The sequence below is a fragment of the Protomyctophum parallelum genome, assembly GCF_964188405.1.
Source record: "Protomyctophum parallelum genome assembly, chromosome: 17".
NCBI lineage: Eukaryota > Metazoa > Chordata > Actinopteri > Myctophiformes > Myctophidae > Protomyctophum > Protomyctophum parallelum.
In genome coordinates, this window is record NC_139719.1 from 1472047 (window position 1) to 1537467 (window position 65421).

The window sequence follows — 65421 nt, forward strand, 5'->3', positions numbered from 1 at the left end:
TATTTAGGTGCTGAGTATACAAATGACTAATGTTTCGACCTTGCGGTCTTCATCAGAGTCATGACTCTGATGAAGGCCGCAACGTTAGTCGTTTGTATACTCAGCACCTAAATAAAAGTCTCTAAATGTCCGTGCTGCTCCAGTCTCTTCTCCTTATGCAATACACTATAACATATTTTATACTGACGGTGAGATGGCGGGCAGCTGTGTTCTGCACTAGCTGTAAACGCCTGAGTGATGCCTGGTCGATGCCAATATACAAAGAGTTGCAATAATCTATTCTTGATTAAATCAAAGCATGGATAACCATCTCCAGCTGTTTTTAGGGGGAGGTAGGATTTGACCGTGGCGATGATTGGAATTTGGAAGAAGAGAGTTTTAACGACGGAGCTGATTTGTTTATTAAGTTTAAAATCTTTATCAAAAATAAAACCAAGAGGGGGGACAGTGGCACAGTCGGTAGTGTTGTCGCCTTACAGCTAGAAGATTCTGGGTTCGATTCCCGCTGTGGGCGCTGGGGGCGTGTTCTCTCCTCTGCGTCATCAATGCCCATATCCGAGTCGGGGTTGGCGAAGGGGCCTTTCTGTGTGGAGTTTGTATGTTCTCCCCGTTTCCCCTAGGGTATAGTACCCTCACATGTTCTCCCCGTGTCCCCTAGGGTTGGTACTCTCACATGTTCTCCCCGTGTCCCCTAGGGTAGGTACCCTCACATGTTCTCCCCGTGTCCCCTAGGGTAGGTACCCTCACATCTTCTCCCCGTGTCCCCTAGGGTAGGTACCCTCATAATGTTCTCCCTGTGTCCCCTAGGGTAGGTACCCTCACATGTTCTCCCCATGTCCCCTAGGGTAGGTACCCTCACATGTTCTCCCCATGTCCCCTAGGGTAGGTACCCTCACATGTTCTCCCCGTGTCCCCTAGGGTAGGTACCCTCACATGTTCTCCCCGTGTCCCCTAGGGTAGGTACCCTCACATGTTCTCCCCATGTCCCCTAGGGTAGGTACCCTCACATGTTCTCCCCGTGTCCCCTAGGGCAGGTACCCTCACGTGTTCTCCCCGTGTCCCCTAGGGTAGGTACCCTCACAAAAACATGCAGTAATCCTGGTCGGAATGTGTTAAGGAGATAACTGTTACAATTGTTTAATTCAACAGACCCATTCAGGATTCTAAAAACGCCTTCTCAATCCTGACCTAAATTTTAAGTGTTTAGAGAGGCACTTGTCTTTATCTCCTTGGGCAAATCATTCCATTGCAAGTTTGTACTACATGGAATACAAGCTACTGTTATGCTAATTACTGTCTGTTATTTACTTAGTATTATTTCTAGTAGCATTATTCACAGTCTCTGTTGTTTATGTATTGTTATTTCTGTTTGTATGATTCCAGAAGTGTCCACCACAGAGCAGAGTCTCCAACTCCCAGCCTTCTGTCTGTGAAGAGTGACAGGTCTAGAGGAAATCCTCCTGACTTCAGTAACGAACCTGGACCTCCTGATTCACAGTATGTCAACCCTCCTATAAATATATACAACACTATAACACTGTAACATATACGATATACACTATAACACTATACAATATACACTATAACATAAATGGAGTCTACCAACGCGCCTCAAGCCTGAAACGGCTGATCCGGTGCTTCACAGGTGCAAGGACATCATGAGTTGCATAAGGAGAAGAGACTGGAGCAGCACGGATATTTAGAGCCTTTTATTTAGGTGCTGAGTATACAAATGACTAATGTTTCGACCTTGCGGTCTTCATCAGAGTCACGACTCTGATGAAGACCGCAACGTTAGTCGTTGTATACTCAGCACCTAAATAAAAGGCTCTAAATGTCCGTGCTCCTCCAGTCTCTTCTCCTTATGCAATACACTATAACATATTTTATACTGACGGTGAGATGGCGGGCAGCTGTGTTCTGCACTAGCTGTAAACGCCTGAGTGATGCCTGGTCGATGCCAATATACAAAGAGTTGCAATAATCTATTCTTGATTAAATCAAAGCATGGATAACCATCTCCAGCTGTTTTTAGGGGGAGGTAGGATTTGACCGTGGCGATGATTGGAATTTGGAAGAAGAGAGTTTTAACGACGGAGCTGATTTGTTTATTAAGTTTAAAATCTTTATAAAAAATATAACCAAGAGGGGGGACAGTGGCACAGTCGGTAGTGTTGTCGGCTTGTCGCCTCACAGCTAGAAGATCCTGGGTTCGATTCCCGCTGTGGGCGCTGGGGGCGTGTTCTCTCCTCTGCGTCATCAATGCCCATACCCGAGTCGGGGTTGGCGAAGGGGCCTTTCTGTGTGGAGTTTGTATGTTCTCCCTGTTTCCCCTAGGGTATAGTACCCTCAAATGTTCTCCCCGTGTCCCCTAGGGTTGGTACCCTCACATGTTCTCCCCGTGTCCCCTAGGGTATAGTACCCTCACATGTTCTCCCCGTGTCCCCTAGGGTTGGTACTCTCACATGTTCTCCCCGTGTCACCTAGGGTTGGTACCCTCACATGTTCTCCCAGTGTCCCCTAAGGTATAGTACCCTTACATGTTCTCCCGGTGTCCCCTAGGGTAGGTACCCTCACATGTTCTCCCACTGTCCCTAGGGTAGGTACCCTCACATGTTCTCCCTGTGTCCCCAAGGGTAGGTACCCTCACATGTTCTCCCCGTGTCCCCTAGGGTAGGTACCCTCACATATTCTCCCCGTGTCCCCTAGGGTAGGTACCCTCACGTGTTCTCCCCGTGTCCCCTAGGGTAGGTACCCTCACGTGTTCTACCCGTGTCCCCTAGGGCAGGTACCCTCACAAACACATGCAGTAATCCTGGTCGGAATGTGTTAAGGAGATAACTGTTACAATTGTTTAATTTAACAGACCCATTCAGGATTCTAAAAACGCCTTCTCAATCCTGACCTAAATTTTAAGTGTTTAGAGAGGCACTTGTCTTTATCTCCTTGGGCAAATCATTCCATTGCACCGTTTGTACTACATGGAATACAAGCTACTGTTATGCTAATTACTGTCTGTTATTTACTTAGTATGTTTTCTAGTAGTATTATTCACTGTCTCTGTTGTTTATGTATTGTTATTTCTGTTTGTATGATTCCAGAAGTGTCCACCACAGAGCAGAGTCTCCAACTCCCAGCCTTCTGTCTGTGAAGAGTGACAGGTCTAGAGGAAATCCGCCTGACTTCAGTAACGAACCTGCACCTCCTGATTCACAGTATGTCAACCCTCCTATAAATATATACAACACTATAACACTGTAACATATACGATATACACTATAACACTATACAATATACACTATAACATAAAGGGAGTCTACCAACGCGCCTCAAGCCTGAAACGGCTGATCCGGTGCTTCACAGGTGCAAGGACATCATGAGTTGCATAAGGAGAAGAGACTGGAGCAGCACGGACATTTAGAGCCTTTTATTTAGGTGCTGAGTATACAAATGACTAATGTTTCGACCTTGCGGTCTTCATCAGAGTCATGACTCTGATGAAGGCCGCAACGTTAGTCGTTTGTATACTCAGCACCTAAATAAAAGTCTCTAAATGTCCGTGCTGCTCCAGTCTCTTCTCCTTATGCAATACACTATAACATATTTTATACTGACGGTGAGATGGCGGGCAGCTGTGTTCTGCACTAGCTGTAAACGCCTGAGTGATGCCTGGTCGATGCCAATATACAAAGAGTTGCAATAATCTATTCTTGATTAAATCAAAGCATGGATAACCATCTCCAGCTGTTTTTAGGGGGAGGTAGGATTTGACCGTGGCGATGATTGGAATTTGGAAGAAGAGAGTTTTAACGACGGAGCTGATTTGTTTATTAAGTTTAAAATCTTTATCAAAAATAAAACCAAGAGGGGGGACAGTGGCACAGTCGGTAGTGTTGTCGCCTTACAGCTAGAAGATTCTGGGTTCGATTCCCGCTGTGGGCGCTGGGGGCGTGTTCTCTCCTCTGCGTCATCAATGCCCATATCCGAGTCGGGGTTGGCGAAGGGGCCTTTCTGTGTGGAGTTTGTATGTTCTCCCCGTTTCCCCTAGGGTATAGTACCCTCACATGTTCTCCCCGTGTCCCCTAGGGTTGGTACTCTCACATGTTCTCCCCGTGTCCCCTAGGGTAGGTACCCTCACATGTTCTCCCCGTGTCCCCTAGGGTAGGTACCCTCACATCTTCTCCCCGTGTCCCCTAGGGTAGGTACCCTCATAATGTTCTCCCTGTGTCCCCTAGGGTAGGTACCCTCACATGTTCTCCCCATGTCCCCTAGGGTAGGTACCCTCACATGTTCTCCCCATGTCCCCTAGGGTAGGTACCCTCACATGTTCTCCCCGTGTCCCCTAGGGTAGGTACCCTCACATGTTCTCCCCGTGTCCCCTAGGGTAGGTACCCTCACATGTTCTCCCCATGTCCCCTAGGGTAGGTACCCTCACATGTTCTCCCCGTGTCCCCTAGGGCAGGTACCCTCACGTGTTCTCCCCGTGTCCCCTAGGGTAGGTACCCTCACAAAAACATGCAGTAATCCTGGTCGGAATGTGTTAAGGAGATAACTGTTACAATTGTTTAATTCAACAGACCCATTCAGGATTCTAAAAACGCCTTCTCAATCCTGACCTAAATTTTTAGTGTTTAGAGAGGCACTTGTCTTTATCTCCTTGGGCAAATCATTCCATTGCAAGTTTGTACTACATGGAATACAAGCTACTGTTATGATAATTACTGTCTGTTATTTACTTAGTATTATTTCTAGTAGCATTATTCACAGTCTCTGTTGTTTATGTATTGTTATTTCTGTTTGTATGATTCCAGAAGTGTCCACCACAGAGCAGAGTCTCCAACTCCCAGCCTTCTGTCTGTGAAGAGTGACAGGTCTAGAGGAAATCCTCCTGACTTCAGTAACGAACCTGGACCTCCTGATTCACAGTATGTCAACCCTCCTATAAATATATACAACACTATAACACTGTAACATATACGATATACACTATAACACTATACAATATACACTATAACATAAATGGAGTCTACCAACGCGCCTCAAGCCTGAAACGGCTGATCCGGTGCTTCACAGGTGCAAGGACATCATGAGTTGCATAAGGAGAAGAGACTGGAGCAGCACGGACATTTAGAGCCTTTTATTTAGGTGCTGAGTATACAAATGACTAATGTTTCGACCTTGCGGTCTTCATCAGAGTCACGACTCTGATGAAGACCGCAACGTTAGTCGTTGTATACTCAGCACCTAAATAAAAGGCTCTAAATGTCCGTGCTCCTCCAGTCTCTTCTCCTTATGCAATACACTATAACATATTTTATACTGACGGTGAGATGGCGGGCAGCTGTGTTCTGCACTAGCTGTAAACGCCTGAGTGATGCCTGGTCGATGCCAATATACAAAGAGTTGCAATAATCTATTCTTGATTAAATCAAAGCATGGATAACCATCTCCAGCTGTTTTTAGGGGGAGGTAGGATTTGACCGTGGCGATGATTGGAATTTGGAAGAAGAGAGTTTTAACGACGGAGCTGATTTGTTTATTAAGTTTAAAATCTTTATAAAAAATATAACCAAGAGGGGGGACAGTGGCACAGTCGGTAGTGTTGTCGGCTTGTCGCCTCACAGCTAGAAGATCCTGGGTTCGATTCCCGCTGTGGGCGCTGGGGGCGTGTTCTCTCCTCTGCGTCATCAATGCCCATACCCGAGTCGGGGTTGGCGAAGGGGCCTTTCTGTGTGGAGTTTGTATGTTCTCCCCGTTTCCCCTAGGGTATAGTACCCTCAAATGTTCTCCCCGTGTCCCCTAGGGTTGGTACCCTCACATGTTCTCCCCGTGTCCCCTAGGGTATAGTACCCTCACATGTTCTCCCCGTGTCCCCTAGGGTTGGTACTCTCACATGTTCTCCCCGTGTCACCTAGGGTTGGTACCCTCACATGTTCTCCCAGTGTCCCCTAAGGTATAGTACCCTTACATGTTCTCCCGGTGTCCCCTAGGGTAGGTACCCTCACATGTTCTCCCACTGTCCCTAGGGTAGGTACCCTCACATGTTCTCCCTGTGTCCCCTAGGGTAGGTACCCTCACATGTTCTCCCCGTGTCCCCTAGGGTAGGTACCCTCACATATTCTCCCCGTGTCCCCTAGGGTAGGTACCCTCACGTGTTCTCCCCGTGTCCCCTAGGGTAGGTACCCTCACGTGTTCTACCCGTGTCCCCTAGGGCAGGTACCCTCACAAACACATGCAGTAATCCTGGTCGGAATGTGTTAAGGAGATAACTGTTACAATTGTTTAATTTAACAGACCCATTCAGGATTCTAAAAACGCCTTCTCAATCCTGACCTAAATTTTAAGTGTTTAGAGAGGCACTTGTCTTTATCTCCTTGGGCAAATCATTCCATTGCACCGTTTGTACTACATGGAATACAAGCTACTGTTATGCTAATTACTGTCTGTTATTTACTTAGTATGTTTTCTAGTAGTATTATTCACTGTCTCTGTTGTTTATGTATTGTTATTTCTGTTTGTATGATTCCAGAAGTGTCCACCACAGAGCAGAGTCTCCAACTCCCAGCCTTCTGTCTGTGAAGAGTGACAGGTCTAGAGGAAATCCGCCTGACTTCAGTAACGAACCTGCACCTCCTGATTCACAGTATGTCAACCCTCCTATAAATATATACAACACTATAACACTGTAACATATACGATATACACTATAACACTATACAATATACACTATAACATAAAGGGAGTCTACCAACGCGCCTCAAGCCTGAAACGGCTGATCCGGTGCTTCACAGGTGCAAGGACATCATGAGTTGCATAAGGAGAAGAGACTGGAGCAGCACGGACATTTAGAGCCTTTTATTTAGGTGCTGAGTATACAAATGACTAATGTTTCGACCTTGCGGTCTTCATCAGAGTCATGACTCTGATGAAGGCCGCAACGTTAGTCGTTTGTATACTCAGCACCTAAATAAAAGTCTCTAAATGTCCGTGCTGCTCCAGTCTCTTCTCCTTATGCAATACACTATAACATATTTTATACTGACGGTGAGATGGCGGGCAGCTGTGTTCTGCACTAGCTGTAAACGCCTGAGTGATGCCTGGTCGATGCCAATATACAAAGAGTTGCAATAATCTATTCTTGATTAAATCAAAGCATGGATAACCATCTCCAGCTGTTTTTAGGGGGAGGTAGGATTTGACCGTGGCGATGATTGGAATTTGGAAGAAGAGAGTTTTAACGACGGAGCTGATTTGTTTATTAAGTTTAAAATCTTTATCAAAAATAAAACCAAGAGGGGGGACAGTGGCACAGTCGGTAGTGTTGTCGCCTCACAGCTAGAAGATTCTGGGTTCGATTCCCGCTGTGGGCGCTGGGGGCGTGTTCTCTCCTCTGCGTCATCAATGCCCATATCCGAGTCGGGGTTGGCGAAGGGGCCTTTCTGTGTGGAGTTTGTATGTTCTCCCCGTTTCCCCTAGGGTATAGTACCCTCACATGTTCTCCCCGTGTCCCCTAGGGTTGGTACTCTCACATGTTCTCCCCGTGTCCCCTAGGGTAGGTACCCTCACATGTTCTCCCCGTGTCCCCTAGGGTAGGTACCCTCACATCTTCTCCCCGTGTCCCCTAGGGTAGGTACCCTCATAATGTTCTCCCTGTGTCCCCTAGGGTAGGTACCCTCACATGTTCTCCCCATGTCCCCTAGGGTAGGTACCCTCACATGTTCTCCCCATGTCCCCTAGGGTAGGTACCCTCACATGTTCTCCCCGTGTCCCCTAGGGTAGGTACCCTCACATGTTCTCCCCGTGTCCCCTAGGGTAGGTACCCTCACATGTTCTCCCCATGTCCCCTAGGGTAGGTACCCTCACATGTTCTCCCCGTGTCCCCTAGGGCAGGTACCCTCACGTGTTCTCCCCGTGTCCCCTAGGGTAGGTACCCTCACAAAAACATGCAGTAATCCTGGTCGGAATGTGTTAAGGAGATAACTGTTACAATTGTTTAATTCAACAGACCCATTCAGGATTCTAAAAACGCCTTCTCAATCCTGACCTAAATTTTAAGTGTTTAGAGAGGCACTTGTCTTTATCTCCTTGGGCAAATCATTCCATTGCAAGTTTGTACTACATGGAATACAAGCTACTGTTATGATAATTACTGTCTGTTATTTACTTAGTATTATTTCTAGTAGCATTATTCACAGTCTCTGTTGTTTATGTATTGTTATTTCTGTTTGTATGATTCCAGAAGTGTCCACCACAGAGCAGAGTCTCCAACTCCCAGCCTTCTGTCTGTGAAGAGTGACAGGTCTAGAGGAAATCCTCCTGACTTCAGTAACGAACCTGGACCTCCTGATTCACAGTATGTCAACCCTCCTATAAATATATACAACACTATAACACTGTAACATATACGATATACACTATAACACTATACAATATACACTATAACATAAATGGAGTCTACCAACGCGCCTCAAGCCTGAAACGGCTGATCCGGTGCTTCACAGGTGCAAGGACATCATGAGTTGCATAAGGAGAAGAGACTGGAGCAGCACGGACATTTAGAGCCTTTTATTTAGGTGCTGAGTATACAAATGACTAATGTTTCGACCTTGCGGTCTTCATCAGAGTCACGACTCTGATGAAGACCGCAACGTTAGTCGTTGTATACTCAGCACCTAAATAAAAGGCTCTAAATGTCCGTGCTCCTCCAGTCTCTTCTCCTTATGCAATACACTATAACATATTTTATACTGACGGTGAGATGGCGGGCAGCTGTGTTCTGCACTAGCTGTAAACGCCTGAGTGATGCCTGGTCGATGCCAATATACAAAGAGTTGCAATAATCTATTCTTGATTAAATCAAAGCATGGATAACCATCTCCAGCTGTTTTTAGGGGGAGGTAGGATTTGACCGTGGCGATGATTGGAATTTGGAAGAAGAGAGTTTTAACGACGGAGCTGATTTGTTTATTAAGTTTAAAATCTTTATAAAAAATATAACCAAGAGGGGGGACAGTGGCACAGTCGGTAGTGTTGTCGGCTTGTCGCCTCACAGCTAGAAGATCCTGGGTTCGATTCCCGCTGTGGGCGCTGGGGGCGTGTTCTCTCCTCTGCGTCATCAATGCCCATACCCGAGTCGGGTTGGCGAAGGGGCCTTTCGGTGTGGAGTTTGTATGTTCTCCCCGTTTCCCCTAGTGTATAGTACCCTCAAATGTTCTCCCTGTGTCCCCTAGGGTATAGTACCCTCACATGTTCTCCCCGTGTCCCCTAGGGTTGGTACTCTCACATGTTCTCCCCGTGTCACCTAGGGTTGGTACCCTCACATGTTCTCCCAGTGTCCCCTAAGGTATAGTACCCTTACATGTTCTCCCGGTGTCCCCTAGGGTAGGTACCCTCACATGTTCTCCCACTGTCCCTAGGGTAGGTACCCTCACATGTTCTCCCCGTGTCCCCTAGGGTAGGTACCCTCACATGTTCTCCCCGTGTCCCCTAGGGCAGGTACCCTCACAAACACATGCAGTAATCCTGGTCGGAATGTGTTAAGGAGATAACTGTTACAATTGTTTAATTTAACAGACCCATTCAGGATTCTAAAAACGCCTTCTCAATCCTGACCTAAATTTTAAGTGTTTAGAGAGGCACTTGTCTTTATCTCCTTGGGCAAATCATTCCATTGCACCGTTTGTACTACATGGAATACAAGCTACTGTTATGCTAATTACTGTCTGTTATTTACTTAGTATGTTTTCTAGTAGTATTATTCACTGTCTCTGTTGTTTATGTATTGTTATTTCTGTTTGTATGATTCCAGAAGTGTCCACCACAGAGCAGAGTCTCCAACTCCCAGCCTTCTTTCTGTGAAGAGTGACAGGTCTAGAGGAAATCCGCCTGACTTCAGTAACGAACCTGCACCTCCTGATTCACAGTATGTCAACCCTCCTATAAATATATACAACACTATAACACTGTAACATATACGATATACACTATAACACTATACAATATACACTATAACATAAAGGGAGTCTACCAACGCGCCTCAAGCCTGAAACGGCTGATCCGGTGCTTCACAGGTGCAAGGACATCATGAGTTGCATAAGGAGAAGAGACTGGAGCAGCACGGACATTTAGAGCCTTTTATTTAGGTGCTGAGTATACAAATGACTAATGTTTCGACCTTGCGGTCTTCATCAGAGTCATGACTCTGATGAAGGCCGCAACGTTAGTCGTTTGTATACTCAGCACCTAAATAAAAGTCTCTAAATGTCCGTGCTGCTCCAGTCTCTTCTCCTTATGCAATACACTATAACATATTTTATACTGACGGTGAGATGGCGGGCAGCTGTGTTCTGCACTAGCTGTAAACGCCTGAGTGATGCCTGGTCGATGCCAATATACAAAGAGTTGCAATAATCTATTCTTGATTAAATCAAAGCATGGATAACCATCTCCAGCTGTTTTTAGGGGGAGGTAGGATTTGACTGTGGCGATGATTGGAATTTGGAAGAAGAGAGTTTTAACGACGGAGCTGATTTGTTTATTAAGTTTAAAATCTTTATCAAAAATAAAACCAAGAGGGGGGACAGTGGCACAGTCGGTAGTGTTGTCGCCTCACAGCTAGAAGATTCTGGGTTCGATTCCCGCTGTGGGCGCTGGGGGCGTGTTCTCTCCTCTGCGTCATCAATGCCCATATCCGAGTCGGGGTTGGCGAAGGGGCCTTTCTGTGTGGAGTTTGTATGTTCTCCCCGTTTCCCCTAGGGTATAGTACCCTCACATGTTCTCCCCGTGTCCCCTAGGGTTGGTACTCTCACATGTTCTCCCCGTGTCCCCTAGGGTAGGTACCCTCACATGTTCTCCCCGTGTCCCCTAGGGTAGGTACCCTCACATCTTCTCCCCGTGTCCCCTAGGGTAGGTACCCTCATAATGTTCTCCCTGTGTCCCCTAGGGTAGTTACCCTCACATGTTCTCCCCATGTCCCCTAGGGTAGGTACCCTCACATGTTCTCCCCATGTCCCCTAGGGTAGGTACCCTCACATGTTCTCCCCGTGTCCCCTAGGGTAGGTACCCTCACGTGTTCTCCCCGTGTCCCCTAGGGTAGGTACCCTCACATGTTCTCCCCATGTCCCCTAGGGTAGGTACCCTCACATGTTCTCCCCGTGTCCCCTAGGGCAGGTACCCTCACGTGTTCTCACCGTGTCCCCTAGGGTAGGTACCCTCACAAAAACATGCAGTAATCCTGGTCGGAATGTGTTAAGGAGATAACTGTTACAATTGTTTAATTCAACAGACCCATTCAGGATTCTAAAAACGCCTTCTCAATCCTGACCTAAATTTTAAGTGTTTAGAGAGGCACTTGTCTTTATCTCCTTGGGCAAATCATTCCATTGCAAGTTTGTACTACATGGAATACAAGCTACTGTTATATGCTAATTACTGTCTGTTATTTACTTAGTATTATTTCTAGTAGCATTATTCACAGTCTCTGTTGTTTATGTATTGTTATTTCTGTTTGTATGATTCCAGAAGTGTCCACCACAGAGCAGAGTCTCCAACTCCCAGCCTTCTGTCTGTGAAGAGTGACAGGTCTAGAGGGAATCCTCCTGACTTCAGTAACGAACCTGGACCTCCTGATTCACAGTATGTCAACCCTCCTATAAATATATACAACACTATAACACTGTAACATATACGATATACACTATAACACTATACAATATACACTATAACATAAATGGAGTCTACCAACGCGCCTCAAGCCTGAAACGGCTGATCCGGTGCTTCACAGGTGCAAGGACATCATGAGTTGCATAAGGAGAAGAGACTGGAGCAGCACGGACATTTAGAGCCTTTTATTTAGGTGCTGAGTATACAAATGACTAATGTTTCGACCTTGCGGTCTTCATCAGAGTCACGACTCTGATGAAGACCGCAACGTTAGTCGTTGTATACTCAGCACCTAAATAAAAGGCTCTAAATGTCCGTGCTCCTCCAGTCTCTTCTCCTTATGCAATACACTATAACATATTTTATACTGACGGTGAGATGGCGGGCAGCTGTGTTCTGCACTAGCTGTAAACGCCTGAGTGATGCCTGGTCGATGCCAATATACAAAGAGTTGCAATAATCTATTCTTGATTAAATCAAAGCATGGATAACCATCTCCAGCTGTTTTTAGGGGGAGGTAGGATTTGACCATGGCGATGATTGGAATTTGGAAGAAGAGAGTTTTAACGACGGAGCTGATTAGTTTATTAAGTTTAAAATCTTTATCAAAAATAAAACCAAGAGGGGGGACAGTGGCACAGTCGGTAGTGTTGTCGCCTCACAGCTAGAAGATTCTGGGTTCGATTCCTGCTGTGGGCGCTGGGGACGTGTTCTCTCCTCTGCGTCATCAATGCCCATATCCGAGTCGGGGTTGGCGAAGGGGCCTTTCTGTGTGGAGTTTGTATGTTCTCCCCGTTTCCCCTAGGGTATAGTACCCTCACATATTCTCCCCGTGTCCCCTAGGGTAGGTACCCTCACATGTTCTCCCCGTGTCCCCTAGGGTAGGTACCCTCACATGTTCTCCCCGTGTCCCCTAGGGTAGGTACCCTCATAATGTTCTCCCTGTGTCCCCTAGGGTAGGTACCCTCACATGTTCTCCCCATGTCCCCTAGGGTAGGTACCCTCACATGTTCTCCCCGTGTCCCCTAGGGTAGGTACCCTCACGTGTTCTCCCCGTGTCCCCTAGGGTAGGTACCCTCACATGTTCTCCCCATGTCCCCTAGGGTAGGTACCCTCACATGTTCTCCCCGTGTCCCCTAGGGTAGGTACCCTCACATGTTCTCCCTAGTTACCCTCACATGTTCTCCCCGTGTCCCCTAGGGTAGGTACCCTCACATGTTCTCCCCGTGTCCCCTAGGGCAGGTACCCTCACGTGTTCACCCCGTGTCCCCTAGGGTAGGTACCCTCACAAAAACATGCAGTAATCCTGGTCGGAATGTGTTAAGGAGATAACTGTTACAATTGTTTAATTCAACAGACCCATTCAGGATTCTAAAAATGCCTTCTCAATCCTGACCTAAATTTTAAGTGTTTAGAGAGGCACTTGTCTTTATCTCCTTGGGCAAATCATTCCATTGCAACGTTTGTACTACATGGAATACAAGCTACTGTTATGCTAATTACTGTCTGTTATTTACTTAGTATTATTTCTAGTAGCATTATTCACTGTCTCTGTTGTTTATGTATTGTTATTTCTGTTTGTATGATTCCAGAAGTGTCCACCACAGAGCAGAGTCTCCAACTCCCAGCCTTCTGTCTGTGAAGAGTGACAGGTCTAGAGGAAATCCTCCTGACTTCAGTAACGAACCTGGACCTCCTGATTCACAGTATGTCAACCCTCCTATAAATATATACAACACTATAACACTGTAACACTATATGATATACACTATAACACTATACAATATACACTATAACATAAAGGGAGTCTACCAACGCGCCTCAAGCCTGAAACGGCTGATCCGGTGCTTCACAGGTGCAAGGACATCATGAGTTGCATAAGGAGAAGAGACTGGAGCAGCACGGACATTTAGAGCCTTTTATTTAGGTGCTGAGTATACAAACGACTAACGTTTCGACCTTGCGGTCTTCATCAGAGTCATGACTCTGATGAAGACCGCAACATTAGTCGTTTGTATACTCAGCACCTAAATAAAAGGCTCTAAATGTCCGTGCTGCTCCAGTCTCTTCTCCTTATGCAATACACTATAACATATTTTATACTGACGGTGAGATGGCGGGCAGCTCTGTTCTGCACTAGCTGTAAACGCCTGAGTGATGCCTGGTCGATGCCAATATACAAAGAGTTGCAATAATCTATTATTGATGAAATCAAAGCATGGATAACCATCTCCAGCTGTTTTTAGGGGGAGGTAGGATTTGACCGTGGCGATGATTGGAATTTGGAAGAAGAGAGTTTTAACGACGGAGCTGATTTGTTTATTAAGTTTAAAATCTTTATCAAAAATAAAACCAAGAGGGGGGACAGTGGCACAGTCGGTAGTGTTGTCGCCTCACAGCTAGAAGATTCTGGGTTCGATTCCTGCTGTGGGCGCTGGGGACGTGTTCTCTCCTCTGCGTCATCAATGCCCATATCCGAGTCGGGGTTGGCGAAGGGGCCTTTCTGTGTGGAGTTTGTATGTTCTCCCCGTTTCCCCTAGGGTATAGTACCCTCACATATTCTCCCCGTGTCCCCTAGGGTAGGTACCCTCACATGTTCTCCCCGTGTCCCCTAGGGTAGGTACCCTCACATGTTCTCCCCGTGTCCCCTAGGGTAGGTACCCTCATAATGTTCTCCCTGTGTCCCCTAGGGTAGGTACCCTCACATGTTCTCCCCATGTCCCCTAGGGTAGGTACCCTCACATGTTCTCCCCGTGTCCCCTAGGGTAGGTACCCTCACGTGTTCTCCCCGTGTCCCCTAGGGTAGGTACCCTCACATGTTCTCCCCATGTCCCCTAGGGTAGGTACCCTCACATGTTCTCCCCGTGTCCCCTAGGGTAGGTACCCTCACATGTTCTCCCTAGTTACCCTCACATGTTCTCCCCGTGTCCCCTAGGGTAGGTACCCTCACATGTTCTCCCCGTGTCCCCTAGGGCAGGTACCCTCACGTGTTCACCCCGTGTCCCCTAGGGTAGGTACCCTCACAAAAACATGCAGTAATCCTGGTCGGAATGTGTTAAGGAGATAACTGTTACAATTGTTTAATTCAACAGACCCATTCAGGATTCTAAAAATGCCTTCTCAATCCTGACCTAAATTTTAAGTGTTTAGAGAGGCACTTGTCTTTATCTCCTTGGGCAAATCATTCCATTGCAACGTTTGTACTACATGGAATACAAGCTACTGTTATGCTAATTACTGTCTGTTATTTACTTAGTATTATTTCTAGTAGCATTATTCACTGTCTCTGTTGTTTATGTATTGTTATTTCTGTTTGTATGATTCCAGAAGTGTCCACCACAGAGCAGAGTCTCCAACTCCCAGCCTTCTGTCTGTGAAGAGTGACAGGTCTAGAGGAAATCCTCCTGACTTCAGTAACGAACCTGGACCTCCTGATTCACAGTATGTCAACCCTCCTATAAATATATACAACACTATAACACTGTAACACTATATGATATACACTATAACACTATACAATATACACTATAACATAAAGGGAGTCTACCAACGCGCCTCAAGCCTGAAACGGCTGATCCGGTGCTTCACAGGTGCAAGGACATCATGAGTTGCATAAGGAGAAGAGACTGGAGCAGCACGGACATTTAGAGCCTTTTATTTAGGTGCTGAGTATACAAACGACTAACGTTTCGACCTTGCGGTCTTCATCAGAGTCATGACTCTGATGAAGACCGCAACATTAGTCGTTTGTATACTCAGCACCTAAATAAAAGGCTCTAAATGTCCGTGCTGCTCCAGTCTCTTCTCCTTATGCAATACACTATAACATATTTTATACTGACGGTGAGATGGCGGGCAGCTCTGTTCTGCACTAGCTGTAAACGCCTGAGTGATGCCTGGTCGATGCCAATATACAAAGAGTTGCAATAATCTATTATTGATGAAATCAAAGCATGGATAACCATCTCCAGCTGTTTTTAGGGGGAGGTAGGATTTGACCGTGGCGATGATTGGAATTTGGAAGAAGAGAGTTTTAACGACGGAGCTGATTTGTTTATTAAGTTTAAAATCTTTATCAAAAATAAAACCAAGAGGGGGCCGGACAGTGGCACAGTCGGTAGTGTTGTCGCCTCACAGCTAGAAGATCCTGGGTTCGATTCCCGCTGTGGGCGCTGGGGGCATGTTCTCTCCTCTGCGTCATCAATGCCCATACCCGAGTCGGGTTTGCGAAGGGGCCTTTCTGTGTTTTGTATTTTCTCCCCGTTGTTTGTATGTTCTCCCCGTTTCCCGTAGGGTATAGTACCCTCACATGTTCTCCCCGTGTCCCCTAGGGTTGGTACTCTCACATGTTCTCCCCGTGTCCCCTAGGGTATAGTACCCTCACATGTTCTCCCCGTTTCCCTATAGTACCCTCACATGTTCTCCCCGTGTCCCTATAGGGTTGGTACCCTCAAATGTTCTCCCAGTGTCCCCTAAGGTATAGTACCCTTACATGTTCTCCCGGTGTCCCCTAGGGTAGGTACCCTCACATCTTCTCCCAGTGTCCCTAAGGTAGGTACCCTCACATGTTCTCCCCGTGTCCCCTAGGGTAGGTACCCTCACATGTTCTCCCCGTGTCCCCTAGGGTAGGTACCCTCACATGTTCTCTCCGTGTCCCCTAGGGTAGGTACCCGCACATGTTCTTCCCGTGTCCCCTAGGGTAGGTACAGTACCCTCACATGTTCTCCCCGTGTCCCCTAGGGTAGGTACCCTCACATGTTCTCCCCGTGTCCCCTAGGGTAGGTACCCTCACATGTTCTCCCCATGTCCCCTAGGGTAGGTACCCTCACATGTTTTCCCTGTGTCCCCTAGGGTAGGTACCCTCACATGGTCTGCATGCATCAGAACTGCAGCATCACTCCCAATCTTCCGCCGTAGCCTGAAAACCCACCTTTTCAGACTCCATCATGGCCCATAGCACTTACCCCACCCCCTTAGATAGCATTTCTGTTGACTTAGATAGCATTTGACACAGACTTATAGCATGTTATGTAGACAGCACTATAATTGCATTGTATATAGTCATAGCACGCCATAGTACATATGTATAGCATAGTAGTAAATATGTATAGTTTATATGTATAGTGTATGTATAGTTTCATTATATAGATATTCCACTGTTACTTTCTTAGCTTACGCATGTTTCATGATAAATGCTTTTATGTGATGTATTCCCATGCTTTTGTTCTTGCTTAATGTAACTCGCTCTGGATTAAGAGCGTCTGCTAAATGCCTAAATTGTAAATTGTAAATTGTAAATGGTCTCCCCGTGTCCCCTAGGTTAGGTACCCTCACAAAAACATGCAGTAATCCTGGTCGGAATGTGTTAAAGGTCCAATGCCACGCCCCGGAATTAATATGGGTGGTACAGTACATCACGTGGTCTGACTGAAAACAGTTTGAAGGGCTACGGCGCTAGCAACAAGTGGCTACTACGTCAGGCTAGCGTTTTTTGACGGTATATTTAGCGTCATATTGGCTATAAATGTAATTGAAAAAACTCTTAGTTAGAATGCAATTGAGGTTGGCGTGGGGTTTTTTAGGGTAACTGCAGCACAAGTGCAAATTTCGGACTCGAGTCCCACGTTCCCCCGGCCACCAACAACCCTGTCTGCCCTCTCTGAGTAGAGCCCTGAGCCCCCGAAAACTCGAAAATATTGTGTGTGTGTGTGTGTGTGTGTGTGTGTGTGTGTGTGTGTGTGTGTGTGTGTGTGTGTGTGTGTGTGTGTGTGTGCGTGTGTGTGTGTGTGCGTGTGTGTGTGTGTGTGTGTGTGTGCGTGTGTGTGTGTGTGTGTGTGTGTGTGTGTGTGTGTGCGTGTGTGTTTGTTTGTGTATACACACATGCCCAGTTCACTGTGTGCTGTGTGTGTGCTATGAGCACTGCAGCCTGCATGACCAGAAGACTAGGGTCAGTGCCCCGGTGGTGAGAGGGGGCATCTGAGACGGGCTAGACTACATGCGCGGCGATAAATCATCATAGCGATATTGATTATTACAATGAATAAGCATAAACACACGTACTTGAACAATGTTGTGGTACATAGGATATTTGAAGACTGATATGCATTTTAGCCCGGTGCAGTGCCGCTACTCAACCTGTGAGCAGGGCTCCGCAGCAGGCTGAACTTAGCCGTGGTTGAGGGCATGTCAGCGGGCGAGAGAGAGAGAGCTAGATGGCCGGGGCATGGGACTCGAGTGCGGAATTGCGATTATGCAACAGTTACCCTAAAACAAAAAACACGTCAACTCAATGTCATTGTAACTAAGATTTTCGAGCAAAAAAATCTTTTTTTGAATGAGACTTTCACCCAGTATGAAGCTAAATGTGACACCAAAATAGTAGCATAAGTTGCTATGCTACTACTTTCACCAAGCCCGGCAAGCCCGCATAGAAGTCGATGGGGAAAGTTAATCGGCATGACGTCATCATCATGATAGCATTGTTTGATAGCCGTTCTTATCTCCCGAGGGGCGTGACATTGGGCCTTTAAGGAGATAACTGTTACAATCAGGGCTCCAGACTAACTTTTTCACAGGTAGCACTGGTGCCACCTACCTTTTCAGTTGGTAGCGCCACCACAAATGAGGTAGCACCAACTTTTTCTTTGTATGACCTTATCACCAAGGCTAGCAAAGGTTTTCTTGGCTGAAGCATAAATGCCTTAAATTAAGCACATAACATGGAATATTTCTCACTCACACACATTCTATAGGAAATTATTATAATGAATTAACCTATAGTGCATTTTTCCATATCGTTATTATCATTTGGCTATATGAAACAGAAATGAGACACACCCCTTACCTTCTGCATGGGCATGTTCAACCTAATGGCCAATAAGGATATTTAACACTGAGGTACCCCCGTGCCCACTCTTCCTGCACCCTTTAGCAATGTGAAATGCCACCGAATTCATAATCCTTGCCCACTTTGCTCGTCTTTTCTTTATATGGAATGAACATGTGAAAGCTGATGTGCTTTTATTGTGAAGGGGAAAGTTTCTAAACGACATATTTCCATGTGCTGAAACTAGCTGCTCACAACGTGTGGTGGACGTGACACGTTGTGAGCTTGTAAATATGCTATTTTCAGCATGCAACACCACGTCGTACGACGAAGAATATACCAGGTCTCACGTGGAATATGTTGACGTGTGTGTGTGTGTGTGTGTGTGTGTGTGTGTGTGTGTGTGTGTGTGTGTGTGTGTACGTGCGTGCGTGCGTGCGTGCGTGCCTGTCTCTGACACTGCAGTCAAACCACACCTGGACTCACCACACCCAGTCAAACAACACCTGGACTGAAGACACCCAGTCAAACAACACCTGGACTGAAGACACACAGTCAAAACACAGGTGGACAAAGTAAGAATGTGCACTCATTGAAAATTCATGCTAATAAATTGAAATCATAGACTAAATGTTCAAATAATTATTGTCTGTATCAATTATATCCAAGTGCATATAATGAAGCTAAACAACTATCAACTCAACAGCTGGACAAAAACAACTGATCTTGTGTTGTTACTTTTGCCTGTTTTTCTGAACAAATTGCATAGTTTCTGGAGGTATTTAATGTATAATGAATGTGTGCTGTATACATGTAAAGTTATAAATTAACCTCAATGTTTAAAACATAAATGTTCTTCTCATTTCAGATGTCAGTATTTTGAACGATTATAAGGACAGTTTTGATGAAGCGAAAGACGACATGACGGAAGAGTCTGGAACCTCCGTCACCGCCACCTACTCAGAGCTCTACATCTCAGTGGGAGAGAGTGAAGGGGTTAATCGCCAACATGAGGTGATACAGCTTGAAACAGCTTCCAACATGAAGACCTTCCATGAACCAATCAACTGCTGTAAAATCTTTAAGATCCTCCTCCCTGGCAGAAAGACACCCAGCACAAGTGTTCTGACCGAAGGCATCGCTGGCATTGGAAAAACATTCTCTGTGCGCAAGTTTCTTCTGGACTGGGCAAGAGGTTTGGAGAATCAAGATATAGATCTCGTGGTTCCCTTTTCATTCCGGGAGCTTAACTTGGTCAGAGATAAGCAGTACAGCCTTCTCAACCTCATCCATGATTTCCACCCAACATTAAAGAAGGTCACAGCAGAGCAGCTCGCTGCCTGGAAAGTTTGCTTCATCTTTGATGGCCTCGATGAAGGCAGGTTTCCGTTGCACTTCGACAAAAATGAAATCATCCCTGATGTCACAGTGACATCATCTGTGGATTCTCTGTTGACAAACCTCATCAAGAGGAATCTGCTCCCCTCGGCCCTCCTCTGGATAACCACCAGACCTGCAGCAGCCAATCAGATCCCTCCTGCATATGTTGACATGGTGACAGAAGTGCGAGGGTTCACAGACCCCCAGAAGGAGAAGTACTTCAAGAAGAGATTCAGTGAAGAGAACCTGGCCGAAAGAGTTCTCTCACACTTGAAGACATCGAGGAGCCTCCACATCATGTGTTACATCCCACTCTTCTGTTGGATCATTGCTACCGTTCTGCTGGACATGTTGAGGACACACACCACCATTGGACAGCTGCCCAAGACCCTGACTGAGATGTGCTGCCACTTCCTGATGGTTCTGACAAACAGGAAGAAGCAGAAGTATGATGAGACTCATGATGTAAAAAAAAATAATAATAAAAAAAGGACTCAACAGCAGCTCACTAAGACTGACAGGAAAGTTCTTCTGGACCTGGGCATGCTGGCGTTTCAACACCTGGAGAAAAGTAGCATCATGTTCTACCAAGAAGACCTGGAAGAGTGTGGTCTTGATGTGAAAGACGCCTCGCTGTACTCAGGAGTGTGCACGCAGATCTTCAAGAGAGAGGATGTGCTGTTTCAGAAAACTGTCTACAGCTTTGTTCATCTGAGCATCCAGGAGTTTATGGCTGCAGTCTACCTGTACCACTGTTTCACACAGAAGAAGGTACTGAATACATTCCTGGAGATCTCCTCCTTCCTCTCCGACTTCCTGAAAGCTGCTATGGAAAAATCCCTGAAGAGTAAAAATGGCCACCTGGACCTACTTGTTCGGTTCCTTCATGGCCTCTCACTGGAGTCCAACCAGAGTCTGTTAGGAGGCCTGCTGGGTCAGACAGAGAACAGTCCAGAAGAGATCCAGAAAGCCATCCAGAACCTGAAGGGAATGTTAACTCGTGATGATGTCTCTCCTGACAGATGTATCAACATCTTCCACTGTCTGATGGAGATGAACGACCACTCAGTACATCAGGAGATCCAACAGTACCTGAAGTCAGAGAACAGAACAGAGAAACTGTCTGAGACCCAGTGTTCAGCTCTGGCCGTCATGCTGCAGATGTCAGAGGAGGTTCTGGAAGAGTTGGACCTGGACAAATACAACACATCAGAGGAGGGGCGAAGGAGACTGATCCCAGCTGTGAGGAACTGCAGAAAGGCTCGGTTAGTAGTCGATTGAATAGAAACATCCTAGAGTCAATCTGCCATTACAGTTAACACTATAATTATAAATGAAGGTTGGCATAAAAGTTGTCTGCATTTCAAATAGTGATTAGTGGTATTGTGTGGTATTATGGGTATTTTGTGTATTGTCTGCATTGTTCTGCATTGTTCCACGCCCCTTTTAACACCATAAAAGACAGCCAAAATACCCAACGTTAAACCCGCTTCACGGTGGTGAAAGCACTCAGTAGAACAAGTTGAAAGGTGTCACTCACAGATCTATACGCTTACAATGCTTTGCATCGCAACACATTGACAGCTTGTAGGTCTGGTTAATTATCAAATCGAGTCCCTCGATGCGATGTAATATAAAAAAACAGCCAAAGCTTTTGAAAGTGGTACAAAGTTGAGCTAGAGGGAAAGGCCATGGAGTCACTTAATCCTCCATCCTCCAGGGACCATGTGTGTGATATGATCTGTAGGGTCCATCCTCCAGGGACCATGTGTGTGATATTATCTGTAGGGTCCATCCTCCAGGGACCACGTGTGTGATATGATCTGTAGGGTCCATCCTCCAGGGACCATGTGTGTGATATGATCTGAAGGGTCCATCCTCCAGGGACCATGTGTGTGTCATCATCTGTCTAGCATGAAGGTGCACAACACACATCCTGGCAATAATTTAAAGATAATGTTGTCCTAAGCGTAGTATCTGGCGAATGAAATTATCAATGCTGTATAATGGCTGAATATTCATGGACAACTTAAGTTATAATCAACATAGTTTGTCAAAGCTCCAGATTCAATAATGGTATTTTAACTGCCACGGTTCTTTTAATTACTCCGGTAAAGGAGCATAAGTTAACAGTTGTTGCTTGTGAAAAGGATCAATATTAATAATATAAGACACTTCTTATATCTGTGCATATGTTTGATGCAACGTTTGGAGCTGCTCATTTCCTTTTCTTGGGTTAACAAAAAAGAAAAGAAAATGTACCACATTGGATAATTCTTTCATAATTCTTAAACAGGCTCACAATGCTGCGACCTGTTGTGAGCTTGTAGATCGACTATTTTCAGCCAAAATCAGTCATGACCACATCAAGGCCCGCCATGAATTTTAGTCGACTAAATCAACTGTAGATTTAGTCGACTAAAATCGTATGACATTTAGTCGACTAAAACTAGACTAAACACTAAAACATTCCAGGTGACTAAAATGTGACTAAAACTAAATGAAAGCTATTCAAGAGACTATGACAAAAACTAAAATCAAAATGTGCTGCCAAAAAAAACACTGGACAGGACGTATAACATTGTGTATGTTATGAAATGTTATAATATTGTAGGTTATGAAATGTTATAATATTGTATGTTATGAAATGTTATAATATTGTATATTATGAAATGTTATAATATTGTAGGTTATGAAATGTTATAATATTGTAGGTTTTGAAATGTTATAATAGTGTAGGTTATGATGCATGTTATAATATTGGGGTCAAGTCAAACTAACAGTAAAGCCTACAGCTTGAGGAGACAGGGAACAGAAATAGAGACTAAATGCTGGTCTCCAGCAGCTTGTTTGTAAAGCTTTTACACTGTTTAGGCAGTAAATATCCAATGTTGTTGTTCAGTCTTCATTTCACTCACTTCAACTTCAACTTCAACTGCTGGTTGAAGTCTTTGATATCAAAATGTCTATCTTCCTCTGTACAGTCATTCGGTGTTGTCAAGTGGTGATATATCTCTGGATAACTAGATAGGAGATGTTTTTAACTTCAATGACAGTGAACTAGGAATTATTTGTTTTTATAATCTCTTATTTAATCTGCATTCACAGACTTGTTGGCTGTAAACTCAGAAAGACAGACGTTGAAGTTGTGTCTTCAGCTCTCAGCTCTAATCCTTCCCATTTGAAAGAATTGGACCTCAGTGAAAACGACCTGCAGGACTCAGGACTAGTGCAGCTGCTCTGTGCTTCACTGAAGAGCCCACACTGTAGACTGGAAGTTCTAAAGTAAGATACATTTACCACATTAATTTTAATCACTTCTGTTTATTATGCACTGTATTATGTGAATATAATATGATTGCTTTGGTGAGAATATTTATAAGCTTGATATCATGCAGGTAACCCAAGCTTATGGGCCACTTTCAAAATATGTTTGAAAGTGTAATCCTTTAAGGCAAATGTATAAGCTTCTGAGCTACTTCGTCATACAACTGGATTACACACCATAAACAGCTGATGTACAAACTCACAACGCGTCGAGGACGCAATGCTTGTGAGCTTGTATGATTGTCTATTTTATACGTGTGACCCGTTGTAGCTACGCCACAGTTATCAAGCTTTACCGAGGTACGCAACAGATCAACACATAATCAATATCCTGCATCTACCTACTGTACCAATCAAATATCATTATATTAGTCTAGGCCTGTGGTTCCCAAACTGAGGGTCTGGACCCCCAAGGGGGTCCCCAGATGATTAGCTTAATGTGCAACTAGTGTGGTCTCTCACTCAACAGTAAACACACCAACATACAGTTTAAGTGTACAGACTAGTATCTGCACATTTCTAAAGGTACAATTTAATGACTTTGAAAACATTTTTAAAACCAATTTGGTAAATTGGCGAATATTACGGAAGACGCAAACACAACATGTATCTGTGCAGCCGAGTCAAACTAAATGAAATGTGCCATAGAACCTTTCAGCATAGTGTGAGCATCATAAATTATGAGGAGAGAAGTCTGGTCTGATGATGTTCAATTTATTATAAAGACATTAAAACGTGCACGAGTGATGAGATCACGACCTCTCATGAGGAGAGATCGGGGTAACATGAGGGAAGATGGACTTTCATTGCATATATAAAGACATGAAATCAGCAAAGGGGTGTGGCCTGACATGGCAAGTTCTGAGATACTGGGTAGCAACTGGTTGAAACCAGTTACGTTGACTGGCCAAGCAGTGTCTCGACCTTGGACAAGGCAGGGGAGTGGAAAGCAGAGGAGTGTACACAGCTGCACGGCCTCTCACAATGTAACATGTTAAAATGAAAAATAAGGGGGATTGTATATGAACAGAGAATATAATTATTCCTTATCAAATGCCTACAATTCTTCCTTGTCAGGGTATTGGGTCCTCAGTTCAAATAATTGTTATTATTAAAGATTATTAAGATAATCTCTTATTTAATCTGCATTCACAGATTTGCTGGCTGTAAACTCAGAAAGACAGACGTTGAAGCTGTGTCTTCAGCTCTCAGCTCTAATCCTTCCTATTTGAGAGAATTGGACCTCAGTGAAAACGACCTGCAGGACTCAGGACTCTGTGCTTCACTGAAGAGCCCACACTGTAGACTGGAAGTTTTAAAGTAAGATACATTTACCACATTTATTTTGATCATTTCTGTTTTATTATATACTGTATTATGTGAATATAATATGAATGCTGTGGTGAGAATGTATTAATAAGCTTGATATTGAACGTGTAATATCCCTTTAAAGGACAACTTTAGTTTTTTTCAACCAAGGTTCATGTTTTAGGTTGTTATTAGAGAAAGTAAAAGATGAGTGTTAAAACATTTTCGTTTGCTGCTTTCTTTAGTTTTAGGGATTTTAGCCGTTTTTGACAGGGGGGCGGGGGCATTCGAGCATGGGGCTAAATATGTATTCTTTTACAAAACTTTATAGCGATTTATTTTTTTATTATTTACCATAGTCCTACTAGACCGCAAGAAATGACATCTGGCCACAAAAGATCACAGGATCTACTGAATGTGAAGGTAGCCTACTGGGGGGAAGCCACACTGTGTGTCATAGGCTCAATATGTCAGTTTGACACATTCAGTAGATCCTGTGATCTTTTGTGGCCAGATGTAATTTATTGGGGTCTAGTAGACATAATAAAAAAAGAAATCGCTATGACATTTTGTAAAGAAATACATATTTAGCCCCATGCTCGAATGCCCCCGCCCCCCTGTCAAAAACAGCTAAAATCCCTAAAACGAAAGAAAGCAGCAAATGAAAAAAGAATTACACTCACCTTTTACTTTCTCTAATGACAAACTAAAACATGAATCTTGGTTGAAAAAAACTAAAGTTGTCCTTTAAGGCAAATGTATAGGCTACTTCGACATACAACGTAGTTGTGCACCGAAAATAGCTGATCTACAAGCTCACTGTCTCCAAATGTCTTAATGCTAAGGGTGGGATCTATGTTTGTTCTCTACATGTAAAGTGTCTTGAGACAACTTATTGTGAGTCGACACTTTAATAAAATTGAACTGAATTGAATCACAGCTTGTGAGCTTGCAGATCGGCAATTTTCGACGTCCAACCCCTTGTAGCTACACCACAGTTATCGAGCTTTACCGTGGTACGCATTAATACATAATCAATAGTCTGCATCTACCTACTGTACTAATCAATTGAATGTCACAGACGAAAAACAGTCTAAGTCCACACTATTGATCCATAATGTATAAATTATAGATAAGGGTTCAGGACAACGAGGCCTTTTCGTGGAGGGGTCAGAATGAAATTTGGACTTAGACTGTTTTTCGTCTGTGGTACTCAATTATCATTCTATTAGTCTAGGTCTGTGGTTCCCAAACTGAGGGGGTCCCCAGAGGATAATCTTAATGTGCAGCATTGTTTTCTCACTGAACAGTAGACAAACCAACAGTATAAGTGTACAGTATACAGAGTATCTGTACATTTCTAAAGCCCAAACCACACCAAAGTGTTGGGTCGGGACAAAGTGTTTTTTTAAGATAAACCACACCAATGAAACTCATTGAGTTGCATTGGTGTGTTGATGTAAAAACAAAAACAAAAAGGTTTTGTCCCGACCCGACCATATGGTGTGGTTTAGGATTTAAGGTACAATTAAATTACTTTAAAAACATTTTAAAATCCAAATTGTCAAATATTACAGAAGAAAGTCGCTAACATTATGAAAATAGCTGATCTACAAGCTCACTGTGAGGCATTGTGAGCTTGTAGTTTGGCTATTTTCGTAATATGTATCAGTGAAACTGAAAGTAATGCCTATAATTCCAAGTACTTGTCAGGTAGGGGTCTCCCAAGTTCAGATATGATTATTTAGGTTTAATTTGTTTTGATTTATCTTATTTAATCTGCATTCACAGACTTGCTGGCTGTAAACTCAGAAAGACAGACGTTGAAGATGTGTCTTCAGCTCTCAGCTCTAATCCTTCCCATTTGAGAGAATTGGACCTCAGTGAAAACGACCTGCAGGACTCAGGACTCCGTGCTTCACTGAAGAGCCCACACTGTAGACTGGAAGTTCTAAAGTAAGATACATTTACCACATTTATTTTTATCACTTCTGTTTTATTATGTACTGTATTATGTGAATATAATATGAATGCTGTGGTGAGAATGTATTAATAAGCTTGATATTGAACGTGTAATATCCCTGTAAGGCAAATGTATAGGCTACTTTGACATACAACGTAGTTGCGCACCGAAAATAGCTGATCTACAAGCTCACTGTCTCCAAATGTCTTAATGCTAAGGGTGGGATCTATGTTGGTTCTCTACATGTAAAGTGTCTTGAGACAACTTATTGTGAGTCGACACTCTAATAAAATTATCAATGCTGTATAATGGCTGAATATCCATGGACAACTTAAGTTCAGTCAGACAACTCACGAATAGATTAAACAATATTTATTGAAGAATGAGTAATGAGTGTGCATATGATATTTGACTTGGCGTTCGGCTCTGCTGGATTTCTCCCTGCTCGGCAGATTAAGCAACATCATAAAACATAAGAGCAGGGAGATAGATATACAATAACCCCCCCATGGGGAGCATAGATAGCAGAGCCCACCGGTGGTGCTGGGGTGGTGGTGGGAGAAAACATCACATGCAACCGGGAACCATGAGCAGAGGAAGGCAGGAAGAGCATGGAGTCTAGTGAGCTTAAGTAGCCTGCCCACTTAGTCAGCTGACTGCCGCATCAGCGAATGACGTGAGAGACTTGCACACACGTATACTCCCACATAGTAATGCAGCATGTTAACCCCTTGAGTATAGTATGGGCCTTTGAGCAAGCAAGAACCTCCCTTGAGGTTGACTGACTGAACTGACTCCGCCGCTCCGTGTGCTGCGTTTGATTTCAGTCAGACAACTCACGAATAGATTAAACAATATTTATTGAAGAATGAGTAATGAGTGTGCATATGATATTTGACTTGGCGTTCGGCTCTGCTGGATTTCTCCCTGCTCGGCAGATTAAGCAACATCATAAAACATAAGAGCAGGGAGATAGATATACAATAACCCCCCAACACACATACCTTCGGTGAACTCTCACCGACGATCCGGGCAGGTGACCCACTATGAATGCACAGTGACGAAATGCAAATATGCATTTCTGGAGCCTGCACGGATTGCTAACCCCCCCAACAAAGCAGAACCGAGAACGCCCTACGGGAAGACTCAACCGATACACATCCGGGCAGATATCCCACTCGATAGTGACGAAATGCAACGGCTATGCATTTCTGGATCTTGCGCGGATATTTTAACTTTACGTGAGCTATGTGTAGCCATGACTGCAAGCCGTGAGGCTTATCTCTGAGAAAGTAATGTGTGGGGTGAAAGCCGGAATCAAAACCCATTTGGTTTGGAGTACAAGCATATACTAACCTTAAGCTTAAGCTGAAAAAGGCCTGCATGGCTGCGCTCGCCGATAGGCCATTCCTCTATGCCACTATAGAGGAATATTCTACGCTGCTTTCGCAGGGCTTACACATCCGGGCAGATGTCCCACTCGATAGTGACGAAATGCAACGGCTATGCATTTCTGGATCCTGCACGGATATTTTAACTTTACGTGAGCTACATGTAGCCATGACTGCATGGCGCATGCCATAGCCGTGAGGCTTACCTGAACTAATTCACAGATCTTACATGTAGTGCAACCATTAATGTTACCCCGACGTTCCTCTAACGCCAGAGTGAGGAACCACAATTACCCCGATGTTCCTTTAATGCCACTGTAGAGGAACATCAACAAACCATTATTAACATTAGCTTGAGACATGCCACCAATTGAACTACCCCCAGCGACCACCGTATATGAAGGTAATAAGATTACCATTCCTGATTGAATACAGCACTTGCACTCATTACATCCTGAATAAACAACTGAAAGCTCTTCCGATTAGATGCACATGAAGATGATTCATGGGCAGCTGAGGACCATTGGCCGAGTTTCAGGTGGCGACTGGTGCGTCAGCGTGGCAGTAGAATCGGGAGTAGCCAGGGAATTTTGGATCCGTCGTCCTGATGACACACTGCATGAGGTCACACAACTAACCAGGGGCGGCCTTGGGAATCTGGAGGCTCGTTTCGAGACCAGATATGAGGTCTCCATGTATACCTATGACATAATTATCCTGTTGGGTTAAGGTTAGGGTTACACTTGGATACATTGGTTACATTTTCCTAATGCTGTTACTCAATACTATAGTGGCACTGAGCGACATCAAATCAATTACTGATCTGAATACAACTGGCAGAGTACATTCCCAAGACTGCACCGGGGAAACCACAACCGATAGGTCGCACAAGCACTGCGACACGGAAGCCAAGCTTGCTGCGAACATAGACATAGTCTATGGCTGCCTTCCTTCAACCCAGATCCTCTCACGGATAAGTGATGAATTATTGCTTACGAGTTCAATTTAGAGCTCCTGGCAGTGGATGTTAGCTGTGCAGAGATGAAGCAACGCAGCGAGCTGCTAACCTACCACCTTCTGAAACATCTTCAGTCCCATGAAGCAACTGCCATTACCTAATCCCACTCAAGGACTGATCAACAGAACATACAATATGAATCTGAGACATTAAAAGTGACAAATGGGCAATGGGACGCACGGTGACAAGACGCTATATACGTATACGTATATATTTATCTGAACTTCTAACCTCAAAGAGAGTGAGGAGGGTATACACTAGAGAGACTAGACCGACAGCTAGATAGGCTTGAGGAGCGGACGGAGGCAGCAGTTTGTTAAGGCTTTCAGCTCTTCTCCAAGACAGCTCAACCCGTATAGAGAAGCTGAGACATGATACCACGACAGAGGAAGCACTAATTAAATGCCCATTAAGAAATACATCCAAAATAAACAGCTAGAAACTAATATGACACTATGACACTTGACATGAGATTACTGCAAATGCAATTTGCAATCTTAACCTACTTTAATATGACACTGCACATAACTGAATCGATTGAGATGAATTAACAATAACTTATGTTATGATACTGTCCTGAATGGAAACATGGAAAACTTTAAGAATAATAACTATGCCACATATAAATTCAAAACTGAAACATAATAAATCACATGGAGAAAGGGTGCTAGCTTTAGCATTAGTTTAGCATGAACAAACCCTCATGGCAATGAGGAAACCTCAACAACCACATGGCTACAAAGCAGTAAAGCACCAAATCTATAGAGATTGCCATGAAGGTAGTTAACTCACGGCAATACTTTCAAAGCACATATAAAAAGTGTTAAGTAATACTAGAGTAAGCAGAGTGTGACTGAAGTCTTGCTTCAAAATTAATGAAACTGGAGACAAACAGGCAGCAGAGTTGCCAGATCTTGAGAAATAAAGCAACTAGGTGTAGAACCATCTCATACCTAGGACTCACCACGTGAGAACTTAGTTTACAATATATATACCCTAATGACTACAATGACTTGAAACAATACATTTCATGGACAAGGTCATTTGGATCTATGACAGAACCCCAGAACAACAATTAACTACAGAAAACAAGCCCAAAGTTGCTTATAAAAGCGCATGTGGCAACCACTGCACATGAGTTGAGGACCCATAGCTGGAGGGGACAAACACTGCACCTGAGCTGAATTGGCAAAACATCAGCAAAATGAAAGCGTGGCTTTGACTGTAGACACTAGACACGTACCATATAACAATAGAAGCTGCAGCACTGTCTGTGCATCTGGCTTAATTACCAGAACAGGCTATTATGAAGCTTGTTGAAGCCACATAATCGAGCTCAGCAGCATTAGCAGAATCATATCAAACTTAATATTTTGCATACAACCTTCAGGCCCTTATCACAGCATGGACAGAAGCTGAGAAGCATAAATAAGCGGCAGTAGCTGCACACGCGGAAAGCAGCAGCAATAACCACGAGGAACAGAAAACATCACATACAACCAGGAACCATGAGCAGAGGAAGGCAGGAAGAGCATGGAGTCTAGTGAGCTTAAGTAGCCTGCCCACTTAGTCAGCTGACTGCCGCATCAGCGAATGACGTGAGAGACTTGCACACACGTATACTCCCACATAGTGATCATGTTAACCTCTTGAGCATAGTATGGGCCTTTGAGCAAGCAAGAACCTCCCTTGAGGTTGACTGACTGAACTGACTCCGCCGCTCCGCGTGCTGCGTTTGATTTATAAGCAACATAGTTTGTCTAAGCTCCAGATTCAATAATGCTATTTGAACTGCCACGGTTCTTTTAATTACTCCGTTAAAGGAGCATAAGTTAACAGTTGTTGCTTGTGAAAAAGATCAACATTAATAATATAAGACACTTCTCATATCTGTGCATATGTTTGATGCAACGTTTGGAGCTGCTCATTTCCTTTTCTTGGGTTAGCAAAAAAGCAAAGAAAAATGTACCACATTGGATAATTCTTTCATAATTCTTATACAAGCTCACAATGCTGCGATTGGCTATTTTCAGCAAAAATCTGTCATTATGACGGCATCAAGGCCCGCCACAATATATTTTAGTCGACTAAATCAACTGTAGATTTAGTCGACTAAAATCGTATGACATTTAGTCGACTAAAACTAGACTAAACACAAAAACATTCCAGGTGACTAAAATGTGACTAAAACTAAATGAAAGCTATTCAAGAGACTATGACTAAAACTAAAATCAAAATGTGCTGCCAAAAACAACACTGGACTTATAACATTGTGTATGCTATGAAATGTTATAATATTGTAGGTTATGAAATGTTATAACATTGTAGGTTATAAAATGTTATAATAGTGTATGTTATGATGCATGTTATAATATTGTAGGTTATGAAATGTTATAATATTGTAGGTTATGCAATATTATAATATTGGGGTAAATTCAAACTAAAAGTAAAGCCTACAGCTGTGGCCCAGCTTGAGGAGACAGGGAACAGAAATAGAGACTGAATGCTGGTCTCCAGCAGCTTGTTTGTAAAGCTTTTACACCGTTTAGGCAGTAAATATGCAATATTGTTGTTCAGTCTTCATTTCACTCCTTCAACTGCTGGTTGAAGTCTTTGATATCAAAATGTCTATCTTCCTCTGTACAGACCGTACAGTCATTCTGTATTGTCAAGTGGTGATATACAGTATCTCTGGATAACTAGATAGGATATGTTTTAGTTAACTTCAATGACAGTGAACTAGGTATCATTTGTTTTTATAATCTCTTATTTAATCTGCATTCACAGACTTGTTGGCTGTAAACTCAGGAAGACAGACGTTGAAGTTGTGGCTTCAGCTCTCAGCTCTAATCCTTCCCATTTAAGAGAATTGGACCTCAGTGAAAACGACCTGCAGGGCTCAGGACTAGTGGAGCTGCTCTGTGCTTCACTGAAGAGCCCACACTGTAGACTGGAAGTTCTAAAGTAAGATACATTTACCACATTTATTTTGATCACTTCTGTTTTATTATGTACTGTATTATGTGAATATAATATTAATGCTGTGGTGAGAATGTATCAATAAGCTTGACATTGAACGCGTAATATCCCTTTAAGGCAAATGTATAGGCTACTTCAACATACAACGTGGTTGCACACCGAAAATAGCTGATCTACAAGCTCACTGTCTCCAAATGTCTTAATGCTCTGGGATCTATGTTGGTTCTCTGCTCTACATGTAAAGTGTCTTGAGACAACTTGTTGTGAGCCGACACTTTAATAAAATTGAACTGAATTGAATCACAGCACGTCGAGGACACAACACTTGTGAGCTTGCAGATCGGCTATTTTCGACGTTCAACCCCTTGTAGCTACGCCACAGTTATCGAGCTTTACCGTGGTAGGCATTAATACGTAATCAATAGTCTGCATCTACCTACTGTACTAATCAATTATCATTATATTAGTCTAGGTCTGTGGTTCCCAAACTGAGGGTCTGGACCCCCAAGGGGGTCCCCAGAGGATTAGCTTAATGTGCAGCATTGTTTTCTCACTGAACAGTAGACAAACCAACAGTATAAGTGTACAGTATACAGGGTATCTGTACATTTCTAAAGCCCAAACCACACCAAAGGGTTGGGTCGGGACAAAGTGTTTTTTTTTAAGATAAACCACACCAATGAAACTCATTGAGTTGCATTGGTGTGGTTGATGTAAAAACAAAAAGAAAGAAAAGGTTTTGTCCCGACCCGACCCTTTGGTCTGGTTTAGGATTCAAGGTACAATTAAATTACTTTTAAAACCTTTTTAAAACCAAATTGTCAAATATTACGGAAGAAAGTCACAAACATTGTGAAAATAGCTGATCTACAAGCTCACTGTGAGGCATTGTGAGCTTGTAGTTTGGCTATTTTCATAATATGTATCAGTGAAACTGAAAGGAATGCCTATAATTCCAAGTTCTTGTCAGGTAGGGGTCTCCCAAGTTCAGATATGATTATTTAGGTTTCATTTGTTTTGATTTATCTTATTTAATCTGCATTCACAGACTTGCTGGCTGTAAACTCAGAAAGACAGACGTTGAAGATGTGTCTTCAGCTCTCAGCTCTAATCCTTCCCATTTGAGAGAATTGGACCTCAGTGAAAACGACCTGCAGGACTCAGGACTCTGTGCTTCACTGAAGAGCCCACACTGTAGACTGGAAGTTATAAAGTAAGATACATTTACCACATTTATTTTGATCACTTCTGTTTTATTATGTACTGTATTATGTGAATATAATATGATTGATGTGGTGAGAATATTAATAAGCTTGATATCATGCAGGTAACCCAAGTTTATGGGCCTGAGTAGATAAAATTACCCAAATATGTTTGAAAGTGTAATAATCCTTTAAGGCAAATGTATAAGCTTCTGAGCTACTTCATCATACAACTGGATTACACACCATAAACAGCTGATGTACAAACTCACAACGCGTTGAGGACGCAACGCTTGTGAGCTTGTAGATTGTCTATTTTATGCGTGCGACCCGTTGTAGCTATGCCACAGTTATCAAGCTTTACCGAGGTACACAACAGATCAACACATAATCAATATCCTGCATCTACCTACTGTACCAATCAAATATCATTATGTTAGTCTATGCCTGTGGTTCCCAAACTGAGGGTCTGGACCCCCAAGGGGGTCCCCAGATGATTAGCTTAATGTGCAACTAGTGTGGTTTCTCACTCAACAGTAAACACACCAACATACAGTTTAAGTGTATACAGACTATAGTATCTGCACATTTCTAAAGGTACAATTTAATGACTTTTAAAACATTTTTAAAACCAATTTGGTAAATTGGCGAATATTACGTTATCTGTGCAGCCGAGCCAAACTAAATTAAATGCCTTCTTGATTGTCAGGGTATTGGGTCCTCAGTCCAAATACCTTTTTAGGTATAATTAGTTTTGATAATCTCTTATTTAATCTGCATTCACAGACTTGCTGGCTGTAAACTCAGAAAGACAGACGTTGAAGATGTGTCTTCAGCTCTCAGCTCTAATCCTTCCCATTTGAGAGAATTGGACCTCAGTGAAAACGACCTGCAAGACTCAGGACTCTGTGCTTCACTGAAGAGCCCACACTGTAGACTGGAAGTTCTAAAGTAAGATAGATTTACCACATTTATTTTGATCACTTTATCACTGTTTTATTATGTACTGTATTATGTGAATATAATATGAATGCTGTGGTGAGAATGTATTAATAAGCTTGATCGTGTAATATCCCTTTAAGGCAAATGTATAGGCTACTTCGACATACAACGTGGTTGCGCACCGAAAATAGCTGATCTAAAAGCTCACTGTCTCCAAATGCTCAGGGTGGGATCTATGTTGGTTCTTTGCTCTACATGTAAAATGTATTGAGACAACTTGTTGTGAGTCGACACTTTAATAAAATTGAACTGAATTGAATCACAGCGCGGCGAGGACACAACACTTGTGAGCTTGCAGATCGGCTATTTTCGACGTTCAACCCCTTTTAGCTATGCCACAGTTATCAAGCTTTACCGTGGTACGCATTAATACGTAATCAATAATCTGCATCTACCTACTGTACTAATCTATTATCACTCTATTAGTCTAGGTCTGTGGTTCCCAAACTGTCTGATGGAGATGAACGACCACTCACTACATCAGAAGATCCAACAGTTCCTGAAGTCAGAGAACAGAACAGAGAAACTGTCTGAGACCCAGTGTTCAGCTCTGGCCGTCATGCTGCAGATGTCAGAGGAGGTTCTGGAAGAGTTGGACCTGGACAAATACAACACATCAGAGGAGGGGCGAAGGAGACTGATCCCAGCTGTGAGGAACTGCAGAAAGGCTCGGTTAGTAGTCAAGTGAATAGAAACATCCTAGAGTCAATCTGCCATTACAGTTAACACTATAATTATAAATGAAGGTTGGCATAAAAGTTGTCTGCATTTCAAATAGTGATTAGTGGTATTGTGTGGTATTATGGGTATTGTGTGTATTGTCTGCATTGTTCTGCATTGTTCCACACCCCTTTTAACACCATAAAAGACAGCCAAAATATCCAACGTTAAACCCGCTTCACTGTAGTGAAAGCACTCAGTAGAACAAGTTGAAAGGTGTCACTCACAGATCTATAAGCATACAATGCTTTGCATCGCAACACATTGACAGCTTGTAAGTCTGGTTAATTATCAAAGAGAGTCCCTCGATGCGATGTAATATAAAAAACAGCCAAAGCTTTTGAAAGTGGTTGTTCAGATTTATAGTTTGCTACGATTTCTTTGCTAATTGATAACATATCGTGCTACCTATCCCTCTGAAAGGGAAGCAACTTCACATAGGGTCAAATGTATTTACTCAAATCTCAGGCCATTCGCAACCTAAAATAACCTAACTCCTTGTCTTTATATATTTTTATTATGATGATTTCATAAACATACATTTAACACAATGAGCTTAGCTCTTTTAGATCGGGTTAGTTGTTATCCCTTGTTCAGGCCTTTGATTAGTTAGTAGCTTTTGATTAGGTAAAAAACCTGAATGATGAGACAGAATTCATAATACATTTGTCAGTTTAACAGGTTTACAGCACAACACATAGATAGCATTATTCATAGTTATTGCATGAATTCATATTTACATTGGTCAATGTGAGGCTGCGTTTGGTCGCTGTGCAGTGTAATACACAGCCGGTTCATCGTGCACGATGTACACAGGTTGGACCCCTCTTTGCTTAGGATCTGGTCCAAGAAACACACGCTAGGCTATTTAAGTGATTGGCTGTTGTTCAGCCCCAGGAAGCATTTGGGCTGTGGTACCAGGAAGTGAATCCAGCACACATGTGGTCGCCGTGTGCTCAACATGCTCTCAAGGAGAGTGGACCCCCGCTGTGAGTTGAAAGGAAGTTCCTTATCAGATCCCCTGCTGTGAACAGGGTTTGGGAGCCCCTTGGGAAAGGACATTTTAACCTCCTCATAGTCTTTTGTATGACTATACTTTTTGACTGATTATAGATCAGTTCGACCCATGACATTACTGCTTTACAATAATTATATTCTATGGATTATTATGACTTGTTAGTAGTTTTAGTAACAGTTGGTGCTTCTACTGAATCTTCCCTTTGAGAGAGACAGTAGTGTCCCATTTCACACCTCTATGTTAACTCAGCAAGTCAGGGTTTGCTCTGGGGTCAGAGGCCCAGTGACAATTTTGTACTGAGACATTATTTAATCCCAATAATAACGCTGAGCGTCATACTCAGCGCCACAGTGGTACAAAGTCGACCTAGAGGGAAAGGCCATGGAGTCACTTAATCTGTAGGGTCCATCCTCCAGGGACCATGTGTGTGATATGATCTGTAGGGTCCATCCTCCAGGGACCATGTGTGTGATATGATCTGTAGGGTCCATCCTCCAGGGACCATGTGTGTGATATGATCTGTAGGGTCCATCCTCCAGGGACCATGTGTGTGATATGATCTGAAGGGTCCATCCTCCAGGGACCATGTGTGTGTCATCATCTGTCTAGCATGAAGGTGCACAACACACATCCTGGCAATAATTTAAAGATAATGTTGTCCTCAGTGTATTAGCTGGCGAATGCAATTATCAATGCTGTATAATGGCTGAATATCCATGGACAACTTAAGTTATAAGCAACATAGTTTGTCTAAGCTCCAGATTCAATAATGATATTTGAACTGCCACAGTTCTTTTAATTACTCCGTTAAAGGAGCATAAGTTAACAGTTGTTGCTTGTGAAAAGGATCAATATTAATAATATAAGACACTTCTTATGTCTGTGCAATGTTTGGAGCTGCTCATTTCCTTTTCTTGGGTTAACAAAAAAGCAAAGAAAAATGTACCACATTGAATAATTCTTTCATAATTCTTAAACAAGCTCACAATGCTGCGACCTGTTGTGAGCTTGTAGATCGACTATTTTCAGCCAGTCATGACGACATCAAGGCCCGCCACAATACATTTTAGTTGACTAAATCAACTGTAGATTTAGTCGACTAAAATCTTATGACATTTAGTCGACTAAAACTAGTAAGTAAGTAGCCATGCCGAGCCATGAGGCCCATAGGGCAGGAGCCTATCTCCTGTTTCTGTAGCGTGAGGCAGCTTGATGTACAAGTACACCCCCTGGACATGACGCTAGTATGTCGCAGGGACTTACCCCCAATCCAACCCTTGATGCTGAGTGTCAAGCAGGGAGGCACTGGGTCCCATTTAGAGTCTTTGGTATGACCCGGCCGGGGACCGAACCCCTACCTCCCAGTCTCAGGGCGGACACTCTAAAACTAAATGAAAGCTATTCAAGAGACTATGACAAAAACAAAAATCAAAATGTGCTGCCAAAAACAACACTGGACAGGACTTATAACATTGTGTATGTTATGAAATGTTATAATATTGTATATTATGAAATGTTATAATATTGTAGGTTATGAAATGTTATAATATTGTAGGTTATGAAATGTTATAATATTGTAGGTCAGGGTTCCCCAATTAATTTTCCTCAAGGGCCATATTTTGACTAGCGTACCAGGCTGGGGGCCGAGTCTGCACGCGCGAGGTCGAGGTCTTGCCCTGAAAATGAATTTTCAGGGCAAGACCCCATTTGAAAAGGATGCCCAGTTTGACATGCATAGGCTACTGACGCCCATTTAATGCCATTTATATCTAGGACCCTTAAAAAAAAAGAAAGAAAAAAAATATTTTTTTCTTCTTTTTTTTGTGGAAATTCTTTCATGGGCCACAAGGGGGCGCTCTGTGGGCCGCAAATGGCCCGCGGGCCGCCTATTGGGGAACCCTGTTGTAGGTTATGAAATGTTATAATATTGTAGGTTATGAAATGTTATAATATTGTAGGTTATGAAATGTTATAATATTGTATATTATGAAATGTTATAATATTGTAGGTTATGAAATGTTATAATATTGTAGGTTATGAAATGTTATAATATTGTAGGTTATGAAATGTTAAAATATTGGGGTCAATTCAAACTAACAGTAAAGCCTACAGCTGTGGCCCAGCCTGAGGAGACAGGGAACAGAAATAGAGACTGAATGCTGGTCTCCAGCAGCTTGTTTGTAACGCTTTTACAACGTTTAGGCAGTAAATATCCAATGTTGTTGTTCAGTCTTCATTTCACTCCTTCAACTGCTGGTTGAAGTATTTGATATAAAAATGTGTTGTCAAGTGGTGTCTATATCTCTGGATAACTAGATAGGAGATGTTTTAGTTAACTTCAATGACAGTGAACTAGGTATCATTTGTTTTTATAATCTCTTATTTAATCTGCATTTACAGACTTGTTGGCTGTAAACTCAGAAAGACAGACGTTGAAGTTGTGGCTGCAGCTCTCAGCTCTAATCCTTCCCATTTGAGAGAATTGGACCTCAGTGAAAACGACCTGCAAGACTCAGGACTCTGTGCTTCACTGAAGAGCCCACACTGTAGACTGGAAGTTCTAAAGTAAGATACATTTACCACATTTATTTGAATAACTTCTGTTTATTATGCACTGTATTATGTGAATATAATATGATTGCTGTAGTGAGAATATTAATAAGCTTGATATCATGCAGGTAACGCAAGCTTATGGGCCTGAGTAGATGTTAAAATTACCCAATTAGGTTTGAAAGTGTAATAATCCTTTAAGGCAAATGTATAAGCTTCTGAGCTACTTCGTCACACAACTGGATTACACACCATAAACAGCTGATGTACAAACTCACAACGCGTCGAGGACGCAACGCTGGTGAGCTTGTAGATTGTCTATTTTATATGTGCGACCCGTTGTAGCTACGCCACAGTTATCAAGCTTTACTGGGGTACGCAACAGATCAACACATAATCAATATCCTGCATCTACCTACTGTACCAATCAAATATCATTATATTAGTCTAGGCCTGTGGTTCCCAAACTGAGGGTCTGGACCCCCAAGGGGGTCCCCAGATGATTAGCTTAACTAGTGTGGTTTCTCACTCAACAGTTTAAGTGTATACAGACTAGTATCTGCACATTTCTAAAGGTACAATTTAATGACTTTTAAAACATTTTTAAAACCAATTTGGTAAATTGGCGAATATTACGGAAGACGCAAACACAACATGTATCTGTGCAGCCGAGTCAAACTAAATTAAATGCCTACAATTCTTGCTTGTCAGGGTATTCGGTATAATTTGTTTTGATAATCTCTTATTTAATCTGCATTCACAGATTTGCTGGCTGTAAACTCAGAAAGACAGACATTGAAGATGTGTCTTCAGCTCTCAGCTCTAATCCTTCCCATTTGAGAGAATTGGACCTCAGTGAAAACGACCTGCAGGACTCAGGACTCTGTGCTTCACTGAAGAGCCCACACTGTAGAGTGGAAGTTCTAAAGTAAGATAGATTTACCACATTTATTTTGATCACTTCTGTTTTATTATGTACTGTATTATGTGAATATAATATGAATGCTGTGGTGAGAATGTATTAATAAGCTTGATATTGATTGTGTAATATCCCTTTAAGGCAAATGTATAGGCTACTTCGACATGCAACGTGGTTGCGCACCGAAAATAGCTGATCTACAAGCTCACTGTCTCCAAATGTCTTAATGCTCAGGGTGGGATCTATGTTGGTTCTCTGCTCTACATGTAAAATGTCTTGAGACAACTTGTTGTGAGTCGACACTTTAATAAAATTGAACTGAATTGAATCACAGCGCGGCGAGGACACAACACTTGTGTGCTTGCAGATCGGCTATTTTCGACGTTCAACCCCTTGTAGCTACGCCACAGTTATCGAGCTTTACGCATTAATACGTAATCAATAGTCTGCATCTACCTACTGTACTAATCAATTATCACTCTATTAGTCTAGGTCTGTGGTTCCCAAATGTACCACATTGGATAATTCTTTCATAATTCTTATACAAGCTCACAATGCTGCGATTGGCTATTTTCAGCAAAAATCTGTCATTATGACGGCATCAAGGCCCGCCACAATACATTTTAGTCAAATAAATCAACTGTAGATTTAGTCGACTAAAACTTATGACATTTAGTCGACTAAAACTAGACTAAACACTAAAACATTCCAGGTGACTAAAATGTGACTAAAACTAAATGAAAGCTATTCAAGAGACTATGACTAAAACTAAAATCAATGCTGCCAAAACAACACTGGACTTATAACATTGTGTAGGTTATGAAATGTTATAATATTGTAGGTTATTAAATGTTATAATATTGTAGGTTATGATGCATGTTATAATATTGTAGGTTATTAAATGTTATAATATTATAGGTTATGAAATGGTATAATATTGTAGGTTATGAAATGTTATAATAGTGTAGGTTATGATGCATGTTATAATATTGGGGTCAAGTCAAACTAACAGTAAAGCCTACAGCTGTGGCCCAGCCTGAGGAGACAGGGAACAGAAATAGAGACTGAATGCTGGTCTCCAGCAGCTTGTTTGTAAAGCTTTTACAACGTTTAGGCAGTAAATATGCAATGTTGTTGTTCAGTCTTCATTTCACTCCTTCAACTGCTGGTTGAAGTCTTTCATATCAAAATGTGTTGTCAAGTGGTGTCTATATCTCTGGATAACTAGATAGGAGATGTTTTAGTTAACTTCAATGACAGTGAACTAGGTATAATTTGTTTTGATAATCTCTTATTTAATCTGCATTCACAGACTTGCTAGCTGTAAACTCAGAAAGACAGACGTTGAAGATGTGTCTTCAGCTCTCAGCTCTAATCCTTCCCATTTGAGAGAATTGGACCTCAGTGAAAACGACCTGCAAGACTCAGGACTCTGTGCTTCACTGAAGAGCCCACACTGTAGAGTGGAAGTTCTAAAGTAAAATACATTTACCACATTTATTTTGATCACTTCTGTTTTATTATGTACTGTATTATGTGAATATAATATGAATGCTGTGGTGAGAATGTATTAATAAGCTTGATATTGATCGTGTAATATCCCTTTAAGGCAAATGTATAGGCTACTTCGACATGCAACGTGGTTGCGCACCGAAAATAGCTGATCTACAAGCTCACTGTCTCCAAATGTCTTAATGCTCAGGGTGGGATCTATGTTGGTTCTCTGCTCTACATGTAAAATGTCTTGAGACAACTTGTTGTGAGTCGACACTTTAATAAAATTGAACTGAATTGAATCACAGCGCGGCGAGGACACAACACTTGTGAGCTTGCAGATCGGCTATTTTCGACGTTCAACCCCTTGTAGCTACGCCACAGTTATCGAGCTTTACCGTGGTACGCATTAATACGTAATCAATAGTCTGCATCTACCTACTGTACTAATCAATTATCACTCTATTAGTCTAGGTCTGTGGTTCCCAAATGTACCACATTGGATAATTCTTTCATAATTCTTATACAAGCTCACAATGCTGCGATTGGCTATTTTCAGCAAAAATCTGTCATTATGACGGCATCAAGGCCCGCCACAATACATTTTAGTCAAATAAATCAACTGTAGATTTAGTCGACTAAAACTTATGACATTTAGTCGACTAAAAGTAGACTAAACACTAAAACATTCCAGGTGACTAAAATGTGACTAAAACTAAATGAAAGCTATTCAAGAGACTATGACTAAAACTAAAATCAATGCTGCCAAAACAACACTGGACTTATAACATTGTGTAGGTTATGAAATGTTATAATATTGTAGGTTATTAAATGTTATAATATTGTAGGTTATGATGCATGTTATAATATTGTAGGTTATTAAATGTTATAATATTATAGGTTATGAAATGGTATAATATTGTAGGTTATGAAATGTTATAATAGTGTAGGTTATGATGCATGTTATAATATTGGGGTCAAGTCAAACTAACAGTAAAGCCTACAGCTGTGGCCCAGCCTGAGGAGACAGGGAACAGAAATAGAGACTGAATGCTGGTCTCCAGCAGCTTGTTTGTAAAGCTTTTACAACGTTTAGGCAGTAAATATGCAATGTTGTTGTTCAGTCTTCATTTCACTCCTTCAACTGCTGGTTGAAGTCTTTGATATCAAAATGTGTTGTCAAGTGGTGTCTATATCTCTGGATAACTAGATAGGAGATGTTTTAGTTAACTTCAATGACAGTGAACTAGGTATAATTTGTTTTGATAATCTCTTATTTAATCTGCATTCACAGACTTGCTAGCTGTAAACTCAGAAAGACAGACGTTGAAGATGTGTCTTCAGCTCTCAGCTCTAATCCTTCCCATTTGAGAGAATTGGACCTCAGTGAAAACGACCTGCAAGACTCAGGACTCTGTGCTTCACTGAAGAGCCCACACTGTAGAGTGGAAGTTCTAAAGTAAAATACATTTACCACATTTATTTTGATCACTTCTGTTTTATTATGTACTGTATTATGTGAATATAATATGAATGCTGTGGTGAGAATGTATTAATAAGCTTGATATTGATCGTGTAATATCCCTTTAAGGCAAATGTATAGGCTACTTCGACATGCAACGTGGTTGCGCACCGAAAATAGCTGATCTACAAGCTCACTGTCTCCAAATGTCTTAATGCTCAGGGTGGGATCTATGTTGGTTCTCTGCTCTACATGTAAAATGTCTTGAGACAACTTGTTGTGAGTCGACACTTTAATAAAATTGAACTGAATTGAATCACAGCGCGGCGAGGACACAACACTTGTGAGCTTGCAGATCGGCTATTTTCGACGTTCAACCCCTTGTAGCTACGCCACAGTTATCGAGCTTTACCGTGGTACGCATTAATACGTAATCAATAGTCTGCATCTACCTACTGTACTAATCAATTATCACTCTATTAGTCTAGGTCTGTGGTTCCCAAATGTACCACATTGGATAATTCTTTCATAATTCTTATACAAGCTGACAATGCTGCGATTGGCTATTTTCAGCAAAAATCTGTCATTATGACGGCATCAAGGCCCGCCACAATACATTTTAGTCAAATAAATCAACTGTAGATTTAGTCGACTAAAACTTATGACATTTAGTCGACTAAAACTAGACTAAACACTAAAACATTCCAGGTGACTAAAATGTGACTAAAACTAAATGAAAGCTATTCAAGAGACTATGACTAAAACTAAAATCAATGCTGCCAAAACAACACTGGACTTATAACATTGTGTAGGTTATGAAATGTTATAATATTGTAGGTTATTAAATGTTATAATATTGTAGGTTATGATGCATGTTATAATATTGTAGGTTATTAAATGTTATAATATTGTAGGTTATGAAATGGTATAATATTGTAGGTTATGAAATGTTATAATAGTGTACGTTATGATGCATGTTATAATATTGGGGTCAAGTCAAACTAACAGTAAAGCCTACAGCTGTGGCCCAGCCTGAGGAGACAGGGAACAGAAATAGAGACTGAATGCTGGTCTCCAGCAGCTTGTTTGTAAAGCTTTTACAACATTTAGGCAGTAAATATGCAATGTTGTTGTTCAGTCTTCATTTCACTCCTTCAACTGCTGGTTGAAGTCTTTGATATCAAAATGTGTTGTCAAGTGGTGTCTATATCTCTGGATAACTAGATAGGAGATGTTTTAATTAACTTCAATGACAGTGAACTAGGTATCATTTGTTTTTATAATCTCTTATTTAATCTGCATTTACAGACTTGCTGGCTGTAAACTCAGAAAGACAGACGTTGAAGTTGTGGCTTCAGCTCTCAGCTCTAATCCTTCCCATTTGAGAGAATTGGACCTCAGTGAAAACGACCTGCAAGACTCAGGACTCTGTGCTTCACTGAAGAGCCCACACTGTAGACTGGAAGTTCTAAAGTCAGATACATTTACCACATTTATTTTGATCACTTCTGTTTAATTATGTACTGTATTATGTGAATATAATATGAATGCTGTGGTGAGAATGTATTAATAAGCTTGATATTGAACGCGTAATATCCCTTTAAGGCAAATGTATAGGCTACTTCGACATACAACGTGGTTGCGCACCGAAAGTAGCTGATCTACAAGCTCACTGTCTCCAAATGTCTTAATGCTCAGGGTGGGATCTATGTTGGTTCTCTGCTCTACATGTAAAGTGTCTTGAGACAACTTGTTGTGAGTCGACACTTTAATAAAATTGAACTGAATTGAATCACAGCGCGTCGAGGACACAACACTTGTGAGCTTGCAGATCGGCAATTTTTGACGTTCAACCTTTTGTAGCTACACCACAGTTATCGAGCTTAACCGTGGTACGCATTAATACGTAATCAATAGTCTGCATCTACCTACTGTACTAATCTATTATCACTCTATTAGTCTAGGTATGTGGTTCCCAAACTGAGGGTCTGGACCCCCAAGGGGGTCCCCAGAGGATTAGCTTAATGTGCAGCATTGTTTTCTCACTGAACAGTAGACAAACCAACAGTATAAGTGTACAGTATACAGAGTATCTGTACATTTCTAAAGCCCAAACCACACCAAAGGGTTGGGTCGGGACAAAGTGTTTTTTTTTAAGATAAACCACACCAATGAAACTCATTGTGTTGCATTGGAGTGGTTGATGTAAAAACAAAAAGAAAGAAAAGGTTTTGTCCCGACCCGACCCTTTGGTGTGGTTTAGGATTTAAGGTACAATTAAATCACTTTAAAAACATTTTTAAAACCAAATTGTCAAATATTACGGAAGAAAGTCGCAAACATTGTGAAAATATCTGATCTACAAGCTCACTGTGAGGCATTGTGAGCCTGTAGTTTGGCTATTTTCATAATATGTATCAGTGAAACTGAAAGTAATGCCTATAATTCCAAGTACTTGTCAGGTAGGGGTCTCCCAAGTTCAGATATGATTATTTAGGTATAATTTGTTTTTATAATCTCTTATTTAATCTGCATTAACAGACTTGCTGGCTGTAAACTCAGAAAGACAGACGTTGAAGATGTGTCTTCAGCTCTCAGCTCTAATCCTTCCCATTTGAGAGAATTGGACCTCAGTAAAAACGACCTGCAGGACTCAGGACTCTGTGCTTCACTGAAGAGCCCACACTGTAGACTGGAAGTTCTAAAGTAAGATACATTTACCACATTTATTTTGATCACTTCTGTTTTATTATGTACTGTATTATGTGCATATAATATGATTGCTGTGGTGAGAATATTAATAAGCTTGATATCATGCAGGTAACCCAAGCTTATGGGCCTGAGTAGATAAAATTACCCAAATATGTTTGAAAGTGTAATAATCCTTTAAGGCAAATGTATAAGCTTCTGAGCTACTTCGTCATACAACTGGATTACACACCATAAACAGCTGATGTACAAACTCACAACGCGTTGAGGAAGCAACGCTGGTGAGCTTGTAGATTGTCTATTTTATACGTGCGACCCGTTGTAGCTACGCCACAGTTATCAAGCTTTACCGAGGTACGCAACAGATCTACACATAATCAATATCCTGCATCTACCTACTGTACCAATCAAATATCATTCTATTAGTCTAGGCCTGTGGTTCCCAAACTGAGGGTCTGGACCCCCAACGGGGTCCCCAGATGATTAGCTTAACTAGTGTGGTTTCTCACTCAACAGTAAACACACCAACATACAGTTTAAGTGTATACAGACTAGTAACTGCACATTTCAATGTAATGACTGTTAAAATATTTTTAAAACCAATTTGGTAAATTGGCGAATATTACGGAAGACGCAAACACAACATGTATCTGTGCAGCCGAGTCAAACTAAATGAAATGCATACAATTCTTGCTTGTCAGGGTATTGGGTCCTCAGTTCAAATAATTGTTTAGGTATCATTTGTATTGATAATCTCTTATTTAATCTGCATTCACAGACTTGCTGGCTGTAAACTCAGAAATACAGACGTTAAAGATGTGTCTTCAGCTCTCAGCTCTAATCCTTCCCATTTGAGAGAATTGGACCTCAGTGAAAACGACCTGCAGGACTCAGGACTCTGTGCTTCACTGAAGAGCCCACACTGTAGACTGGAAGTTCTAAAGTAAGATACATTTACCACATTCATTTTAATCACTTCTGTTTATTATGCACTGTATTATGTGCATAATAATATGATTGCTGTGGTGAGAATATTAATAAGCTTGATACCATGCAGGTAACCCAAGCTTATGGGCCTGAGTAGATACAATTACCCAAATATGTTTGAAAGTGTAATAATCCTTTAAGGCAAATGTATAAACTTCTGAGCTACTTCGTCATACAACTGGATTACACACCATAAACAGCTGATGTACAAACTCACAACGCGTCGAGGACGCAATGCTGGTGAGCTTGTAGATTGTCTATTTTATACGTGCGACCCGTTGTAGCTACGCCACAGTTATCAAGCTTTACCGAGGTACGCAACAGATCAACACATAATCAATATAATGCATCTACCTACTGTACCAATCAAATATCATTCTATTAGTCTAGGCCTGTGGTTCCCAAACTGAGGGTCTGGACCCCCAAGGGGGTCCCCAGATGATTAGCTTAATGTGCAACTAGTGTGGTTTCTCACTCAACAGTAAACACACCAACATACAGTTTAAGTGTATACAGACTAGTATCTGCACATTTCAATGTAATGACTTTTAAAATATTTTTAAAACCGATTTGGTAAATTGGCGAATATTACGGAAGACGCAAACACAACATGTATCTGTGCAGCCGAGTCAAACTAAATGAAATGCCTACAATTCTTGCTTGTCAGGGTATTGGGTCCTCAGTTCAAATAATTGTTTAGGTATAATTTGTATTGATAATCTCTTATTTAATCTGCATTCACAGACTTGCTGGCTGTAAACTCAGAAAGACAGACGTTGAAGATGTGTCTTCAGCTCTCAGCTCTAATCCTTCCCATTTGAGAGAATTGGACCTCAGTGAAAATGACCTGCAGGACTCAGGACTCTGTGCTTCACTGAAGAGCCCACACTGTAGACTGGAAGTTCTAAAGTAAGATACATTTACCACATTCATTTTAATCACTTCTGTTTATTATGCACTGTATTATGTGCATAATAATATGATTGCTGTGGTGAGAATATTAATAAGCTTGATATCATGCAGGTAACCCAAGCTTATGGGCCTGAGTAGATACAATTACCCAAATATGTTTGAAAGTGTAATAATCCTTTAAGGCAAATGTATAAACTTCTGAGCTACTTCGTCATACAACTGGATTACACACCATAAACAGCTGATGTACAAACTCACAACGCGTCGAGGACGCAATGCTGGTGAGCTTGTAGATTGTCTATTTTATACGTGCGACCCGTTGTAGCTACGCCACAGTTATCAAGCTTTACCGAGGTACGCAACAGATCAACACATAATCAATATAATGCATCTACCTACTGTACCAATCAAATATCATTCTATTAGTCTAGGCCTGTGGTTCCCAAACTGAGGGTCTGGACCCCCAAGGGGGTCCCCAGATGATTAGCTTAATGTGCAACTAGTGTGGTTTCTCACTCAACAGTAAACACACCAACATACAGTTTAAGTGTATACAGACTAGTATCTGCACATTTCAATGTAATGACTTTTAAAATATTTTTAAAACCGATTTGGTAAATTGGCGAATATTACGGAAGACGCAAACACAACATGTATCTGTGCAGCCGAGTCAAACTAAATGAAATGCCTACAATTCTTGCTTGTCAGGGTATTGGGTCCTCAGTTCAAATAATTGTTTAGGTATAATTTGTATTGATAATCTCTTATTTAATCTGCATTCACAGACTTGCTGGCTGTAAACTCAGAGAGACAGACGTTGAAGATGTGTCTTCAGCTCTCAGCTCTAATCCTTCCCATTTGAGAGAATTGGACCTCAGTGAAAACGACCTGCGGTTCTCAGGATTCTGTGCTTCACTGAAGAGCCCACACTGTAGACTGGAAGTTCTAAAGTAAGATACATTTACCACATTTATTTTGATCACTTCTGTTTAATTTTGTACTGAATTATGAGAATATAATATGATTGCTGTGGTGAGAATATTAATAAGCTTGATACCATGCAGGTAACCCAAGCTTATGGGCCTGAGTAGATAAAATTACCCAAATATGTTTGAAAGTGTATTAATCCTTTAAGGCAAATGTATAAGCTTCTGAGCTACTTCGTCATACAACTGGATTACACACCATAAACAGCTGATGTACAAACTCACAACGCGTTGAGGACGCAACGCTACAATTCTTGCTTGTCAGGATATTGGGTCCTCAGTTCAAATAATTGTAAGGTATCATTTGTTTTTATAATATCTTATTTAATCTGCATTCACAGACTTGCCTGCTGTAATCTCAGAAAGACAGACGTTGAAGATGTGTCTTCAGCTCTCAGTTCTAATCCTTCCCATTTGAGAGAATTGGACCTCAGTGAAAACGACCTGCAGGACTCAGGACTAGTGGAGCTGCTCTGTGCTTCACTGAAGAGCCCACACTGTAGACTGGAAGTTCTAAAGTAAGATACATTTACCACATTTATTTTTATCACTTCTGTTTTACTATGTACTGTATTATGTGAATATAATATGAATGCTGTGGTGAGAATGTTTAATAAGCTTGACATTGAACGCGTAATATCCCTTTAAGGCAAATGTATAGGCTACTTCGACATACAACGTGGTTGCGTACCGAAAATAGCTGATCTACTAGCTCACTGTCTCCAAATGTCTTAATGCTCTGGGATCTATGTTGGTTCTCTGCAATACATGTAAAGTGTCTTGAGACAACTTGTTGTGAGTCGACACTTTAATAAAATTGAACTGAATTGAATCACAGCGCGTCGAGGACACAACACTTGTGAGCTTGCAGATCGGCTATTTTCGACGTTCAACCCCTTGTAGCTACGAGCTTTACCGTGGTACGCATTAATACGTAATAGTCTGCATCTACCTACTGTACTAATCAATTATCATTCTATTAGTCTAGGTCTGTGGTTCCCAAACTGAGGGTCTGGACCCCCAAGGGGGTCCCCAGAGGATTAGCTTAATGTGCAGCATTGTTTTCTCAGTGAACAGTAGACAAACCAACAGTATAAGTGTACAGTATACAGAGTATCTGTACATTTCTAAAGCCCAAACCACACCAAAGGGTTGGGTCGGGACAAAGTGTTTTTTTAAGATAAACCACACCAATGAAACTCATTGAGTTGCATTGGTGTGGTTGATGTAAAAACAAATAGAAAGAAAAGGTTTTGTCCCGACCCGACCCTTTGATCTGGTTTAGGATTTAAGGTACAATTAAATTACTTTAAAAACATTTTTAAAACCAAATTGTCAAATATTACGGAAGAAAGTCACAAACATTATGAAAATAGCTGATCTACAAGCTCACTGTGAGGCATTGTGAGCTTGTAGTTTAGCTATTTTTATAATGTATCAGTGAAACTGAAAGTAATGCCTATAATTCCAAGTACTTGTCAGGTAGGGGTCTTCCAAGTTCAGATATGATTATTTAGGTATAATTTGTTTTGATAATCTATTATTTAATCTGCATTAAAACATTTTTAAAACCAAATTGTCAAATATTACGGAAGAAAGTCGCAAACATTGTGATTAATAGCTGATCTACAAGCTCACTGTGAGGCATTGTGAGCTTGTAGTTTGGCTATTTTCATAATATGTATCAGTGAAACTGAAAGTAATGCCTATAATTCTAAGTACTAGGTAGTGGTCTCCCAAGTTCAGATATGATTATTTAGGTTTAATTTGTTTTGATTTCTCTTATTTAATCTGCATTCACAGACTTGCTGGCTGTAAACTCAGAAAGACAGACGTTGAAGTTGTGTCTTCAGCTCTCAGCTCTAATCCTTCCCATTTGAGAGAATTGGACCTCAGTATAAACGACCTGCAGGACTCAGGACTAGTGGAGCTGCTCTGTGCTTCACTGAAGAGCCCACACTGTAGACTGGAAGTTCTAAAGTAAGATACATTTTCCACATTTATTTTGATCACTTCTGTTTTATTATGTACTGTATTATGTGAATAATATGAATGCTGTGGTGAGACTGTATTAATAAGCTTGATATTGAACTCATCATATCCCTTTAAGGCAAATGTATAGGCTACTTCGACATTCTCATTCTCATTTGGGTGTGTTTTTATATCAAGTCCATACAAATAAAAATGTAATTACTTCCTTAAAACTAAAACGTGCTGCGTGATGACTGATGACGTGTAGAGATACACATCAATGAAAGCCAATAAAAATGAAGCTCACCCATTTGAGTCCCATTCCTGCGCGTCCGTCCAAACACGCTACTGATTACAGAAATCATCCGTTTTTAGTCTCATTCAAGATGACATCCAGACTCGTTTTAAACGTAATCATCACGCTAACATAATGTATATGGTCATGTGTACAGGTTAGAGATAACCCCCTAGCTTTGCTGCAGGTCTCTCTGTCACTTGTAAACAAACCACTGTGCATGTGCGTGCACGTGGCCGTGCATGAGACGGACCTACGTCCCCATAGCCTGGAGGGATGCAACGCTCTGATTGGTTCAGAAACTAAGATCCTGCCATCTGAGGCTGAAACTTCAAAATAAAATGCACAAAAGGCTATTTCGCTACACCTTTAATTTAATGCCTACAATTCCAAGTGCTTCTAAGGGTGGGGGGTCCCAGTTCAATATATAAGTCTTTTGGGGGCTCCCAGTTCAATATATAAGTATTTTGGGGGTTCCCAGTTCAAACTTCAAATATGATTATGTTGGGGGTTCAGGGTTTGTTTTAATGGAACTAAAACTTCCAGGTGTGAAGGCACCCTAAGTGGGACAAGAGAGTCCTTGAAGCAGGTTTTAAATCCAGGAATAATGCATATTATAAATGTGTCATTAATTAATTAATTAATTAATTAATTAATTAATTAATTCATTCATTCATTCATTCATGTATGATTCCATCTGATGTTTCAGACTGGCTTACTGCTTCTTGTCAGAGAGATGCTGTGAAGCTCTGGCCTCAGCTGTAAGCTCTAATCCCTCCCTAAGAGAGTTGGACCTGAGACTCAACGTGGTGAATGATTCAGTCCTGAAGAACTGCAAGTGAGTAGACTTGGGCTGTGTCCATGTTGGACAGTGCAGTGTTTCCCTTTACAGTGTATTCACTCTGACACAACGCCATGCATGCAGAGAGAACAATGCAGTGCCTCAAAGAAACTATAGGATAGCAGGTCAACAATGAACATCTGTCACAATAGGCATTAAAATACTTTTTAATGTCAAGGACCCCCAAATTGACACTCATTAGCCCCACGGACCCCTATTTGAAAAGATACTCCAGGGACCCCCATAAGAGAAGATTCTTACGGCTCTAGCAGTGATTCTCAACCCGTTTAATTTCAAGGACCCCCAGTTTGACATACATTAGTCTACGGACCCCCATTTAATGGGATTTCTGTCTCTGAGACCCCAATTCATATTGCAAAATCAATGAAACACTGTAGTGTCAGCTAGTGGAGACGTTGTGTTAGACAGTCAGACATTGATGCATTGTTGTTCTACTTCCTACAGAGTGAAACACTGTAGTGTCAACTAGTGGAGACGTTGTGTTAGACAGTCAGACATTGATGCATTGTTGTTCTACTTCCTACAGAGTGAAACACTGTAGTGTCAGCTAGTGGAGACGTTGTGTTAGACAGTCAGACATTGATGCATTGTTGTTCTACTTCCTACAGAGTGAAACATGGAGGAGAAGATGGGTTTAATTCTACACTCATTTCAAAACGTGAGTATCTGTCTGTCTGTGTCAACATCACACGTTAACATTTTATACACTGTTGTATACTTGGTTGATGTTGTCCTGAAAACTCTTGTGCTCTCTACTCTGTGCTCTTGGCCTGGTCCTTAACACCATCAAGATCAGGTCATGTGGTTTGACAGAAACAATGGGCCTCATTCACTAACCTGGTCGTAAATAACATGTATTTCGTCTATATTTGGCATGAGTTCAATTCTGACGTGCGATGCATGAAAGGTGGTGCAGAGCCGTGATGTGTGCGGATCACAGGTGTGTCTCGTTTTTGTTAGAAAGTCACAAGTGATCTCCGTGTTGATCATTTGCATTGTTCCATGCTCCATTTGACGCCATACGAGACAACTGGAAATAAAAATCACACTTGTGTGAACTGAGCGGTGCAACTATACATTTATTGGTATAGTTACTGCTCTGTACTGTATTGTAGTGGGCTGTGCTCTATGCTGTACTTTGATTCTTTTTGGAAAAGGACAGAGTTACCGTGTGGGGGTCCCCGGAACATCCAGACCCCCAGGAACGTACCCAGGGGGCCGGGACGGTTCTGGCAAGCCTTTGCGCGTCCGAAATGGTTGAGAAATGACAGAGTTACCACGTTGCAGCTTTCCGTGCTCGGACAGAGAGACAGACACGTTCACATAGAGACAGACACGTACACATAGAGACAGACACGTACACAGAGAGACAGACACGTACACATAGAGACAGACACGTACACATAGAGACAGACACGTACACAGAGAGACAGACACGTACACATAGAGACAGACACGTACACAGAGAGACAGACACGTACACATAGAGACAGACACGTACACAGAGAGACAGACACGTACACATAGAGACAGACACGTACACATAGAGACAGACACGTACACATAGAGACAGGCACGTACACAGAGAGACAGACACGTACACATAGAGACAGACACGTACACATAGAGACAGACACGTTCACATAGAGACAGACACGTACACAGAGAGACAGACACGTACACAGAGAGACAGACACGTACACATAGAGACAGACATGTACACATAGAGACAGACACGTACACATAGAGACAGACACGTACACATAGAGACAGACACGTACACATATACAGACACGTACACATAGAGACAGACACGTAAACATAGACAGACACGTACACATAGAGACAGACACGTACACAGAGAGACAGACACGTACACATAGAGACAGACACATACACAGAGAGACAGACAACAGTGTTGTTTTTGGCAGCAAATTTCTATTTTAGTTTAGTCATAGTCTTTGGACTGAAACTTCATTTAGTTTTAGTCACATTTTAGTCACCTGGAATGTATTAGTGTTAGTCTAGTTTTAGTCGACTAAATGTCATAAGATTTTAGTCGACTAAATCTACAGGTGACTTAGTCGACTAAAATGTATTTTGGCGGGTCTTGATGCCGTCGTAATGAGTGTTTTTACACTTGCTGAAAATAGCTGATCTACAAGCTCACAACGCGTTGTGTTGTGACGCGTTGTGAGCTTGTAGATCAGCTATTTTCAGCATGCAACCAAATGTAAAATGACTTATACTGGATCTCTTGTCTACTAGTCCCTTCCTAACATTTTAGTCTAGTTTTTATTTGTCGACGAAATTGTCAATATATTTAGTCTTAGTTTTAGTCATCATAGCTTAGTTTTCATTTAGTTTCCATTTCAACATTTTTCGTCTTAGTTTTAGTCGACGAAAACAACACTGACAGACACATACACAGAGAGACAGACACATACACAGAGAGACAGACACGTACACATAGACAGACACGTACACAGAGAGACAGACACGTACACATATAGACAGACACGTTCACATAGACAGACACGTACACAGAGAGACAGACACATACACTGAGAGACAGACACGTACACATATAGACAGACACGTTCACATAGACAGACACGTACACAGAGAGACAGACACGTACACAGAGAGACAGACACATACACATAGAGACAGACACGTACACAGAGAGACAGACATGTACACATAGAGACAGACACGTACACATAGAGACAGACACGTACACATAGAGACAGACATGTACACATAGAGACAGACACGTACACAGAGAGACAGACACGTACACATAGAGACAGACACGTACACATAGAGACACACGTACACAGAGAGACAGTCCGTGCATGTGTGTGTGTGTGACCGTGCGTGTGTGGGTGTGTGACCGCACATGTGTGTGTGACCGCGACTGTGTGCACGTGTGGGACCGCACATGTGTGTGACTGTGAGTGTGTGTGTGACCGCGCATGTGTGTGTGTGCTTGCGACTGTGTGTGTGACTGTGAGTGTGTGTGTGACCGTGTGTGTGTGTGTGTGACCCCGCATGTGTGTGTGACCGCGTATGTGTGTGACCATGCATGTGTGTGTGTGTGTGTGTGACTGCGCACGTGTGTGTGTGTGACTGTGCGTGTGTGCAACCCTGCGTGTGTGTGTGTGTGTGTGTGTGTGTGTGTGTGTGCAACCGTGCATGTGTGTGTGTGTGTGTGTGTGTGTGTGTGTGTGTGTGTGCGACCGTGCATGTTTGTGTGTGTGTGTGTGTGTGTGTGTGGGCAAGGGTCCGACCGTGCATGTGCATTTGTGCGTGTGTGTCAGTCAGTGAATGATATTTAATGTCTCCTGTGTTGTTTTCTCATCAGATTTCCAGCGTCTCACACTGGACACAAACACAGCACACAGAAACCTCTCTCTGTCTGAGGACAACAGGAAGGTCACACGGGGGTCAGGGGGTCAGCGTCCTGATCACCCCGACAGGTTTGATGGCTGTGGTCAGGTTCTGAGTACACAGAGTGTGACTGGACGCTGTTCCTGGGAGGTAGAGTGCAGTGGAGGGGTTCATATAGGAGTAGCTGACGGAACAATCAGCAGGAAAGGACGTGGTGATGACTGTAGGCTTGGATGGACTGACAAGTCCTGGATTCTGGACTGTGATGGTGATGATGGTTCCAGGTACTCTGTCAGACACAACAGACAGCGGACTGTCCTCCCTGTCTCTGCCTCTAGAGGCTCCAACAGAGTATCAGTGTATGTGGACCGTCCCGCTGGGACTCTGTCCTTCTACACAGTGTGCTCTGACTCACTGAGACACCTGTACACCTTCCAGACCACGCCCACTCAACGTCTCTATGCTGGGTTCATGTTAGACTACTCCTCCTCCTCCTCAGTGCGTCTGTGTGAGCAGAGATAGAGGCTCTATGTGAGGGTGACATCATCAGGTGGCCATGGTTACTCAACATGTTTGAGTGAGTGCAGGTTGTCATGGTTACCACCGTCACCACGGGGTACTTTGACACTATAGCCGAGTCTGACATCATGGACTCCATATTTGGGCATGAGTAACTCATGACATCACGGTGACATCATCGTGGTGATGTATATAATCATCACAGTGACATCACACATTACAGCTCCTGGACGTTGTCATGTCAACACCCCCCATGCATTTGACCTTTGACCCAATGCATTGTGAGCTTGTAGATCTGATATTTTCAAATACTGTAGTAAAGTAATATATGGCTAATATTTGATCATTTAGCTTCTAGGACCCCCTGGAACCCCCTCAAGGACCCCCGGGGGACCCTGGACCACACTTTGAGAACCAGTTAGTGTTGATTTTGTCGACTAAAACTATGACGGAAAATGTTCGCCGACCACCTTTTTTCACTAAGGAAGACTAACATGATGACTAAAACTCTAAGACAATACTGACAATTTGCTCATCAAATGAAAACTAGACTAAAATCTTAGGGTGGAGAAGAGATCCAGTAGAACTAAAAGACAAGTCATTTTATGCTTGGTTACATGCTGAAAATAGCAGATCTACAAGCTCACAACGCGTCGCACTGCAAGCTTGTAGATCGGCTATTTTCAGCATGCACCGAGTTTAAAATCACCCATTACGACGCATTATGACTAAAATATGACTAAAACTAAATGAAGCTTCATTCAAAAGACTGACTAAAATAAAATCTAAATTTGATGTCAAAATAAAACAAAAGAAACAGTGGTCTCAAAATCAGTTAAAAAATGTTAACCCTATATGTACACTTACATACATAAGAAAGTATTTTTGTAAATATATATAGGCTATTTGAAAATTGTAACACGAATGTTGTGTTGGGGTCCCTGGTACAAATATGTTCAAATGGGGGTCCCTGCAGGTACAAATATGTTCAAATGGGGGTCCCTGGTACAAATATGTTCACATGGGGGTCCGTGGTCACTGTGAGCTGTCTGTGCCAGACGGTATAAAAGGCAGCTGTGAGGTGGAGGAACACAGTCCCTGTCTTCAGTCATCTACCATGCAGACATCTACACCCCCCACTGCTCCACTTCCATCTAGACCAACCCTCCACCAGCTGACTTCACCGTCCAATCAGCTTGGACAAAGGAATGGGAGTCCAAGGAGGTCCCAAACAAACAGTCATCGTTTTCCTCTAATGACTGTAACCGGCAGTAATGCCCGATGTCCTCAGCCACTTTCATTAGTGTTCAATCTTTGTATAATATTTGTATATTTGTATATTTGATATTTCTATATATTGGGCAAATGTATTGACATTGTTAATAGATACTGATATCTTGTCTGTAATCACACCTTGGGTGTGACTGTGAGGTGATGATTAGTGATGGTGTGCACCTGCACAACGTCACCACTCCTTCAAAAGAGACTTGACTCCCACTACTCCTCACACTGAAGAAGCTGTTAGCCCAAACGTTTGTCCCGATGAAATAGAGAAATAAAGCAGCTTGAATTTGTTTCTTGGTGTGTGCGACACACTCTACTTTTTATGATGTCGATTTAAGCCGGTAACGCACCATAAGTCAAAGTGCGGTGTTCACAAGAACGTTTTCTAAAACAAATGCTTGCAATGATTTCAATGTGTTTGTAAATGTGTCTAGTAATAAACTAACGTGTAAAACAAATTCTTGCAATGATTTCAGAATCATGAGAAATGGTTGACTAGACTTAACGTCTGCTCTCCTACTGCTGTGAACATGTTGTTGACTAGACTTCATGTCAATCACTCTGGATTCACACATCTACTAAATGTGTTGTTAATTTGCTCAAATCAATCAGTGTATTCATTGATTCATTATTAGATCATAATTTCCTCACTCGTTCCATTATTGTGTTTCATTGAATATTCATTTGATATCATTCTCATTCTTCACATGTTATTGTATGATCATGTGTAGAAGTCATAATTGTTTAATACATTGATTGTTGATAGGGATGCACGATTAATCAGTAGCATAAATCGGAATCGGCCATGAGTCTAGAACAAAAGCCACATGAAATATGATGTAAAATCTTAAGTAAAAATAAACTTTACATTTTTCTACATTTAATTTGTGTACTCAACTCATTCAGTCATTCAGTTGTGAAAACAGACACTTGGAAAAGAGTATAGGCTATTTATTGATTGCTTTAATACTTTCTTAACAGGCTTTGGGCCAAGCACCTATAGGGCCTAGGCTTGTTTCCATTGTGGTCCTCTGTATGATATCGGAATCGGTCACAATCGGTCTCGGCAGATATGACCCTGCAAATAATCGGATATCGGGCATGATTTCATAATCGTGCACCGCTATTTGTTGACAGTGTCGTTGTTCCTGTGTATTAATATTCATAGTGTGACAACATGTCCACAATAAGAACTACGTTGGATCCAATCGGAACACACGTTATTATTTCATGTATAAACAAACAATGTCATTTACAGCTAAACATTTCTCTCAAGAATGTTTCTGAATACATTTGAAGCGAGAAACAAATAATCAATAGAATTCGATTGGTCCTTAAAGTCCTCAAAGTTATTTCAACAGCTTCACTGAGCTTCATCTGACTGTTTGAAGAGCAGATGACATTTTTAACTCTGTGTTTAGAACATTTAAATACACACAATTCATTAATTGCCAATCACACCGATAACAGTAATCACTGCCTTAAATAAAATAAAACCCATCTAATTATTCACCAGCAAAACACAGACTGTGGCTGTGCACACAGAATGCAAGCAGAGGTGTAAAAAACATATTTGGCATGAGGTCAGAGGTAAAAAGAACTTCACATTTCCAGACTAAAGTGGACGCTGGACAAAAGTCCCTGCTATGTATCGACTAGTGTGACATACGCACATGTCCGGGGAGACCTCCTCTACAACACCACACCCTCCGCTACCCAGCGACGGCTCCAGAAAATTGTGACTGGGGGTGCTATGGAGGGGCTGGCTATTTAGAGGGGGGGCTAATAAATCTTGGTTTACATAGAAGTCAGTCAATTCGGCTTGTTAAGAGGGGGGGCGTAGGGGGGGGGGGGGGTAAGCCTCCACCAGAGGGGCTCTCTACAAAAAAAATACCCACGCTGTTTCCGTCCATCAATACGAAGTAACTACGGTAGGCCTAGATAAGAAAGTGTATAAATGGAACCAAATGGGTCCATTTCCATACCCTCTAATGGAAGGACATTCTAAATTGCTAATCCAATGTGTGTTTTGGTTACTTATTTCATTTAGTTTTTACTTGTTTAATGTTTATTGTGAAATATCCCTTATTCCCTTCATGACTTATGGTTTCGTTTCACACAGCAGCCCTCATCCGCTGTGTGATAGCTGTGATCTGGCTGTGATCTGGCTGTGATAATACATGCAGAGACATCTATACATCTTTTTGACAGCTAATAGACCTGTACCTGTACTGCAGATGGTGTGGTTGAAGCAGAGCCATCTAATAGAAGAGTTACGTTATTGTATAAGGCTACACACATATATATATATATATATATATATATATATATAATATGAATATGTCTATATCTAAGGCACTGGGTTGAAGAGTCCAGAGAAGTTTGACGTGACACACACACACGCACGCACACACACACACGCACGCACACACACGCATGCACGCACACGCACACACACACACACACACACACACACACACACACACACACACACACACACACACACACACACACACACACACACACACACACACACTTTACAATTTAGGCATTTAGCAGACACTTAATCCAGAGTGATTTACAGTAAGCAAGAACAAAACATGGGAATCAAATCATATAGTTCCATAGTTTTGGAGCCAGAAGGGAGAATAGTTTGGGAGTGGGACACACATTGCTTCCGGGTGTCCCTGGAAGAAAGTATTTTGAGATGGGGGTCCGTGGCCAAATTCAGATAATTTTGGTGGTCCTTGTCATGAAAAAGTTCGAGAACCACTCATGTAGTCTATACTTGTGTCAGATGTGTCAGGAGAATAGCATTGTTTTTTACTAGCCGTCTGGACGTTTTCTGTCCTGTACTTTAGGATCAAGACTATGATAGATGTATTTTATAGGGTCAAATCTAGATACAAATGTCAAAATTGATAAAATATTTGACCAGATTTGAGCATGCTATTTGAGTCCTTTATCGGGAGGAATGGTTGTAATTCCAGGGATGCTATGCTTATGCTGCTGTCTGTCTCTGTCTTCACCATAGTTGTCTTTGTGTGGGACAGTCCCTCATTTCCAAGACTTTTCAGGCGTCCCACAAATTGAACACTGATGCCTGCCAGTCACAATGTGGGACATTGTCTCAAAGTCCCCTAGTTGGCTTTCTCTTGTAAAGCTCTCATTGTCTCTTTTCCTGCAAGATGTGTTATTAATGAACAATTTACAATTTAGGCATTTAGCAGACGCTCTTGATCCAGAGCGACTTACATTTAAGCAAAAAACAAAAGCATGGCATACATTTAAGCAAAAACAAAAAGCATTTTGCATTTTTCCTGTAGCATTTTGCCTGTTAAGCCTGTTAAAATAACATGAGAAATATCCCCTTGGGGCCTAGGCTACAATACCAAGTCGGCCTGCATCACCCATGGCCAAAATTAGCATTTAAAAGAAAAGTGAGACGCCACGCCAGAGGGGTTTAATAACAAAATGATAGGCAATATTAGGCCTATGGTGGAATATGACATCAAGGCATTTAAGTAATAAGGTGCTAAACCCGTCCCGTCGTAAGGACGGACTAACCCCCAGGAGGGCCCCTGGGACGGTAATGTTTCTGTGGGCCCCCATAGTGTGCAAACTTTCATGTTTTTATCATCGTTTTGACCTAAATTTTAACAAAATCAATGGCCATGCGATTTCAGTGCCTCAAACCCGGTCCAGTTTCCTTGAAGGGCCCCTGAGAGCCAAGGGCCCCTGGCCCAATGGCTGATTTGGCCCAATGGCTGATTTGGCCCTGTCCCCCCCCCTGTCCCCCCCCTGTCCCGCTCAAATGAACAGTTTGGATCTGGTCACCCTGGTGAACAAAGAGCTGCCATGTGACTACTGTACATTGAACTTGGATACCGGTGGTAACATAACACCACACCTGCTCTGACCGTTCCTGCATTGTCTCTGTGTGTGTGTGTGTGTGTGTGTGTGTGTGTTGTGATATAAGCATTGCTATGTTTGTTGTGGACCAGTGTTGTTTTTTTCAGAATATTATATATATATATATTAGTCCCATTTAGTCTTCTGAAATTATTTTTTGTTAGTCTAGTCTTAGTCGACGAAATATCAAAATAATCTAGTCATAGTCTAGTCTTAGTCTTGCAAAATAAACACTGTTGTGGACCCCATGAAGAGCAGCTGCTACTTTGGTGGCGTCTGATGGGGATCCGAATGAATAACCCATTCTGACCTGAGATCAGATTCATACGAGGTTTCCGCCGGACACACACTGGTCTGATGAACCCATTCTGACCTGAGATCAGATTCTAAAAATGTCAGTCGCTCTTCGATTTTTCAAAAATAGCAGACCTACAAGCTCGTATCGCGCCACTCGGTGGCGCGATATGAGCTTGTAGATCTGCTATTTTTAAATAGCTAAAGCATAACATGATGCTGACACCAAAATGGGTGCCCGGTCAGAATGGGATAAAGAATAAACACTGGTATAGAGGGTATATGCGTATGCATAAACGGAGCGGCAAATCACGTGGCAAAGTGACTTTATTGGCGTCTACTGTAATCAGACAGGACTTTTCTGTTTGGATGTATGGGCTGTACATTTTTCCACTCAGTAGGCGACTAGGCGTTCCCGCATCACTTCCAGGTATGACGATGATGTCACGCATACCCACGCATACCCATGACAGAATCAGATTAATTCCAGGAATGTTAATGATGTTATCTTCTGTTATCATGTGTGTGTGCGGGCACTGTCAAAACAATGTGATAAGAATGACCATTGACTATTGTTGTCTATTTTGACTGTAATCTTGACAGGTTTCATCCAAAGATGAGTCAGTGTGAGGAGAGAGAGGAGGGAGCTGACAAACATCACATCCACAGACCAGTCTCTCCATCTGTGTCTATGAGGAGTCATGGACCTCCTGACTTCACTAATGAACCTGGACCTCCACACACACAGTATGTGAATCATCCTATACAACACTATAACACAACATCATGATCTCATGTATGTTACATGAATTACAAAAACAAGACATAGCATCTAATAATGTTGTTATCAACCCTATTAAATGTTTTAAAATTGTAAGTTACTATGTGTGCAGTTTTTGTGAATGGATTTGAACAAATCAGTGTGGCGTTCAGCAGAGAAGCTGACTCTGTGCATTTACAGTATGTGTACAGTATGCAACAATATGTTTAAACTATCACCCGTGTACTGAATATGTCTTGAGAAGAAACTAAAACATGTTACCCTTAGACATAAATGTGGATGTAACAAATAAAATAAAATCTTTAAACAATTAACTTTTTCATTCACACAAACATTTATGTTATTCCAGAAGTGTTCACCACAGACCAGAGTCTCCAACACCCAGCTGTGTGTCTATGAAGAGTGACGGCTCTAAATGTGAACCTCCTAGCTTCAGTAATGAACCTGGACCTCCACACACACAGTATGTCAATCCTCCTACAATATAAAGCATATATAGCAATATAAAGCAGTATAGCGATCCAGATGAGTAATTAATTTTCGTGCCGACCTCGAATGTCTGTGATCAAACTGGGAGCCTTAAGAGTGGATATTTAAACCGCTAACACTAGAGGCTAATGACATTCGCTCTGGATCTAGGCTGGGGAGCGGACTGCCCCTCCCCCCCCCGTTGTTTCTCATAAGCACAGCTCTGTTGTGCTTCACGTTCCACACAGCCTCTGCCTTGACTTCTGTTCTGTGTGCTGACTGCTGCGGGCCCAGTGTGGGCTAGCCCCTCCCACCCCTCACTGGTGACAGACGGACGTACAGACAGGTTTTGCAGGTTTTCATAGTAATCTGTGACCGACTGATCTACAGGCACATCTCTGTTGAGACTAGAGATCTGCTCATTTCGGTGAGAAAGGAGTATTTTGCCACTCAGTAGGCGACTATAGGCGTTCCCGCATCACTTCCAGGTATGACGATGATGTCAAGCATACCCACGCATACCCATGACAGAATCAGATTAATTCCAGGAATGTAAATTATGTTATCTTCCTGAAGAAGATCCCAGTGATCAAAACGTTGAATCAATAAACCAGTGGAGCTGAGTTTTTCATACCAGTGTTGCAGACTCTATTTCTTCCTCTTATCAGGCCAGATAGACCTTTATGTCACGTTTCTATCAAGCTGCTGGGTGGAAGTTATACTGAATGTGACATACAGTTTGTACAGTAGGGCTTGAGTGAGTGTGTGTATGTTACATTAATTACAAAAACAAGACATAGCATCTAATAATGTTGTTATCAACCCTATTAAATGTTTATCTATATATTGTAAGTTACTATGTGTGCAGTTTTTGTGAATGAATGTGTACAAATCAGTGTGGCGTTCAGCAGAGAAGCTGACTCTGTGCATTTACAGTATGTGTACAGTATGCAACAATATGTTTAAACTATCACCCGTGTACTGAATATGTCTTGAGAAGAAACTAAAACATGTTACCCTTAGACATAAATGTGGATGTAACAAATAAAATAAAATCTTTAAACAATTAACTTTTTCATTCACACAAACATTTATGTTATTCCAGAAGTGTTCACCACAGACCAGAGTCTCCAACACCCAGCTGTGTGTCTCTGAAGAGTGAGGGCTCTAAATGTGAACCTCCTAGCTTCAGTAATGAACCTGGACCTCCACACACACAGTATGTCAATCCTCCTACAATATAAAGCATAACGGACAGTATAGCGATCCAGATGAATGTCTGTGATCAAACTGGGAGCCTTAAGAGTGGATATTTAAACCGCTACCACTAGAGGCTAATGACATTCGCTCTGGATCTAGGCTGGGGAGCGGAACTGATGAGGTCTGGCCATATATGGAGCGTGTCTTGAGTGTACAGGGTTTGATGAGGTCAGATCAACAACAACGAATGTCAGAACAGGTCAGCTCCATATATGGAGATCTAAGGGTGGCAGCGGGGGCAGTGTCTGAGGGCCCATAGGTAGGGCTGGACCTTAATTTTAGGGCCTGTTGAAAAGTATAAACTTATAGACAAATTTCTATGATTCCAGAAGCCTGCACCACAGACCAGAGTCTCCAACACCCAGCTGTGTGTCTCTGAAGAGTGACGGCTCTAAATGTGAACCTCCTAGCTTCAGTAATGAACCTGGACCTCCACACACACAGTATGTCAATCCTCCTACAATATAAAGCATATATAGCAATATAAAGCAGTATAGCGATCCAGATGAATAATACATTTTCGTGCCGACCTCGAATGTCTGTGATCAAACTGGGAGCCTTAAGAGTGGATATTTAAACCGCTACCACTAGAGGCTAATGACATTCGCTCTGGATCTAGGCTGGGGAGCGGACTGCCCCTCCCCCCCCCGTCGTTTCTCATAAGCACAGCTCCGTTGTGCTTCACGTTCCACACAGCCTCTGCCTTGACTTCTGTTCTGTGTGCTGACTGCTGCGGGCTGGTGTGGGCTAGCCCCTCCCACCCCTCACTGGTGACAGACGGACGGACAGACAGGTTTTGCAGGTTTTCATAGTAATCTGTGACCGACTGATCTACAGGCACATCTCTGTTGAGACTAGAGATCTGCTAATTTCGGTGAGAAAGGAGTATTTTGCCACTCAGTAGGCGACTAGGCGTTCCCGCATCACTTCCAGGTATGACGATGATGTCAAGCATACCCACGCATACCCATGACAGAATCAGATTAATTCCAGGAATGTAAATTATGTTATCTTCCTGAAGAAGATCCCAGTGATCAAAACGTTGAATCAATAAACCAGTGGAGCTGAGTTTTTCATACCAGTGTTGCAGACTCTATTTTTTCCTCTATCAGACCAGATAGACCTTTATGTCGCGTTTCTATCAAGCTGCTGGGTGGAAGTTATACTGAATGTGACGTACAGTTTGTACAGTAGGGCTTGAGTGAGTGTGTGTATGTTACATGAATTACAAAAACAAGACATAGCATCTAATAATGTTGTTATCAACCCTATTAAATGTTTATCTATATATTGTAAGTTACTATGTGTGCAGTTTTTGTGAATGAATGTGTACAAATCAGTGTGGCGTTCAGCAGAGAAGCTGACTCTGTGCATTTACAGTATGTGTACAGTATGCAACAATATGTTTAAACTATCACCCGTGTACTGAATATGTCTTGAGAAGAAACTAAAACATGTTACCCTTAGACATAAATGTGGATGTAACAAATGAAATAAAATCTTTAAACAATTAACTTTTTCATTCACACAAACATTTATGTTATTCCAGAAGTGTTCACCACAGACCAGAGTCTCCAACACCCAGCTGTGTGTCTCTGAAGAGTGATGGCTCTAAATGTGAAGCTCCTAGCTTCAGTAATGAACCTGGACCTCCACACACACAGTATGTCAATCCTCCCGTACAATATAAAGCATAACGGACAGTATAGCGATCCAGATGAATGTCTGTGATCAAACTGGGAGCCTTAAGAGTGGATATTTAAACCGCTACCACTAGAGGCTAATGACATTCGCTCTGGATCTAGGCTGGGGAGCGGAACTGATGAGGTCTGGCCATATATGGAGCGTGTCTTGAGTGTACAGGGTTTGATGAGGTCAGATCAAGATATAGAATGTCGGAACAGGTCAGCTCCATATATGGAGATCTAAGGGTGGCAGCGGGGGCAGTGTCTGAGGGCCCATAGGTAGGGCTGGACCTTAATAAATTTTTGGGCCTGTTGACATGTATCAGTCTACTGTATATCCGTCAAAAGGGAGACATCGAAGAGGAAGGACAGGTGGGGGAGAATCAACATATGGAATGTCAGAACAGGTCAGCTCCATATACTGTATGAAGACCTAAGGGTTTGAGGTCAGATGTAGAGTTGCTGGTCGGCTCCATATATGCAGATCTGGGTGATGGCCATATACGGTGGCGTGACAGACGGACGGACGGACGGACATGTTTTCATAGTAATCTGCGACCTACTGATCTACAGGCTCACAACACATCTCTGTTGAGCCTGGAGATCTGCTAATTTCACACGATAATAATAGAACCATTTATTTTATTCCAGAAGTGTTCACCACAGACCAGAGTCTCCAACACCCAGCTGTGTGTCTATGAAGAGTGACGGCTCTAAATGTGAGCCTCCGAACTTCAGTAATGAACCTGGACCTCCACACACACACAGTATGTCAATCCACCTACACTATACACAACACCACAGTACTCTCACAACTAGGGATGGGCATATGAGATAGTTTTGCTGATGTGAGTTAAAAAACCCAACCCAAAATGGAATAAAA

At 42.2% G+C, this 65421-nt stretch overlaps 1 protein-coding gene across 1 annotated transcript; it reads left to right on the plus strand.

The window, feature by feature from the left end:
* Positions 1-11602: 11602 nt before the first annotated feature.
* LOC310874101 (NACHT, LRR and PYD domains-containing protein 3-like) lies at positions 11603-55567 on the plus strand. Its single transcript, XM_083786776.1, has 21 exons — positions 11603-11634; positions 13254-13367; positions 14989-15102; positions 18953-19062; positions 19356-21132; positions 22976-23152; positions 24350-24458; positions 28343-28551; positions 31662-31838; positions 32902-33066; positions 33842-34006; positions 34484-34729; positions 43529-43685; positions 47154-47182; positions 47614-47721; positions 48156-48332; positions 49618-49780; positions 50238-50302; positions 50790-50918; positions 51551-51600; positions 54310-55567. Exons 5-21 carry the CDS (start codon positions 19409-19411, stop codon positions 54855-54857), a joined length of 4398 nt encoding a protein of 1465 aa, XP_083642902.1. The 5' UTR covers positions 11603-11634; positions 13254-13367; positions 14989-15102; positions 18953-19062; positions 19356-19408; the 3' UTR covers positions 54858-55567.
* The last annotated feature ends 9854 nt before the right edge of the window (positions 55568-65421 follow it).

Excerpts from the sequence above, each read along its gene's own strand:
- LOC310874101 (XM_083786776.1), top strand. The coding sequence starts at position 19,409 with ATGACGGAAGAGTCTGGAACCTCCGTCACCGCCACCTACTCAGAGCTC. Across the intron at positions 24,459-28,342 it reads TCAGTGAAAACGACCTGCAG|ATGCACATGAAGATGATTCA; the intron begins GACTCAGGACTC and ends TCTTCCGATTAG. Across the intron at positions 34,730-43,528 it reads AGGAACTGCAGAAAGGCTCG|ACTTGCTGGCTGTAAACTCA; the intron begins GTTAGTAGTCAA and ends CTGCATTTACAG.